The following is a 72,089-nucleotide window of genomic DNA, read 5'->3' as shown; positions in this document are numbered from 1 at the left end:
TTATTTTTAACCCCTAATCTGCCGCTCCGTAAACCGCCGCTACTTACATTATCCCTATGTACCCCTAATCTGCTGTCCCTAACACCGCCGACCCCTATATTATATTTATTAACCCCTAATCTGCCCCCCACAACGTTGCCTCCACCTAACTACACTTATTAACCCCTAATCTGCCGAGCGGACCGCACCGCTATTATAATAAAGTTATTAACCTCTAATCCGCCTCACTAACCCTATAATAAATAGTATTAACCCCTAATCTGCCCTCCCTAACATCGCCGACACCTAACTTCAAACATTAACCCCTAATCTGCCGACTGGAGCTCACCGCTATTCTAATAAATGTATTAACTCCTAAAGCTAAGTCTAACCCTAACACTAACACCCCCCTAAGTTAAATATAATTTACATCTAACAAAATTAATTAACTCTTATTAAATAAATTATTCCTATTTAAATCTAAATACTTACCTGTAAAATAAACCCTAATATAGCTACAACATAAATTATAATTATACTATAGCTATTTTAGGATTAATATTTATTTTACAGGCAACTTTGTATTTATTTTAACCAGTAATTACACCTATTCTAAGCCCCCTAATAAAATAACAAAGCCCCCCAAAATAAAAAAAATGCCCTACCCTATTCTAAATTTAAAAAGTTCAAAGCTCTTTTACCTTACCAGCCCTGAACAGGGCCCTTTGCGGGGCATACCCCAAGAAATTCAGCTCTTTTGCCTGTAAAAAAAACACATACAATACCCTCCCCCCCAACATTACAACCCACCACCCACATACCCCTAATCTAACCCAAACCCCCCTTAAATAAACCTAACACTAAGCCCCTGAAGATCTTCCTACCTTATCTTCACCATACCAGGTTCACCGATCGGTCCTCGGAAGTGTTGATCCAAGCCCAAGCGGGGGGCTAAAGAGTGACGTCCATTCTCGGGCTGAAGTCTGGATCCAAGCGGCGGCTGAAGAAATCCATCATCGGGCTGAAGTCGGAAGTCCATCATCGGGATGAAGTCTTCTATCAAGCCGCATCTTCAATCTTCTTTCTTCTGGAGCGGAGCGGAACCATCTTCTTCCAAGCCGACGCGGAACATCCTCTTCAACCGACGACAAGACGACGAATGACGTTTCCTTTAAATGACGTCATCCAAGATGGCGTCCCTCGAATTCCGATTGGCTGATTGGCTGATTCCATCAGCCAATCAGAATATTCCTACCTTAATTCCGATTGGCTGATAGAATCCTATCAGCCAATCGGAATTCGAGGGACGCCATCTTGGATGACGTCATTTAAAGGAACCGTCATTCGTCGTCTAGTCGTCGGTTGAAGAGGATGTTCCGCGTCGGCTTGGAAGAAGATGGTTCCGCTCCGCTCCAGAAGAAAGAAGATTGAAGATGCGGCTTGATAGAAGACTTCATCCCGATGATGGACTTCCGACTTCAGCCCGATGATGGATTTCTTCAGCCGCCGCTTGGATCCAGACTTCAGCCCGAGGATGGACGTCACTCTTCAGCCCCCCGCTTGGGCTTGGATCAACACTTCCAAGGACCGATCGGTGAACCTGGTATGGTGAAGATAAGGTAGGAAGATCTTCAGGGGCTTAGTGTTAGGTTTATTTAAGGGGGGTTTGGGTTAGATTAGGGGTATGTGGGTGGTGGGTTGTAATGTTGGGGGGGGGTATTGTATGTGTTTTTTTTACAGGCAAAAGAGCTGAATTTCTTGGGGCATGCCCCGCAAAGGGCCCTGTTCAGGGCTGGTAAGGTAAAAGAGCTTTGAACTTTTTTAATTTAGAATAGGGTAGGGCATTTTTTTATTTTGGGGGGCTTTGTTATTTTATTAGGGGGCTTAGAGTAGGTGTAATTAGTTTAAAATTGTTGTAACATTTTTCTAATGTTTGTAAATATTTTTTTTATTTTTTGTAACTTAGTTCTTTTTTATTTTTTGTACTTTAGTTAGTTTATTTCATTGTATTTATTTGTAGATATTGTATTTAAATAATTTCTTGATAGTGTAGTGTTAGGTTTAATTGTAGATAATTGTTGGTATTTTATTTAATTAATTTATTGATAGTGTAGTGTTAGGTTTAATTGTAACTTAGGTTAGGATTTATTTTACAGGTAATTTTGTAATTATTTTAACTATTTTAGCTATTGTACCTGGTTAAAATAAATACAAAGTTGCCTGTAAAATAAATATTAATCCTAAAATAGCTATAATATAATTATAATTTATGTTGTAGCTATATTAGGGTTTATTTTACAGGTAAGTATTTAGCTTTAAATAGGAATAATTTATTTAATAAGAGTTAATTTATTTTGTTAGAATAAAATTATATTTAACTTAGGGGGGTGTTAGGGTTAGGGTTAAAATTAGCTTTAGGGGTTTAAAAATTTATTAGAGTAGTGGTGAGCTCCAATTGGCAGATTAGGGGTTAATACTCAAAGTTAGGTGTCGGCGATGTTAGGGAGGGCAGATTAGGGGTTAATACTATTTATTATAGGGTTATTGAGGCGGGAGTGAGGCGGATTAGGGGTTAATAACTTTATTATAGTAGCGGTGAGATCCGCTCGGCAGATTAGGGGTTAATAAGTGTAGGCAGGTGGAGGCGACGTTGAGGGGGGCAGGCTAGGGGTTAATAAATATAATATAGGGGTCAGCGATGTTAGGGGCAGCAGATTAGGGGTACATAAGGATAACGTAAGTAGCGGCGCTTTGCGGTCGGCAGATTAGGGGTTAATTATTGCAGGTAGCTGGTGGCGACGTTGTGGGGGGCAGGTTAGGGGTTAATAAATATAATATAGGGGTCGGCGGTGTTAGGGGCAGCAGATTAGGGGTACATAAGTATAACGTAGGTGGCGGTCGGCAGATTAGGGGTTAAAAAAATTTAATTGAGTGGCGGCAATGTGGGGGGGGGGCCTCGGTTTAGGGGTACATAGGTAGTTTATGGGTGTTAGTGTACTTTAGAGCACAGTAGTTAAGAGCTTTATGAACCGGCGTTAGCCCAGAAAGCTCTTAACTACTGACTTTTCTCTGCGGCTGGAGTTTTGTCGTTAGATTTCTAACGCTCACTTCAGCCACGACTCTAAATACCGGAGTTAGAAAGATCCCATTGAAAAGATAGGATACGCAATTGACGTAAGGGGATCTGCGGTATGGAAAAGTTGCGGCTGAAAAGTGAGAGTTAGACCCTTTCCTGACTGACTCCAAATACCGGCGGTAGGCTAAAACCAGCGTTAGGAGCCTCTAATGCTGGTTTTCACGGCTACCGCCAAACTCTAAATCTAGGCCTAAATAAATGCTAAATTGAATGATGAGAATCTTAAATAGCTGTATTTAAATTTTCATTAGCTGTTAAAATATTGTGAAAATAAGTGTAAAGTTTTAGGGCTAGATTACAAGTGGAGCGCTATATATCTCTTTTTTTGAAAGAGACATTAGCGCTCCACTTTGTAATACCAGTGCATGATAATGTGCGCAGGCATTAGATGTTAGCCACAATGCTAATGTGAGCTGGTGTTCACATTGCTAGGAAGCATTGCGCTCACAAAAGTGCGCTATTATAGGCTCCTATGGGAGCCTCGCTCTGATGCCATCAGAGGAGGCATCAGAACTTCTGCGCCAGTGAAGGGGTAAGTTGTGCAGCTATGGCAGCAATCAAATATATAAGTACAGTAATATGCTGATATACATATATATTTACTGGGAACACACAGTTCCCATTGACCGCAATGTAAAGGCGCTGCTCATTGCCATTTTGTTTTCTAATACCCCACTAACTTTAACCCCAAAATACTGTTAGTGCTTGCTGCCATCTTTATATTTTATTAAACTACACTAGACTATTATTTTGGGGGCATTTGGAGCACCTTTATAAAATTAACCAGAGGTCCCACCTCTGGTTAAATTTCTAAGCGCTAATTGCTACCGCGAGCTTGCGGTAGCAATAACCAGCCACTTGTAATGGCTGGTTAATTATTGCACTCCCGCAAATGGGCAAATTTGCCCATTTGCGGGATTGCAATAACTTTGTGCTCTGCTTGTAATCTAGCCCTTAGTGTCTACAAAACAATGGGAGCTGCCATGTTGTAACTTAGGTTACCTTCTCTGTTGTGACCAATTAGGGACAGTTATAAATAAGTCACTAGAGTGTGCAGCCAATGGCTGGGTGGAATAGAACAGTGTTCCGCACTTCCATTTCTAACAGGAACTGAAAAGCTCACAATTTCAGAATGAAATTATAGGAAATAAAGTATATTGAAGATTTTTATATATATATACAATTTACCATTTTAAATTACCATCCCAAAGTGTTTAATGTGCCTTTTAATAATTCCACTAGTGTGAGCGCAATGTTATAACACAAACAGAACATGTTATTAGCTATTCACAGCCAGACCATGAGATAAACGTTGGACTGCAAAGTCTTAGAAATCAGCGTATGAGCCTACCTAGGTTTAGCCTTTAGCAAAAAATACCAAGAGAAAAAAAAGCAAATTTGATGATGAAAGTAAATTGGATGGATGTTTAAAATTGCATGCCCTATCTGAATCATGAAACTTTAATTTTGACTAGACTGTCCCTTTAAAATGAATAAAAAAATGTCAGTCTTAATTAAAATCCATATTAACAATTAAATTTGTCTGCTCTATTTGCAGCATATTATATTTTTGGCAAAACATCACTGTTTATTGTAGGGGCTGGATCTTCCTATGATTAGAGTGGATTTTAAATAGACTGGATTTTGTATGCACTTTTGGGGACGCTGTAGACACAAATATTTTTTTTTACATTTTATAGCTGCAACATGCAATTTGAAGAGACTTTTCAGTTTACGTCTGATCTAATTTACTTTATTCACTCTGAATCCATCGTTGAAAAGCATAGGTTCAGGGCAGCAATGCAATACTCGAAGCTAGCTGGTGATTGGTGGCTGTGGACATATGACTTGTCATTGGCTTACCAGATGTGTTCATCAGAGTCCCACTTGTTTTCTGCTGAGGAGCTGACTTTAGCTGTATGTTTAGCCCCCTGTGCAAGGCTTAAACACAATTATATTCAAGTAATTGTGCAAAAACAAACATGTTGCTGCATTTTCTTTCAGCACCTTTATGTCCCATGTAAGCTAGGTCTTTTTGTGACTGGTGACTTATTTTTTATATTATTATTTTTTGTAATGATTACAGTGTTTATACTGAGGGAAGTTTTATGTCTCAAAGTATCTAGGGCTTGAGCTCATAGTAAAAATCTGTGGACACCTAAGGAAATGTCCTTGGGTATCAGGCCTATATCATTTACACATTCCCCTCTGCATCACATAATCATTTCACCCCTCATTTGTTTTACTTGACTATCCTGTTAATCATCCGTTGCACTTTTATCCCTACAGTTTCTTTGGCCAGATGACCAATGTGGTTCATAGGAAAAACATCCATCTCCTCACACTGGCTCTTGCTTCACATATATAATTTATGTGTATTTCAGTAACACTGCATTTTGGTTCCTCACACCTGCCCTTCCTCCCATGTGTGCATTGATGTGACTGTAAAACGGCCTGAAGCTCATATGAGGGGTTGAGAAGAAGAGACTAAAAGGAAGGAGTATACGCAATTTACATACACATCAGGGGCCCGATCCGATATGCAGCGTCGCCCGCAAAAGCCGGCGACGCCGAAATTTGCGCTGGTTTGGTATCACATATACGGCGTAACCTAGAAGTTACGCTCGTATATTTCTGCCTTCGCCCGTAGTTTTTTGGGCCATAGACAGGTATACCAAACCAGCGCAGTTTGGTATCCAATATACTTACTCCATTTTCACCTCGCCACAAAATGCAGCCGTAGTAAGCCTTACGCTGTCTATTGGAGCCCTGTAACTCCCTAAACTACCTGCTAAATAAAACCTAACACCTAATGCATGCTCAATGTCTATCTACCTGTCAACCGCGATCCCCCGCCGCAATCCCTAATAAAGTTTTTAACCCCTAAACCGCCGCTCCCGTACCCCGCCGCCACCTACATTAAAAGTATAACCCCCTAATGTGATCCCCTACACCGTCGCCAGCTACATTACATACCCCCTAATGTGAGCTCCTTACACAGCCGCCATCTACCTTACCTACCCCCTAATGTGAGCCCCTTACACCGCCGCAATCTACCTTACCTACCCCCTAATGTGAGCCCCTTACACCGCCACCATCTACCTTACCTACCCCCTAAAGTGAGCCCCTACCCCGCCGCCATCTACCTTACCTACCCCCTAAAGTGAGCCCCTACCCCGCCGCCATCTACCTTAACTACCCCCTAAAGTGAGCTCCTACCCCGCCGCCATCTATTTTAAAAATATTAACCCCTAATTTAATCCCCCTACACCGCCGCCGCCGCATATATTAAACACATTAACCCCTAATCTAATCCCCCTACACTGCCGCCAGCTATATTAACTATATTAACCCTAATTATATTAGGGTTAATATAGTTAATATCGTTATTATATTATATATATATTAAGTATAATAACCCTATCTAACTCTAACATCTCTAACTAAATTCTTATTAAAATAGATCGAATTAATATTAATATTATTAATTAAAATATTCCTATTTAAATCTAAATACTTACCTATAAAATAAACCCTAAGATAGCTACAATGTAATTAATAATTACATTGTAGCTATTTTAGGGTTTATATTTATTTTACAGGTAACTTGGCATTTATTTTAACTAGGTACAATAGCTATTAAATAGTTAATAACTATTTAATAGCTGCCTAGTTAAAATAATTACCAATTTACCTGTAAAATAAATCCTAACCTAAGTTACAAATACACCTACAATATCAATAAATTAAATAAACTACAAATATCTAAACTAAAATACAATAAAATAAACTAAACTAAATTACAAATAATAAAAAAATATTACAAGATTTTTAAGCTAATTACACCTATTCTAAGCCCCCTAATAAAATAATAAAGCCCCCCAAAATAAAAAATTTTCCCTACCCTAGTCTAAATTAAAAAAGTTCACAGCTCTTTTACCTTACCAGCCCTTAAAAGGGCCTTTTGCGGGGCATGCCTCAAAGAATTCAGCTCTTTGCATTTAAATAAACATACAATACCCACCCCCAACATTACAACCCACCACCCACATACCCCTATTCTAAACCCACCCAAACCCCCTTAAAAAAAAACTAACACTAACCCCCTGAAGATCTCCCTACCTTGTCTTCACCCAGCCGGGCAGAACTCTTCATCCGATCCGGGCGATGTCCAATCAAGCGGCAGAGAAGTCTTCTTCCATCTGGGCGATGTCTTCAAATCAAGCGGCATAGAAGTCTTCTTCCATCCGGGCGATGTCTTCAATCAGCCAATCAGATTCAAGTTCAATCCGATTGGCTGATTGGTTCAGCCAATTGGATTGAACTTGAATCTGATTAGCTGATTCAATCAGCCAATCAGATTTTTCTACCTTAATTCCGATTGGCTGATAGAATCCTATCAGCCAATTGGAATTCGACGGGCGCCATCTTGGATGATGTCATTTAAAGGTACCTCATTCCTCGTTCAGTCTTCGTGCCGGATGGATGCTCCGCGGCGGAGGAGCGAAGAAAGAAGATTGAAGATGCCGCTTTGCTTGAAGATATCGCCGGATGGAAGAAGACTTCACTGCTGCTTGACTGAAGACATTGACCGGATGGAAGAAGACTTCTCTGCCGCTTGATTGGACATCGACCGGATTGGATGAAGAGTTCTGCCCGGCTGGGTGAAGACAAGGTAGGGAGATCTTCAGGGGGGTAGTGTTAGGTTTTTTTAAGGGGGGTTTGGGTGGGTTTAGAATAGGGGTATGTGGGTGGTGAGTTGTAATGTTGGGGGGGTATTGTATGTTTATTTAAATGCAAAAGAGCTGAATTCTTTGGGGCATGCCCCGCAAAAGGCCCTTTTAAGGGCTGGTAAGGTAAAAGAGCTGTGAACTTTTTTAATTTAGAATAGGTTAGGGAATTTTTTTTATTTTGGGGGGCTTTATTATTTTATTAGGGGGCTTAGAATAGGTGTAATTAGCTTAAAAATCTTGTAATATTTTTTTATTTTTTGTAATTTAGTGTTTGTTTTTTTTGTAATTTAGTTTAGTTTATTTAATTGTATTTTAGTTTAGATAGTTGTAGTTTATTTAATTTATTGATAGTGTAGGTGTATTTGTAACTTAGGTTAGGATTTATTTTACAGGTAAATTGGTAATTATTTTAACTAGGTAGCTATTAAATAGTTATTAACTATTTAATAGCTATTGTACCTAGCTAAAATAAATATCAAGTTACCTGTAAAATAAATATAAACCCTAAAATAGCTACAATGTAATTAATAATTACATTGTAGCTATTTTAGGGTTTATTTTATAGGTAAGTATTTAGATTTAAATAGGAATATTTTAATTAATAATATTAATATTAATTAGATCTATTTTAATAAGAATTTAGTTAGGGATGTTAGAGTTAGATAGGGTTATTATACTTAATATATATATAATATAATAACGATATTAACTATATTAACCCTAATATAATTAGGGTTAATATAGTTAATATATATAATATAATAACTATATTAACTATATTAACCGTAATATAATTAGGGTTAATATAGTTACTATAGCTGGCAGCGGTGTAGGGGGATTAAATTAGGGGTTAATATTTTTAAAATAGATGGCAGCGGTGTAAGGGGCTGACTTTAGGGGGTAGGTAAGGTAGATGGCGGCGGGGTAGGGGCTCACTTTAGGGGGTAGGTAAGGTAGATGGCGGCGGGGTAGGAGCTCACTTTAGGGGGTAGGTAAGGTAGATGGCGGCGGGGTAGGAACTCACTTTAAGGGGTAGGTAAGGTAGATGGCGGCGGGGTAGGGGCTCACATTAGGAGGTTATAGATTTAATATATCTGGCGGCGGGGTCCGGGAGCAGCGGTTTAGGGGTTAATAACTTTATTAGGTGGCTGCGGGGTCCGGGAGTCACGGTTTAGGGGTTAATACATTTTTTATTGTTAGGATAGTGAGGGGGGATAGCGGATAGAGGGTTAGACGTGTCGGGCTATGTTTGGGAGGTGTGTTAGACAGTACGGGTGATTTTATAACTTAGTCAGGTTTTGTAGGTGCCGGCAGTTTCTAAAGTGCCGTAAGTCACTGGCGACTCCAGAAATTTGTACTTACGCAGATTTCTGGACATCGCTGGTTTGTCAGACTTATGGCACTTTAGCCTCTGATGGCGCCGTATATAGGTTAGCTCGAGTTGCAAGCTGAAACTACGGGGCGGCGGGGGTTCCCTCGCTTGCGCCGCAAACTACAATCTTTATCGGATCGCGCCCCAGTTATTTATGTGAAGCATGCACTATTGTGATTGGCTAGAGCAGAGCTTTCCAAACTTTTCATGTTGGTGACATACACAGACACATGCATAAATTATATAATAATGAAATGTATTTACAAGTAACAGTAAGTATGTGTAAGAATTAAAAAACACCAATAGCTACTTACTATTTTAATGGGCTGTATGAGGTTGATGTGATGAACACAGTTTCTGAATATTTGGTGGAATATTAGATAAAGACACTCGCATTTCATCATCAAGCATTTTAAGCTTCCACTTCCTATCCATATATCAAGGGCAGGAGCAGCAATGCACTACTGGGAGCTAGCTGCAAAAATATCCCACTGACTTCTGCTCAGCATTTAAGCTGCTGCCCTAGTCCGACTGACTGCTGCCCGCGCTGCAAGCACACTGCTGTCCCACTCACTGACTACACATGCAGTCACAAACCGATTGAGGAGACTACACGTGCAGTCAGGAGCCAATGTGCCGTCCATGGGAATAGTTTCAGTTCCCGGTGAGCTGCGCCAATAGGTTAAGATGATCTGTGACCCACTAGGTATCAATCATGTATCAAACACGTGATATTGCATAGCAGGCAGGCGGAAAGTCGGAAACCAAAAATAAAAAGATTTTTTTTTTTTTAAATTAAAACACATTTGTGTTGAAGCAGGGACACACCTACTCACTGCCACCGACACACTAGTCACGGCACAGTTTGGAAAGCACTGGGCTAGAGAGTCGGCTGCTGTACCTAGCACAGGAGCGCCATTCAACTACATGTAGTTGAATGGCGCGATTGGGTCGCTGTGATTAGACAGTGAGCCTGTGACGCGCTAGTTGAAAAAAACTGCAGTGCAGAAAAGGACGGCTTCGCACTCAAGGTAAGTGTAGTTTTAGGGGCCAAATTAGGTAGTTAGAAAAAACAAAACAAACAAAAGGCCATTCTTATGTTACATAATTCTGCACATAGTTTTCTGTAACATGTTAACTAATGTTTACTGTCCCTTTAAATTTGCTTTGTTCTCTTAGTATCTTTTTTGAAAAGCGGGTAGGTAACCTCAGGAAGGTGCACATGTCTGGAACACTATATGGCAGCAGGTTTGCAGGTTATACAATTACAAGAGCACTTGATGACAACAGTATTTTCTGCAATGTAGTTCTCCAGACACGTTCACACTACCTACCTAGGTATGCTCTTAAATAATGAATGCAATGAGAACATGGGAGATTTCATAAATAGAAGTAAATTGGAAACTCATTTAAATTTATTGGAAACATTAAAAAAGGGGGTTTCATGTTTTAAAGAGGCATCTATATGTGTACCCAACTTTGTAAATTTAAAGGGACATGAAACACAATTTTTTTCTTTCATGATTTAGAAAGAGCATGCACTTGTATACAACTTTCTAACTTACTTCTCTTATCTATTTTGCGTCATTCTCTTGATATCCTTTGCTGAAAAGCATATCTAGATAGGCTCAGTAGCTGCTGATTGGTGGCTGCACCTAGATGCCTCATGTGATTGGCTTACCAATGTGCATTGCTATTTCTTCAGCAAAGGATATCTAAAGAATGAAGCAAATTAGATAATAGAAGTAAATTGGAATGTTGTTTAAAATGGTATTCTCTATCTGAATCATGACAGAAAACTTTTGGGTTTAGTGTCCCTTTAAGTAGTATATACTGGCAAATTCAATAAAAGTAACATCCTAAATAATTAGTGACACTCATTCCTTCTACAAAACTAAGGGCTAGATTACAAGTGGAGCGCAAAATATTGTGTTAGCTAAAGCAATATTTTTGCTCCACTTTGTAATACCAGCGCACGCTAATAGCCGTGCTGGAAATCCGGCTTAGTGCCAACTGGCACCGTATTTCCCGCACGGCTATTGGCTAGGAATTACGCTAGGATTTACAATCACTTTAAAGCCCCAAAACTGCCTAGTGCAGTTGCTTTTTATTTAAAAAAAGAAATGCAATTTTTTTAAAAATTAAAAACTACAATGCCCTCTGTTTTGAGGGCATTTTGGGCACTTTTAGAAAACTAACCAGAGATCTGATCTCTGGTTGATTTTCAGAGTGTTAATTGCTACCAAAACCTTGAGGTAGCAATAACCAGCCACTTGTAATAGCTGGTTAATTATTGCGGTCTACTTGTAAATCTAGCTCTAAGGGTTTTGCACTTACATCATCTGAGTGTAAGACTTAAAGGATTACTTTCTGTTATAATTTTTAAGCTAAACAACTAACATATTAAAGTTAATAAACATTAATTAAAACCTACTGACCTATATTTTCTCTAAAACAAAGTTTCATAACGTTCTAAAAGTTATATCTTTTATTCGCCGATGATGTCACGTTATCCTGCCCACAATTTTCAGCACTGCATGTTCTAAATACTTAAACCAATAACTTTGTGTTTAAAGCGCCATTTTGAAACCTAGGTATTGTAAACAGATTGGTACAGAGCAAAGGATACCCACGGAGTGGGTTTGGAAAACAATTAAATTTGCAGACAAGATTTCTGATATACGGTAGAGATATGTTAATGAAATGCTATTGATAAAAAGCGTATTTGGGGTAGTTAGTAACAGGCATAGAAAATATTTACTTACAGTGGCCCTTTAACCCATACCTCTATTAATATGCTAGAGGATTATATAATATACACTATGGTAACTATTCAACACATGACAATATGTCTGCATACAGTTTGCAAGTCAATTTATTAGCAGTTTATAACATTTTTCCATTACCATTTTGTATTTCCAGTAGTAAGAAATGTCCAACATAATAAATTGCAATACAACAAAATTTGCACATTTGAATTAAATCAATGTTATTGCACAAAAAGGGCTTTTATATTTTGCATACCTAAATGCATAGATGTGCAAAAAAATACAATTGTCATAAGAGTGACTTGTTTATTACATAATCCCTTAAAAATGACCACTAAAATTAACATGGGGCATAAATTTACAAAAACAAAAAATGTAATGTGTTATGCTTTTATTAAAGGCACATGAAAGCCCAAATTCTTCTTTAATGATTCAGATAGAGCATACTTTGCATGTATTTTTTACACAACTTTTTAATGTTCTTATATTGGCAATTTTGCGTCATTCTATTGGTTTCCTTTGTTGATGAAGCAGCAATGTTTTTTTGGGAGCTAGCTGAACACATCTGTAAGCCAATGACAAGAGGCATATATGTTCGGCCACCAATCAGCATCTAGCTCCCACCTCCTGAGCCTACCTAGGTATAATTTTCAACAAAGAATACCAAAAGAACTAAGCAAATTAGATCATTTATGTAAATTGGAAATTTGTTTTAAAATGTACAATATGTTGTATTTGAATCACAATAGGGGAAAAAAGTTTCATGTCCCTTTAAAGAAAAAACAAACAAACAAAAAAAAAACATATAACAGATTATAAAAAGTATTCCCTTATAGTGCATGTTACAAGATTGTATGGTGCATAAAAGTAAACTTTAGAAAATGATTTCACATATACAGTGAGGTTCTGTATAATGATATTGCAAAGTTCATATTTTGATAAAAGTTGCATGTTTAGGTTTTGATCTGGTATAATTTATTCATTTGGGAAAAAAATTGTTGTTGGGCTTTTTTTTCAGCAGTTTGTAAAGTGTTTCCGATAGTCATTATTTTATTCAACTCCTTTCATGAACTCCAGGAATTCTGTAAAACAAAACAAAAAATAGAAGATGTAATTATTAATAAAAAGGTAAAACATACTGCACTCTTTATGTGACTGAGAAAGATGTTTGTTTGTTTAGTATAATAAAGGAGACTGTAAAGAGTTAAAAATAAAATCTCACAATTTAATACACAGTAAAATACAGTTCATACACTATACATAAGTAACATGCATAGTGTATTAACGGGACAGTCAAGTCCACAAAAAATGTTCATGATTCAAACAGGGCATGTAATTTTAAACAACTTTTCAATTTACTTTTATCATCAATGTTGCTTTGTTCTCTTGGTATTCTTACTTGAAAGCTAAACCTAGGAGGTTAATTTACTAATTTTTTTTGACCTTGAAGGCCGCCTCTAATCTAAATGCATTTTGACAGTTTTTCACCACTAGAGGGCGTTAGTTTATGTGTGTCATATAGATAACATTGAGCTCACGCACGTGAAGTTACCTAGGAGTGAGCACTGATTGGCCAAAATGCAAGTCTGTCAAAAGAACTGAAATAAGGGGGTTAGATGCAAGGTAGTTAGAGAGGTAAAATGTGTTTGATTATAACTGTGTTGGTTATGCAAAACTGGGGAATTGGTTATTAAGGGTTTATCTATCTTTTAAAACAACAAACATTCTGGTGTTGTCTGTCCCTTTAATTATATGTTACAGTATATGAAAATATTTGCATTTTTTACTAAACCAATATCTGTAAAGTATGTTTGCCACTTGTGTTTAACAGGAAGCGGCTTATACATTGCACCTTTACTTCTTTAATACTGATTTATGTGGGATGTGTGTGTTATGTATAGATAGGGTTTGCATGGCTAGTAGATCACCTATCATTTAAAACTTCTTATAGCAGATTATTTTTCTAGACTAGTTCATGAGTGTGAGCTCTTTATAAATGATGGACTTGAAGGAATACTAAATAAAATTATAAATTCAGTTAACAGAAACAGATTCTATAATTTTCTATAAAGATTCAGTGAACAGATGGGATTGGGCATGATGAATAGATACAAAATGGTTCAGCAAGGCTGCTAACTGGCCAGTCAAAATGTTGTCATGTGACACACATCTTCCACTCCCTGCACTGGCTGCCAATAAAATAGTGCATACTATTCAAGGTAGGCATGCTATCCTACAAAGCTCTGCATGATCAAGGACCAAGCTATTTAAAAGACTTACTTGTGCCCTATGTCCTAATTTGCACTCTTTGATCAGCACATGCCCAGAAACTAAATGTGCCAAGAATTCACCACAAATGTGGTTTGCAAGCATGACGCCCCCTCTCTATATGGAACACTCTCCCAAGCACAATGAAAGAAGCCACCACCCTGGACATTTCTTAAACAAAGACTCAAGAGTTACCTGTTTACACAAGGCTTTCAGGAATAAAAACTGTAACTTCTAACCCTCTTATATAAACGCAACTTGTGTAAAGCGCTTTGAGTCCAACCCGGAGAAAAGATATATACATATATAGGTTTTTATTATTATTATTTGCTGGTTGTACAGCTACGAACTGACGCAATAAAGCCCCAAATATGCACTAGGGAATTTACACATAGCAGCCTAGAGGAGCAGGAAGATTAGGAAGGTGAGCAAAATGGTTCCCTTTACTAAATATGGCAGTAGCATTTCAAAGATATCCAACATCAGGGGATAAAGGGAGGGCCTTGTTGTTCTTTTGATATGGAGGAAAAACTGTACCCACCACCTGTGAAGTATTTAAAATACTAATGCTTGTAATAAATATTGTTAGAACATATTATTATTTAACCATGCTTTTCAACATGGAAGCTTCTGTGATAAATGTTACCTACCATCATAGTCAATTCTACCATCATTGTTTTTGTCACCATCTCTCATCAATTCTTCAATATCATCTTCCGTTATGGTTTCTCCAGTAGCATCTAGCATGACTTTTAATTCATCGAGGTCGATATAACCATCAGCATTTCTGGACAATAGTGGGGGGGGGGGGGGGAGTTAATTTAAAAGCTTTTACATGCATAGGCATATACATATAGTGTCTGCCCTGAACACACTGCAGTCTATTTAATATTTCATTATGATCTTACAACTTCAGTTTTTATAGTCATATTAAAGGAAAATTTATACTGCACAAGCTAATAATGTAAAGATTAAGCACATACACATGTATACCACAGCTCCCAACCGTCACATATTTTGTGGAATGGTCCTGGTTTTATAGCTCTGTCCTGCTGATTCTCCTGCCATACTTCTTTCCTTGTTCTGGTTTCATAAAGTGACACTGCCTGGACTGTCTGGCACCACCCAAGGTACATTTAACCCTGCTCATGGCTGATCATGACTCCACCCCTCTCCAGTCCTGACTTTTACCCATGTATGACTCCACCCCTCTCCAGGCCTGACTTTACCCATGTATGACTCCACCCCTCTCCAGTCCTGACTTTACCCGTGTATGACTCCACCCCTCTCCAGTCCTGACTTTACCCATCTATAACTCCACCCCTCTCCAGTCCTGACTTTACCCATGTATGACTCCACCCCTCTCCAGTCCTGACTTTACCCATGTATGACTCCACCCCTCTCCAGGCCTGACTTTACCCATGTATGACTCCACCTCCCTTCCAGTCAACAAACTCATTCAAATACAAATTAAACCTAGCCCATGTTTTTCCTCATAAAGGGGCTATTCAAGGGTTGTTATAGTGATATTACACCCCTTTAAACTTTCATTTCATTTAATTAAAAAAAATCCAATTTACTTCCATTATCAAATTGTGCACAGTCTTTTTAGATGAGCAGTAAGACCCAATTCTAAACTATTACACTTGCAGGGGGAATTCTATAAAAAAGCAAGTGGCGAGATGTCTCCCATACAAATAATGAAAGCTCTCTGCTAGTTAAAAGTTTGCAATGGAGAGTAAAATACAGAGGGGGAAACCGGTGTATTTTAAAACATGTTTATAATGCTTAAAGGGGCAGTCTAGTCCAAAATAATCTTTCATGATTCAGATAGAGAATGTAATTTTAAACAATTTTCCAATTTACTTTTATCACCAATTTTGTTTTGTTCTCTTGGTATTCCTAGTTGAAAGCTAAACCTAGGAGGTTCATATGCTAATTTCTAAGCCCTTGAGGCCGCCTCTTTTCTCAGGGCATTTTGAAAGTTTTTTTACCACTAGAGGGTGTTAGTTCATATGTTTCATATAGATAACACTATGCTCATGCACGTGGAGTTCAGGTGAGCCAGCTCTGATTGGCTAAAATGGATGTCTGCCAAAAGAACTGATATAAGGGTGCAGTCTGCAGAGGCTTTGATACAAGGTAATTACAGAGGTAAAAAGTGTCTCTGTTGGTTATGCAAAACTAGGGAATGGGTAATAAATTGATTTTCTATCTTTTTAAACAATAAAAATTCTGATGTAGACTGTGCCTTTAATACAAATCAAATTACACTTTTTTCAGTCCACTGTTCCTTAAATTGCTGTAATTTTCTTATGCATAGGTTTTCCTTTCAGAATAATTAGTGTTTTGAGTATTTTGGTAAAAACGTAACACTTTTGAAATGTGAGAGCTGTAGTGCGAAAATGTTTATAGAATTATGCTGGGATTTGTGAAAATTTCATATATGCATATGGAACGCCCATGTTCAGCCAATTTTACGTAAAAAACAATTACGCTTTGTATTTTGTACTTTTAAGTACAAATTTCTTGCTTCTTTTTTTGTGCACCCAGTGTACTTAAATTACGTTTTATGCAGTGCATATTTAATATGATTTATTCCTGTGTAATTTACCTACAAATCTTATGTTTTTGATCAAATACGATTTTTGGTGAGCAATTTAGTTAAATTAACAATACAATTTTTCCCTGTGTATTTTTGTGTGAATGGTTCAGTTATTAGTTTTGTAAGATTTTAAAATTACAAATTTTATTGTGCACTTTATTAATGTTTGCATATGAAAATGCAGTATACGTCTCTTAGCGAGACGCCCTGTTTTCAGGGTAAAAAGTGTCAGTATATAATTTCACCAGGGAAATAGAAGGGGTGGTGAGCATTCTTATAGAATCTCACCAGCCCAGAGATCTTTTTAGAAACGGGGCCTTAGCATGTGCAAGAGTTCACAGTGTATATGTACAGAAGTCTGATTCACTGATAGCTGTCACATGATACAGGGGGCAGGGAAGGACATTTTTTTTAATTTTTCAATAAATAAAAAACTACTTCACATTTGAAATTCAGAATAAGTGATATTGCATTGTCTTTTTATTCTGCAATTCTACTGCATGCAATGGTTCTTTTAAAGAAATATGGTCCACCAGCGTACTTCTAATATAACTTTTCTACTTTTTTCATATCTACTCTTCCATGCAAAATAATTTTCTATTAGATAATGATTAACTTTTATTTTTCTTCTTTTTTTGTTTTTAATACAGTATGACTTACTTGTCAAACATTCGAAAAAGATCTGACAATTCCTCTTCTGATTTTCCTTTGCTGTCATCTTTCATACACCGGACCATCATAACCAAGAACTCATCAAAGTCTACAGTGCCGCTTCCTTAAAGATAATAAACTGTATGTTATTTTTAATCTAAAACAACATTGTCATACTATAAATAATGCTTTTCAAAATGCATAAGGATCCAATTCTCTATTTTTTAAATAGGTTTCCAGCTACCCTTTAAAAGGGACACTGAACTGTAAAATTGATTTCCCCTTAATGTGTTCCCAATGATTTTTTTATAGTTGCTGCATAGTATACAATGTATGGAAATGTGCTTGTTTGTGTTTATTTTTGTATATGAAATAGCTATTTAGCTAACTGAAGCCTCTATTCATTGTTCTCAAGAACATGCCGGTACAAACGGGCTGAGCCTGCAAAAATAGCAGACAACCTAATCTTATTCATCTCTGTAAAATAAAGACTCATTATTTTAGTTATTTGTCTATATACAATAGCAATTGGGAACCTTGATTGCTGCTTGTTGTCTCTTGTTCACATAGCCTTTCTATAGAGAATGTTAAAGTATCCATAATTTCAGTTCAAGTGGTACAATGTCCCTTTAATTACTTACATGTTATTGGTAATGAGACATCTAAACATCCCTTACTGTATAGGGAAGGTTATCCATGTCACAATAAAAATTATAACTGGTCAGCATGGCAGCCGTAACGCTGTTGAGTTGTTTGTCCTGTGTGATTGCAGAGGGTGTCTTCTTGGAGGTAACTCCAGCTGACCCTGTTATATATTTTTTATTAAATATATTTGCTCTGCTTTTTTCCCATATCCTTGTATTAGATTAAATGCACCACAATATGATATATGATGCACTTCAATTAAATAAAAAGGAAACCCCACAATCTTATTTCATGATTTGGATAGAACGTACAATTTTAAACAACTTTTCAATTTACTTCTATTATCAAATTTGCTTCATTCTCTTGTTATCCTTTGGTAAAGGAACAACTTTGTACTACTGGCAGCAAGCTGAACACATCTAACCAGCCAATAATAAAAGAAAATTGGAAAGTTGTTTATAATTGCATGCCCTATCTGAATCATGAAAGTTTAATTTTGACTAGACTGTACTTTTATTAATGTTTCTTAAAGGGACAGTCTACACCAGAATTGTTATTGTTTTAAAAGATAGATAATCCCTTTTTTACCCATTCCCTAGTTTTGCATAACCAACACAGTTATATTTATATATTTTTTACCTCTGTGATTATCTTGTATCTAAGCCTCTGCAGACTGCCTCTTTATTTCAGTTCTTTGACAGACTTGCAGTTTAGCCAATCAGTGATGGCTCCCAGGTAACTTCACGTGCACGAGCACAGTGTTATCTATATGAAAAACATGAACTAACACCCTCTAGTGGTGAAAAACCTGCTAAAATGCATTCTTAAGAGGCGGCCTTCAAGGTCTAAGAAATTAGCATATGAACCTCCTAGGTTAAGCTTTCAACTAAGAATACCAAGAGAACAAAGAAAAATTGGTGATAAAAGTAAATTGGAAAATTGTTTAAAATGACATGCCCTATCTGAATCATGAAAGTTTTTTTTTTTTGGACTAGACTGTCCCTTTAAAGGAACATTCCAGCCGAAACTGGAATCCACATGGATGCATTTCAGTTTAGAATATAAATATTTTGGTGGTGATATAGTTGCCATACAAGCATTTAAAGGGACAGTCTAGTCAAATTAAAACTTTCATGATTCAGATAGGGCATGTTATTTTAAACAGCTTTCCAATTTACTTTTATCATCAACTTTGCATTGTTCTCTTGGTATTCTTTGTTGAAAGCTAAACCTAGGTAGGCTCTTGTGCTAATTTCTAAGCCCTTGATGGCTGCTTCTTATCTTAGTGCATTTTGACAGTTTTTCACAACTAGACAGGGCTAGTTCATGTGTGTCGTCATATAAATAACATCAGCACTGATTGGCTAAAATGCAAGTCTGTCAAACTGGGATAAGGAGGCAGTCTGATACAAGGTAATCATAGAAGTAAAAATTGTATTAATATAATAGTGTTGGTTATGCAAAACTGGGTAATAAAGGCATTATCTATCTTTTTACATAAACATTTTCAAGTAGACTTCCCCTTTAATGTGATGATGGTAGAAAAAAATGTCAAGGGGAACATTCATACTATGATTAAAATGTAAAAAATGGACATTTGCCTATCGCTGGTAACAGCTGATTTTACATCCAGGCCCAGGATTCTATTATTTAAAGTTTCAGCTTAAACAGGCAAAAGCAGCTATTTCTTATGACAAAATAAAGTCATTTGTAAAAAAAGATGTAAGATGGATCACTGGGAAAAAATACAGTATAATATCCCTTTAACTGCTACTGTATAATAAACAACCATTTTTCTGTGCGACCATTTTTCTAAACATTTTTATATAAATTTATACACAATCTGTTTTAACCCCTTTGTGCCATTAGTATCAAATATTTAACAGTACTTTACAGTCAATTTGAGGACAACTTGAACCTATATTTACAAACAGGACATATCTGCACTAAACTGATAATGGTGCTCAGCCATGGCTCTGATTGGTGTCCCATATTACCTTTTATATTGTCCTCTAGGGAAGAAGTTGGTTGTCCTGCTTTATTCCCAAAAAATACATTTAATTTTTTTTTTAAATAAAGACACAAAACAAACCTTTACTCAACATATTTTACGCACAAATAGTCAATTATAGTTTTGCTATGGGTCCAATACAGGCTTAAAGGGCCATGATACCCACATTTTTTCTTTCATGATTTAGAAAGAGAATGCATTTTTAAACATCTTTCTAATTAACTTCTATTATCTAATTTGTTTTATTCTCTTGATATTCTTTGCTGAAAAGCATATCTAGATATGCTCAGTGGCTGCTGATTGGTTGCTGCACATAGAAGCCTCATGTGATTGGCTCACCCATGTGCATTGCTTTTTCTTCAAATAAGGATAACTAAAAAATGAAGCAAAATAAATAATAGAAGTAAATTGTAATGTTGTTTAAATTTGTATGTTCTATCTGAATCATGAAAGAAAGATTTTGGGTTTAGTGGCCCTTTAAGGGTAACTTATAAAACCACTTGAGTGATAATGGTTGACCATCATTGCTCTGCATCTAAACTTTACATCCACCTATCACCCATGCCACTTCCACTCCTTATAACACTATACCCTGTGTAGACATGTATGTATATGTATATATATATATATATATATATATATATATATATATATATATATATATATAAATAATAATAATAAAAAAAAAATATATATATATATATATATATATATATTGGGGTCCTGGATTATAGTGATATCCACTGGGGAGCAGAATAGTAATATTAGGGACACTTTGGCCTAGATTTGGAGTTTGTCGGTAACGACCCGAAAAACTAACGCCGGCTTTTTTCTGGCCACACCATAAAAATAACTCTGGTATCGAGAGTCCACATAAAGGCTGCGTTAGGCTCCAAAAAAGGAGCGTAGAGCATTTTTAACGCAGCTTCAACTCTCGATACCAGAGTTGCTTACGGACGCGGCCAGCCTCAAAAACGTGCTCGTGCACGATTCCCCCATAGGAAACAATGGGGCTGTTTGAGCTGAAAAAAACCTAACACCTGCAAAAAAGCTGCGTTCAGCTCCTAACGCAGCCCCATTGTTTGCTATGCGGTAACCCTTCCTACGTCTGCACCTAACACTCTAACATGTACCCCGAGTCTAAACACCCCTAACCTTACACTTATTAACCCCTATTCTGCCGCCCCCGCTATCGCTGACCCCTGCATATTATTATTAACCCCTAATCTGCCGCTCCGTAAACCGCCGCTACTTACATTATCCCTATGTACCCCTAATCTGCTGCCCCTAACACCGCCGACCCCTATATTATATTTATTAACCCCTAATCTGCCCCCCACAACGTCGCCTCCACCTGCCTACACTTATTAACCCCTAATCTGCCGAGCGGACCTGAGCGCTACTATAATAAAGTTATTAACCCCTAATCCGCCTCACTAACCCTATCATAAATAGTATTAACCCCTAATCTGCCCTCCCTAACATCGCCGACACCTAACTTCAATTATTAACCCCTAATCTGCCGACCGAATCTCGCCGCTATTCTAATAAATGTATTAACCCCTAAAGCTAAGTCTAACCCTAACACTAACACCCCCCTAAGTTAAATATAATTTAAATCTAACAAAATTAATTAACTCGTATTAAATAAATTATTCCTATTTAAAGCTAAATACTTACCTGTAAAATAAATCCTAATATAGCTACAATATAAATTATAATTATATTATAGCTATTTTAGGATTAATATTTATTTTACAGGTAACTTTGTATTTATTTTAACCAGGTACAATAGCTATTAAATAGTTAAGAACTATTTAATAGCTAAAATAGTTAAAATAATTACAAATTTACCTGTAAAAGAAATCCTAACCTAAGTTACAAATAAACCTAACACTAGACTATCAATAAATTAATTAAATAAACTACCTACAATTACCTACAATTAACCTAACACTACACTATCAATAAATTAATTAAATACAATTGCTACAAATAAATACAATTAAATAAACTAGCTAAAGTACAAAAAATAAAAAAGAACTGTTACAAAAAATAAAAAAATATTTACAAACATAAGAAAAATATTTTAAACTAATTACAATTTTAAACTAATTACACCTACTCTAAGCCCCCTAATAAAATAACAAAGCCCCCCAAAATAAAAAAATGCCCTACCCTATTCTAAATTACTAAAGTTCAAAGCTCTTTTACCTTACCAGCCCTGAACAGGGCCCTTTGCGGGGCATGCCCCAAGAAATACAGCTCTTTTGCCTGTAAAAAAAAAACATACAATACCCAAGCCCCCCAACATTACAAACCACCACCCACATACCCCTAATCTAACCCAAACCCCCCTTAAATAAACCTAACACTAAGCCCCTGAAGATCATCCTACCTTGTCTTCACCATACCAGGTTCACCGATCGGTCCAGAAGAGCTCCTCCGATGTCCTGATCCAAGCCCAAGCGGGGGGCTGAAGAGGTCCATGATCCGGCTGAAGTCTTCATCCAAGCGGGGCAGAAGAGTTCTTCCATCCGATTGAAGTCTTCATCCAAGCGGCATCCATCTGGAGCGAAGCGGCAGCATCCTGAAGACCTCCACCGCGGAACATCCATCCTGGCCGACGACTGAACGACGAATGACGGTTCCTTTAAATGACGTCATCCAAGATGGCGTCCCTCGAATTCCGATTGGCTGATAGGATTCTATCAGCCAATCGGAATTAAGGTAGGAATATTCTGATTGGATGATGGAATCAGCCAATCAGAATCAAGTTCAATCCGATTGGCTGATCCAATCAGCCAATCAGATTGAGCTTGCATTCTATTGGCTGATCGGAACAGCCAATAGAATGCAAGCTCAATCTGATTGGCTGATTGGATTAGCCAATCGGATTGAACTTGATTCTGATTGGCTGATTCCATCAGCCAATCAGAATATTCCTACCTTAATTCCGATTGGCTGATAGAATCCTATCAGCCAATCGGAATTCGAGGGACGCCATCTTGGATGACGTCATTTAAAGGAACCATCATTCGTCGTTCAGTCGTCGGCCAGGATGGATGTTCCGCGGTGGAGGTCTTCAGGATGCTGCCGCTTCGCTCCGGATGGATGCCGCTTGGATGAAGACTTCAATCGGATGGAAGAACTCTTCTGCCCCGCTTGGATGAAGACTGACTTCAGCCAGATCATGGACCTCTTCAGCCCCCCGCTTGGGCTTGGATCAGGACATCGGAGGAGCTCTTCTGGACCGATCAGTGAACCTGGTATGGTGAAGACAAGGTAGGATGATCTTCAGGGGCTTAGTGTTAGGTTTATTTAAGGGGGGTTTGGGTTAGATTAGGGGTATGTGGGTGGTGGGTTGTAATGTTGGGGGGCTTGGGTATTGTATGTTTTTTTTTACAGGCAAAAGAGCTGTATTTCTTGGGGCATGCCCCGCAAAGGGCCCTGTTCAGGGCTGGTAAGGTAAAAGAGCTTTGAACTTTAGTAATTTAGAATAGGGTAGGGCATTTTTTTTATTTTGGGGGGCTTTGTTATTTTATTAGGGGGCTTAGAGTAGGTGTAATTAGTTTAAAATTGTTGTAATATTTTTCTTATGTTTGTAAATATTTTTTTATTTTTTGTAACTTAGTTCTTTTTTATTTTTTGTACTTTAGCTAGTTTATTTAATTGTATTTATTTGTAGCAATTGTATTTAATTAATTTATTGATAGTGTAGTGTTAGGTTAATTGTAGGTAATTGTAGGTAGTTTATTTAATTAATTTATTGATAGTCTAGTGTTAGGTTTATTTGTAACTTAGGTTAGGATTTCTTTTACAGGTAAATTTGTAATTATTTTAACTATTTTAGCTATTAAATAGTTCTTAACTATTTAATAGCTATTGTACCTGGTTAAAATAAATACAAAGTTACCTGTAAAATAAATATAAATCCTAAAATAGCTATAATATAATTATAATTTATATTGTAGCTATATTAGGATTTATTTTACAGGTAAGTATTTAGCTTTAAATAGGAATAATTTATTTAATAAGAGTTAATTAATTTCGTTAGATTTAAATTATATTTAATTTAGGGGGGTGTTAGTATTAGGGTTAGACTTAGCTTTAGGGGTTAATACATTTATTAGAATAGCGGCAAGATTCGGTCGGCAGATTAGGGGTTAATAATTTAAGTTAGGTGTCGGCGATGTTAGGGAGGGCAGATTAGGGGTTAATACTATTTATGATAGGGTTAGTGAGGCGGATTAGGGGTTAATAACTTTATTATAGTAGCGCTCAGGTCCGCTCGGCAGATTAGGGGTTAATAAGTGTAGGCAGGTGGAGGCGACGTTGAGGGGGGCAGATTAGGGGTTAATAAATATAATATAGGGGTCGGCGGTGTTAGGGGCAGCAGATTAGGGGTACATAAGTATAACGTAGGTGGCGGTCGGCAGATTAGGGGTTAAAAAAATTTTTTAGAGTGTCGGCGATGTGGGGGGACCTCGGTTTAGGGGTACATAGGTAGTTTATGGGTGTTAGTGTATTTTAGAGCACAGTAGTTAAGAGCTTTATAAACCGGCGTTAGCCAGAAAGCTCTTAACTACTGACTTTTTTCCTGCGGCTGGAGTTTTGTCGTTAGATGTCTAACGCTCACTTCAGAAACGACTCTAAATACCGGAGTTAGAAAAATCCCATTGAAAAGATAGGATACGCAATTTACGTAAGGGGATCTGCGGTATGGAAAAGTTGCGGCTGGAAAGTGAGCGTTAGACCCTATTTTGAGTGACTCCAAATACCGGCGGTAGCCTAAAACCAGCATTAGGAGCCTCTAACGCTGGTTTTCACGGCTAACGCCAAACTCTAAATCTAGGCCTTAGTTTGGAGATAGTAGGTATTGACAAAGAGTGAACTATTATTTTGCCTAGTGGTTAGCTTGATGCTGACATTGAATACACAAAAGTATATTTGCAGTTACTAACCATCTTCATCCACCTCATCTATCATCTCCTGGAGCTCCTCTGGGGTGGGATTCTGCCCAAGCATTCTCATGACTTTCCCCAACTCCTTTGTACTGATGCAGCCATCCTCAGCATCTTGCACGAAAATATCAAAAGCAGCTCTGAATTCTGAGAGAATAAACAAAAGTTAATGTGTACACTTTCCGTTTTGTAATATATATATATATATATATATATATATATATCCTGCTGAATTTTATATTTTCTACAGTTTGACTATGTTTGAATAAATATAAAAACATTGGATACCCTTTTGAAAAAAACTAAAATATTTTTTTAACCCTTTCATAGTGTCTTAAAATAGCATGCTCTATCTGAATCATGTGAGTTTAATTTTTACTTTCTTATCACTTTAATAAAATATTATATTACATAGTATTTTTTTCATATCAAAACACCCCAGGTTAACTTCCCAAGACAGGACATTCTCAAAATATGTATTTATATTTAAAATGCTTACTCAATATTTAGCATACTGAACAAACATAAAATGGCTGTTTTAGTGGCACTGGCGGCATTACTAGAAGCTGTAGCCCTAAGTCTAAGGCGATAAAGAAAGGAACGTAATCTGAAGAAACTGTCCCAGTAATTTTCAACAATCACCAGTGATGGAACGTCCACAAAAGTTTATTTTCTATAGAAATATAGCAGAAGCTTTTGTAAAAAGGCCATCCATAGACAGACGTGTAAGTTGTTCATCTTGCCAGATGTGTGTGGATTGGCTGTAGCGAATCATGTCCGCTCAACCTCGCTAAATGCTGACAGCATACGCTGTCGGCATTTAACATTGCACAAGCATTTCTGGTGAAATACTTGTGCAATGATGCTCCCTGCTCACTGGCAGCCAATCGTCCGCTAGCAGGGGCCGTCAATCATCCCGATCAAATTGGATCAGGATGATTTCAGTCTTTAGACCGCTGCTTCTTAACTTCTGTTTCAGGCGGACCTGAAATGATGGGGCTTTGAAGCAGCATCCGGTGCTTAATAAATGGACCCCTATGTGTGTCTTACATCTAAGGAGGGACTAGAATCACTAATCAGTGTTTACAAAGGGTTAAATCATTTCATGAGTGTGCTACCTAAAGCTAAGGGGAATATCACTTATCTCTGTGTGTTATTGCTACAAGGGGTTTAAATAATTATACTATATGATCTACTGGCAGCTAAAAAGGGTGAAATGTGTGTTTTTCCAGGCAGATAGGGGGTCACTTAATTGTTCTACATGTTCTAGATATGTCAAAGCTAAGGCAGTGATAGCAATCTGTGTTTGTTACTTGCAAAACTGGGCAGGGTAAATAATTGATATGCATGTATAACTTGCAGCTGAAGGGTGAACATCACTGCATGTTACTGGCGCATTGTGGTAAATCATTGTTAGACATGTGTAATAGCTGAGATCTGTGTGTTAACGACACAAGTCATTGCCCAATTGCTGCCACAAAAGATTGGGGTCTGTGTATGTGTGTTACTTACCTAGAAGTGTTATAGTACTCACTACTCGATTATGAGAAATACATATTGTGTGGCTATGGAGGAGTCAAGACGGGTTTTGGACATGAGTTATTGAGTGTTCTCAAGGGCAAAAGCCCTTATTCTTTCCATCCTAGCAAACCACCTCCTGTTTTCTATGTTTGTTTAATTACAAAGAATAGAAACACATTTGCCAGTTTTCTTTCAAACCAAGGCTTTATCAGTGAAGTATATATAGATAACATCACAAAATATGTGCACAAAAAAAAGCTTTTTTTTAGCCAGCATAAGCAATTTGGGATCTTTTTTCACCTTACCTATAATTATGTGCCATTTCCCTGATACAAATGCAGTGTTGCCAGTATGCAATTTATCAGTCTGAATTTTTAAGGTCTGAGGTTCTATTTTAACATGCATCTACCCTAAACATGGAAAAATACTCTTACTAGAGCCTATCCTGTTAACAAAATAATTACATGGTTTTACATGCAGTGAGAATTGTATGCAGTGATCATTTAGAACCATTTACTTATTTAATTACCCAATTATAAGTAAATAAAAAGTAAACAAAAATTCTCCCGTACATTATTATTATCAGGGATTCGTAGAGTGCTAACAGATTCCGCAGCACTATATACATAGGTGGTATACAAGGTAACATTTATAGGGGGTCAAATGGGTAGAGGTCCCTGACGAGAGTTGCACTGTTGTAATCGGCTCTTATGCGGGTGATCTACAGCTGGGCTCATAGGCTTACATGCAAAGGGGTACATAGGAAGAATTGCCAGTCTACATAGATAACAAAGCTTGAGAAATTCTTATTTGTAAATATTGACATATTAAACTGATGGTAAACTCTCACCTTTTTAAAATCAGATCCAGACTGTTAGTGATGTTTTTTTCAGATGTAATGAAGTTGCACTATATCAGCAATCTCCCCATATGGCACTTTTGTTGTAGCTAAAGCTCTGAAAAAATTGACTTTTTAAGTGGGTGGTGGAGCACGGGGAATTTGAATTTTATATCTATATTAAAAAGTAAGTTATAGCGCAATTTAATTATAACTGATAAATTAAACACCATCTAAAATATCCCTAACAGTCTGGATCTGATTTTAAAAAGAGGAGAGTTTACCATCACTTTAAGTATTTATACTTCATATATATATATATTGGGTGCCGAAACGTTTGGGGATGTTCATATTTTAAATTTTGTATCTAATAAAGGACATTTTATTTCAATGAAAATCCGGTGAGTGCAGTGCTCTGTTCTGGATGAATGGATTTTAAACCTGCTATTTTCTACACAGCACCCCGGTACTACAGAGACTGGATTGGTGAGTGTATCCCTTTTGGATATTTGGATATTGCTATATATATATATATATATATATATATATATATATATATATATATATAACAAAAAAAATATCAGATATACTGTATGTGGAAATATGTATTATGAATAAATAGAACATATTCTGCTATGTGAAGAACATTGAAAAGTGAAATATTCATATTTTCATGTCGGGTTAGAGCACATTAGAATATGTGATCGTGTTTGCCCCACAGTAGGGTGTTTTTTTCACTTTTTTTTCTCCATTGACTTCTATGGGGGAATATGTGAACATGAATGTGATATTCTAACTTCGGCTTTTTGCGCTCGTCACATTAGCGCGCAAGCAAAAACAGTTTACTTTCAACTCATAATATGAGCAAAATCTGACAAGCGCAAAAAGCTTACTTGTAGCGCAATTAACGCTAGAGTGGGAGCATTAAATAGCGCTCCATTAGTAATCTGGCCTATTGGGCCTGATTACTAATGGCGTGCTATTCATAGTGCAGGTCGTGATACATGATACTGCTGGATTGAACTTATATTAGCGCACAACTTTATATTACAAGTCCATGGCAAAGTACGCTTACCAGAGAATGGCTAGCATGGCCAAACTCACTCGAGTGCAACTCATACTTTTAATGGATATCGCAAACGAGCTAACTTGCACAGCTATTACAAGTTGAAGTTGTAGTTTGGCATGAGCAAAAGCTGAAACTGTGCTAAAGTAAACTGTAAGGGTTAAAAATATATAATTTAAATATTAATAAAAAAGGTCTTAACATGGTTAAAAAAGATATGGTATATGGCAAGGTGTTTGACTGGAAAGGGCTCCAATGTGTGTGTGTGTGTATATATATATATATATATATATATATGTATATAAATATATATATATATATATATATATGTGTGTGTGTGTGTGTAAATATGTTTGCGCACATATACATTCATATATACAGATAAATACACATGTACACTTATATAGATATATAAAAACATGCAATATAATTTTTAGTCATTTTTAATACACTAATGCAGCTGCACTGGATGTTTACTTTGAGTGCAGTTAGCGCACATGCAGCAAAAAAATAAAATAAAAAAGTGCGCAAGTATTGCAAAAGTGGCATGCTCTAACAAATTAAAGTTGTTTTTTTTTTTCATTAGAATGGCACTTCTGTTGTAGCTAGAGGGACACTAACCCCATTTTTTTTAATTTCATTATTCAGATAGAGTATGACATTTTAAGCAACTTTCAAATTTACTCCTATTATCAATTTTTCTTCGTTCTCTTGCTATCTTTATTTGAAAAAGAAGGCATCTAAGCTAAGGAGCCAGCCAATTTTTGTTTCAGACCCTGGACAGCACTTGTTTACTGGTGGCTGACATTTAGCCACCAATCAGCAAGAACAACCCAGGTTGTGAACCAAAAATGGGCCAGCTTCTAAACTTACATTCTTGCTTTTCAAATAAAGATAGCAAGAGAATGAAGAAACATTGATAACAGGAATAAATTAGAAAGTTGCTTAAAATTGCATGCTCTATCTGAATCTTGAAATAAAAAATGTGGGTTCAGTTTCCCTTTAATAAACTCAAACCTCTATGACACCCTGTCATTCTTTGTCTGCACTATTGCACTGTAAACTGATATCAATGCCTTAGAATGTCCCTTTAATAGAAACAAACCCCTATGACACCCTGTTGTTCTTTGTCTGCTATTGCACTGTATAACTGATATTAATGCATTTGAATGTTCCTTTAATAGAAACAACCCCCTATAAAAACCTGCCATTCTGTGTCTGTGCTATTGCACTTTATAACTGATACCAATGCATTAGAATGTCCCTTTAATAGAAACAAACCATATAACAACCTGTTGTTCTTCGTGTCTGCTATTGCACTGTATAACTGATATCAATGCATTAGAATATCCCTTTAATAGAAACAAACCCCTATTACAACTTGTTGTTCTGTGTCTGTGCCATTGCACTGTATAACTGATATGAATGCATTTGAATGTCCCTTTAATAGAAACAAACCTATAAGACACCCTGTTCTGTGCCTGCTATTGCACTGTATAACTGATGCTAAAGAGACAGTATACACCAATTTTCATATAACTGCATGTAATAGACACTACTATAAAGAATAAGATGCATAGATACTGATATAAAACTCCAGTATAAAACTGTTTAAAAACTTACTTAGAAGTTACCAGTTTAGCACTGTTGAAAAAGTTACTGGAACACCCACTGTTAGTGGTTCTACAGCAAAAAAAGAAGACACCCCCCCCCTCCTCCTTCCTCTGGATATGAAAAGACTCTTTACACAAACAGGAGCAAGCTGGAGTAGGTATACATCAGTATACTTCTAAAATTTGTGGGCTTGGTTAGGAGTCTGAAAACCAGTGCAATGTTATTTAAAAATAAGCAAAACTATACATTTTTTTTAAAAAAAACTGTATAGGCTATATAAATGGATCATCTACAAAACATTTATGCAAAGAAAAATCTAGTGTATGATTTCCCTTTAATGCATTTGAATGTCCCTTTAATAGAAACAACCCTCTATGACACCCTGTTGTTCTTTGTGCTATTGCACTGTGTAACTGATATTAATGCATTAGAATGTCCCTTTAATAGAAACAAACCTCTATGACACCCTGTTGTTCTTTGTGCTATTGCACTGTGTAACTGATATTAATGCATTTGAATGTCCCTTTAATAGAAACAAACCTCTATGACACCCTGTTGTTCTTTGTGCTATTGCACTGTGTAACTGATATTAATGCATTTGAATGTCCCTTTAATAGAAACTAACCTCTATGACACCCTGTTGTTCTTTGTGCTATTGCACTGTGTAACTGATATTAATGCATTTGAATGTCTCTTTAATAGAAACAAACCTCTATGACACCCTGTTGTTCTTTGTGCTATTGCACTGTGTAACTGATATTAATGCATTTGAATGTCTCTTTAATAGAAACTAACCTCTATGACACCCTGTTGTTCTTTGTGCTATTGCACTGTGTAACTGATATTAATGCATTTGAATGTCTCTTTAATAGAAACAAACCTCTATGACACCCTGTTGTTCTTTGTGCTATTGCACTGTGTAACTGATATTAATGCATTTGAATGTTCCTTTAATAGAAACAACCCCCTATAAAAACCTGCCATTCTGTGTCTGTGCTATTGCACTTTATAACTGATACCAATGCATTAGAATGTCCCTTTAATAGAAACAAACCATATAACAACCTGTTGTTCTTCGTGTCTGCTATTGCACTGTATAACTGATATCAATGCATTAGAATATCCCTTTAATAGAAACAAACCCCTATTACAACTTGTTGTTCTGTGTCTGTGCCATTGCACTGTATAACTGATATGAATGCATTTGAATGTCCCTTTAATAGAAACAAACCTATAAGACACCCTGTTCTGTGCCTGCTATTGCACTGTATAACTGATGCTAAAGAGACAGTATACACCAATTTTCATATAACTGCATGTAATAGACACTACTATAAAGAATAAGATGCATAGATACTGATATAAAACTCCAGTATAAAACTGTTTAAAAACTTACTTAGAAGTTACCAGTTTAGCACTGTTGAAAAAGTTACTGGAACACCCACTGTTAGTGGTTCTACAGCAAAAAAAGAAGACACCCCCCCCCCCTCCTCCTTCCTCTGGATATGAAAAGACTCTTTACACAAACAGGAGCAAGCTGGAGTAGGTATACATCAGTATACTTCTAAAATTTGTGGGCTTGGTTAGGAGTCTGAAAACCAGTGCAATGTTATTTAAAAATAAGCAAAACTATACATTTTTTAAAAAAAAAACTGTATAGGCTATATAAATGGATCATCTACAAAACATTTATGCAAAGAAAAATCTAGTGTATGATTTCCCTTTAATGCATTTGAATGTCCCTTTAATAGAAACAACCCTCTATGACACCCTGTTGTTCTTTGTGCTATTGCACTGTGTAACTGATATTAATGCATTAGAATGTCCCTTTAATAGAAACAAACCTCTATGACACCCTGTTGTTCTTTGTGCTATTGCACTGTGTAACTGATATTAATGCATTTGAATGTCCCTTTAATAGAAACAAACCTCTATGACACCCTGTTGTTCTTTGTGCTATTGCACTGTGTAACTGATATTAATGCATTTGAATGTCCCTTTAATAGAAACTAACCTCTATGACACCCTGTTGTTCTTTGTGCTATTGCACTGTGTAACTGATATTAATGCATTTGAATGTCTCTTTAATAGAAACAAACCTCTATGACACCCTGTTGTTCTTTGTGCTATTGCACTGTGTAACTGATATTAATGCATTTGAATGTCTCTTTAATAGAAACTAACCTCTATGACACCCTGTTGTTCTTTGTGCTATTGCACTGTGTAACTGATATTAATGCATTTGAATGTCTCTTTAATAGAAACAAACCTCTATGACACCCTGTTGTTCTTTGTGCTATTGCACTGTGTAACTGATATTAATGCATTTGAATGTCTCTTTAATAGAAACAAACCTCTATGACACCCTGTTGTTCTTTGTGCTATTGCACTGTGTAACTGATATTAATGCATTTGAATGTCTCTTTAATAGAAACAAACCTCTATGACACCCTGTTGTTCTTTGTGCTATTGCACTGTGTAACTGATATTAATGCATTTGAATGTCTCTTTAATAGAAACTAACCTCTATGACACCCTGTTGTTCTTTGTGCTATTGCACTGTGTAACTGATATTAATGCATTTGAATGTCTCTTTAATAGAAACAAACCTCTATGACACCCTGTTGTTCTTTGTGCTATTGCACTGTGTAACTGATATTAATGCATTTGAATGTCTCTTTAATAGAAACAAACCTCTATGACACCCTGTTGTTCTTTGTGCTATTGCACTGTGTAACTGATATCAATGCATTAGAATATCCCTTTAATAGAAACAAACCCCTATTACAACTTGTTGTTCTGTGTCTGTGCCATTGCACTGTATAACTGATATGAATGCATTTGAATGTCCCTTTAATAGAAACAAACCTATAAGACACCCTGTTCTGTGCCTGCTATTGCACTGTATAACTGATGCTAAAGAGACAGTATACACCAATTTTCATATAACTGCATGTAATAGACACTACTATAAAGAATAAGATGCATAGATACTGATATAAAACTCCAGTATAAAACTGTTTAAAAACTTACTTAGAAGTTACCAGTTTAGCACTGTTGAAAAAGTTACTGGAACACCCACTGTTAGTGGTTCTACAGCAAAAAAAGAAGACACCCCCCCCTCCTCCTTCCTCTGGATATGAAAAGACTCTTTACACAAACAGGAGCAAGCTGGAGTAGGTATACATCAGTATACTTCTAAAATTTGTGGGCTTGGTTAGGAGTCTGAAAACCAGTGCAATGTTATTTAAAAATAAGCAAAACTATACATTTTTTTTAAAAAAAACTGTATAGGCTATATAAATGGATCATCTACAAAACATTTATGCAAAGAAAAATCTAGTGTATGATTTCCCTTTAATGCATTTGAATGTCCCTTTAATAGAAACAACCCTCTATGACACCCTGTTGTTCTTTGTGCTATTGCACTGTGTAACTGATATTAATGCATTAGAATGTCCCTTTAATAGAAACAAACCTCTATGACACCCTGTTGTTCTTTGTGCTATTGCACTGTGTAACTGATATTAATGCATTTGAATGTCCCTTTAATAGAAACAAACCTCTATGACACCCTGTTGTTCTTTGTGCTATTGCACTGTGTAACTGATATTAATGCATTTGAATGTCCCTTTAATAGAAACTAACCTCTATGACACCCTGTTGTTCTTTGTGCTATTGCACTGTGTAACTGATATTAATGCATTTGAATGTCTCTTTAATAGAAACAAACCTCTATGACACCCTGTTGTTCTTTGTGCTATTGCACTGTGTAACTGATATTAATGCATTTGAATGTCTCTTTAATAGAAACAAACCTCTATGACACCCTGTTGTTCTTTGTGCTATTGCACTGTGTAACTGATATTAATGCATTTGAATGTCTCTTTAATAGAAACAAACCTCTATGACACCCTGTTGTTCTTTGTGCTATTGCACTGTGTAACTGATATTAATGCATTTGAATGTTCCTTTAATAGAAACAACCCCCTATAAAAACCTGCCATTCTGTGTCTGTGCTATTGCACTTTATAACTGATACCAATGCATTAGAATGTCCCTTTAATAGAAACAAACCATATAACAACCTGTTGTTCTTCGTGTCTGCTATTGCACTGTATAACTGATATCAATGCATTAGAATATCCCTTTAATAGAAACAAACCCCTATTACAACTTGTTGTTCTGTGTCTGTGCCATTGCACTGTATAACTGATATGAATGCATTTGAATGTCCCTTTAATAGAAACAAACCTATAAGACACCCTGTTCTGTGCCTGCTATTGCACTGTATAACTGATGCTAAAGAGACAGTATACACCAATTTTCATATAACTGCATGTAATAGACACTACTATAAAGAATAAGATGCATAGATACTGATATAAAACTCCAGTATAAAACTGTTTAAAAACTTACTTAGAAGTTACCAGTTTAGCACTGTTGAAAAAGTTACTGGAACACCCACTGTTAGTGGTTCTACAGCAAAAAAAGAAGACACCCCCCCCCCTCCTCCTTCCTCTGGATATGAAAAGACTCTTTACACAAACAGGAGCAAGCTGGAGTAGGTATACATCAGTATACTTCTAAAATTTGTGGGCTTGGTTAGGAGTCTGAAAACCAGTGCAATGTTATTTAAAAATAAGCAAAACTATACATTTTTTTAAAAAAAAACTGTATAGGCTATATAAATGGATCATCTACAAAACATTTATGCAAAGAAAAATCTAGTGTATGATTTCCCTTTAATGCATTTGAATGTCCCTTTAATAGAAACAACCCTCTATGACACCCTGTTGTTCTTTGTGCTATTGCACTGTGTAACTGATATTAATGCATTAGAATGTCCCTTTAATAGAAACAAACCTCTATGACACCCTGTTGTTCTTTGTGCTATTGCACTGTGTAACTGATATTAATGCATTTGAATGTCCCTTTAATAGAAACAAACCTCTATGACACCCTGTTGTTCTTTGTGCTATTGCACTGTGTAACTGATATTAATGCATTTGAATGTCCCTTTAATAGAAACTAACCTCTATGACACCCTGTTGTTCTTTGTGCTATTGCACTGTGTAACTGATATTAATGCATTTGAATGTCTCTTTAATAGAAACAAACCTCTATGACACCCTGTTGTTCTTTGTGCTATTGCACTGTGTAACTGATATTAATGCATTTGAATGTCTCTTTAATAGAAACTAACCTCTATGACACCCTGTTGTTCTTTGTGCTATTGCACTGTGTAACTGATATTAATGCATTTGAATGTCTCTTTAATAGAAACAAACCTCTATGACACCCTGTTGTTCTTTGTGCTATTGCACTGTGTAACTGATATTAATGCATTTGAATGTCCCTTTAATAGAAACAAACCTCTATGACACCCTGTTGTTCTTTGTGCTATTGCACTGTGTAACTGATATTAATGCATTTGAATGTCTCTTTAATAGAAACAAACCTCTATGACACCCTGTTGTTCTTTGTGCTATTGCACTGTGTAACTGATATTAATGCATTTGAATGTCTCTTTAATAGAAACTAACCTCTATGACACCCTGTTGTTCTTTGTGCTATTGCACTGTGTAACTGATATTAATGCATTTGAATGTCTCTTTAATAGAAACTAACCTCTATGACACCCTGTTGTTCTTTGTGCTATTGCACTGTGTAACTGATATTAATGCATTTGAATGTCTCTTTAATAGAAACAAACCTCTATGACACCCTGTTGTTCTTTGTGCTATTGCACTGTGTAACTGATATTAATGCATTTGAATGTCTCTTTAATAGAAACAAACCTCTATGACACCCTGTTGTTCTTTGTGCTATTGCACTGTGTAACTGATATTAATGCATTTGAATGTCTCTTTAATAGAAACAAACCTCTATGACACCCTGTTGTTCTTTGTGCTATTGCACTGTGTAACTGATATTAATGCATTTGAATGTCTCTTTAATAGAAACAAACCTCTATGACACCCTGTTGTTCTTTGTGCTATTGCACTGTGTAACTGATATTAATGCATTTGAATGTCTCTTTAATAGAAACAAACCTCTATGACACCCTGTTGTTCTTTGTGCTATTGCACTGTGTAACTGATATTAATGCATTATCATTTACAGCAACACTTACCATTTTTCTGTTCTTCTGTAAGTTGCTCAACCTGAAAAAGATAAAGCAGATATGATATGCACCTGCTATTTACTAAGCAGCCTCACCACATGTATTACATCAGGTTGCACAGATATATCAATAGAGCAAAAGCTGTGTTTTTTTAAAGGTATCCTGTCTAATTGTCAATATAGAAAGGATTGACTTTAAGGGGCATTAAACGCTTTAACATTGTAATTTAAAATACTTAAAGGGTTAAGGGACAGTAAAGTGAAAAACATTAAAGATTCAGATAGAGGCATTTTAGACAACTGTTTAATTTACTTCTATTGTCTAATTTTCTTTTGGTATCCTTTGTTGAAAAGCAGCAATGGACTTCCTGGAACTAGTGGGCGATTGGTGGATGCACATACATTCTTCTTGTCATTGGGTCACCAGGTGAATTCAGCTAGCTCCCAGTACTGCATTGCTGCTACTTCAACAAAGGATACCAAGAGAAAGAAGCAAGTTTGCTCATAGAAGTAAAATTGTATACTCTATCCAAATCATGAAAGAAAAATATTGGATTTTATGTTCCTTTAAGTATGTGTAGTAAAAAAAAAGTTACTCTTTTACTCTAACTAAACTAAAAATGGTGGTTTTAATTCCCCTGAGTTTTTGTAAAGCCACCATGTTTTATCTTAGTTGTACTAGAAAAAAGCCTGTTCTTATTGCCCTGATGAGGCCAGTTAGCCCTATATAAATGAGCAGGTATTCCACATCTGCAATAATAGGAGCCTTAGTGTGGCATCTCCCAGGGCCTGCATTAAAGGAGAAGGCCCTTAAAGGGACACTGAACCCCCATTTTTTTCTTCCATGATTCAGATAGAACACAACATTTTAAGCAACTTTCTAATTTACTACTATTATCAATTTTTCTTCGTTCTCTTGCTATCTTTATTTTAAAAGCAGGAATGTAAATCTTAGCAGCCAGCCCATTTTAGGTTCAGCACCATGGATAGCGCTTGCTTATTGGAGGCTTACATTTACCCACCAATAAGCAAGCATAACCCGGGTTCTCAACAAAAAATGGGCCGGCTCCTATGCATCATATTCCTGCTTTTTAAATAAAGATAGCAAGAGAACGAAGAAAAAATGATAATAGGAGTAAATTGGAAAGTTTCTTAAAATTGCATGCTCTCTATCTGAATCATCAAAAAAAAATGGGTTTAGTGTCCTTTTAAGTGCCTCGCTAAATCTCCTATTAGCGTAGACTGGGCTCTTAAGGGGTCATTAAACACTAAATAAATGCTAGATAGAATGATGAATTCAAAGAAAAGATTAGTTTGAGAATAACATGTAAATGTATGTTTAAAGTTCCATTAGTTGTTTAAATATTGACAAAATAAGTGTAAAAGTTTTAGTGTCTATAAAAAAAATGGGAGCTGCCATGTTGTAACTTAGGTTAACTTCTCTTCTGTGGCCAATTAGAGACGGTTATAAATAGGTCACTAGAGTGTGCAGCCAATGGCTGTTTGGAATAGAACTGTGTTCTGCACTTCTATCTCTAACAGGAACTGAAAAGCTCACAATTTCAAAATGGAATTACAGGCAAAGAGGACAAAATAAATAATACAAGTATATTGCATAGTTTTTTTTATATATACGATTTATCATTTTATGTTACCATCTCAAAGTGTTTAATGTTCCTTTAAGAAGAGGAGCGGGATAGCACGGCTCTCCAGCTCACTAAAGGTAAGTATAAGCTACAGGTGAACTGTAGGTATTTATAGTTTTTAAACATTTACGTTTGTTTTAATGAAAACAAATGTAAATGTTTAAAGGGATACTAAACACAATTTTTTTCTTTCATGATTCAGATAGAGCATGCAATTTTAAGCAACTTTCTAATTTACTCCTATTATTATTTTTCCCTTGTTCTCTTGCTATCTTTATTTGAAAAAGCAGACATTTAAGGTTACATTTAACCACCAACAGTGGATTAAAACTTAACACTTTATTACATTTGACAAACACAACAATAATCTAAACAAATCTAATAAAAAACAACATAGTGTTGGAAATCAAATCAAGCATAAATGGCAGGTATATTGCCATTAGGTATTAATATCATACATATTTATTGGACATGGTCACCCAGGCATCACATATGTTAATCGGGATATTTGAATCACATTATATCCAGATAATAAGATTTACTTGTAAATAATCACCATTTATGCTCTAATCCAATTACAAACTAATTTTAATGTTGTGCCTCATTATAATGATCACTCATATAAAGTGGTGTCAGTAATACATCCATATTAATACTTAAAGGGGCAGTAAACTTACAGACACATAGTGCAGAATTATATAACATTAGCTTACCAGCAGATTTATACATTAAAGTATTGCAGATACATTTTATGTAAAAGCTCTCTTTTCCAGAACGCCGCTCCTTGCTCTACTGATTGGGTCTGGTTTTTCCACAGCGCATCGCGGCAACACTGTCTAGTCACTGTGTGCCCGGTCACGCCATTAAAATGAATGTATACACACAGAGAGAAGTGCACTCACAGGAACGAACAACCAGCTCAATACCATTGTTAGCCTGTTCTATGGCGATTTACCACCTGGGTGCAACTTCTTTTAGCCGAGTAATGCTTTTCACAGAGTAGAACTCGCTCCTGCTACTAGACCAGAGCGGGAGCGTGCTACATTCATTTTAATGGTGCGACAGGGCACACTGTGACTAGACAGTGTTGCTGCGATGTGCTGTGTAAAAACCAGACCCGCTCAGTAGAGCAAGGAGTGGCGTTCTGGAAAAGGGAGCTTTTACATCAAATGTATCTACAATACTTTATTGTATAAAGCTGCCGGTAAGATAATGTTATATAATTCTGCACTATGTGCAGAATTATAAAACATTAGTTTGTAAGTTTACTGCCCCTTTAAATGTATATGTGGATCTAGTAATATCAGATCCTGATATATGGAGTTAGATAGTAAACAACTGTAATGTAGACGCTGCATCCCTATGAAGTCTACAGATTGGAGGTAAATAGTGCATACCATATTCACTATTATAGCGTGGTACCTCATAGCATAATCATTATTAGATAGGGCATCTATACATTTCCATATGATACCCAGTGATATCCATAATACTAGTAGACATGATCTTTATTTTGGGTGGTAAGAGACTCAACTTATAATAAATGGTCATATACATATTTTGTGGGTCTCTCTGTGGTTCACCATGTCCTATATGCTCATTATTGTATTGAATAAATCTCTTTATTTACCTTTTTATTACCAAAAAGGGTATTTAGACAGCAGCACTTAATCTAGTGTCTAATCATTATCAAACCCATCTACTGGTAATAGGAGGTATATACTCCATTCACCAGTATATAATATTACTATCATTAATGTTATGTGCATTTGTCACTAATGCTTATTTCCTATCAGTATCCACCATGTCCTATATACGCACATTGTATTGAGTAAATCTCTTTATTTACCTTTATGATACCAAAAAGTATATTTAGACAGCAGAACTTAATCTAGTATGCAATCATTATCAAACCCATCTACTAGTGATAGGATATACATACTCCATCAGTATATAAGATTATTATCATTAATGATGTATGCATTTTTCACTAATGCTTGTTATCTGTCAGACAGTCAACCCAAAAAATGTTTTTACTTATACAGATAAAGCTTAATAGGATAAATAGTTCAAACTGTAGCCCAATTTCGCTAAATATATAGTTTTCAAGTAAAATTACTTGCTACATGTCCCTCGGCCGTTTTGAAATGGCCGCCAGCCCCCTCCTCTCCCCATCTTCCTCTTCTACCAGTGATTGCAGTAACTTTTTGACCCTCTGAGTTCCCATTTTTGGCGCATGCGCAATGTGCCGATTTTAGTGCAGGGGGCCTTTTGAAGTAGGAACTAAAAATAACCACTCAGTATCCTAGCGGTTCCTATATGCGGCGGACCAGTGGTGTTATTCAGACAGTGTGTGTGCGCATTTCTTCTGGTGATATTGAGACTTGCTGCCTAAAATGAACTAAGCTCACAAGACTTTCCAAATTTGTTTTTTGTTACTCTGATACTGACTCAGTAAAAGAAAAAAAAAAGTGGGAAGATCAGTAACATTTTATAACTGGGAAGATGAAAGAGTATATCAATATCTATTTGCAACTGAAAAAGCTTTTCTCTGTAACAAAAATTATATCACCCCCTCCTCCTGCTTAGCATAGAACAATTTATATTGATTTATCAATACAATAAAAATTAATTATTTCTCTAGCAATATGTCATTATTTCCCTCTATCAACTTGGAACAGGATCCAGAAATAATGACTGAGAAATAATTATTTTTATTGTACTGAGTAGTGAACACCAAGGCAAATAGGAACTGGCTCTTCCCAGAAATATACGGGAGTCACCGTGATATTACTATCACTGGGCTCCTATAGGAGGCGCATAAATATAGAGTGGATACTAATACATAAAATGTAGACAAAATGAAATATATAATAAAAAATATAAAACATAAAAAGTATACAAATCAATAGTGTATGTAACCCAATCTGGAAAGTCCAGCGAGTCTCTTCAAATGTCCATCAAAACTTGAACAGGCTGCTCTCTGTCTTCACCCAACTGGATGATGTATTCTATGATGCAAAACAAAAACAAAAACAGAGGCGCCACATGTGTGGATCAATAAAACCAGAAATCCAGTAAAGGAGTAGAATAAGGGTACTCACAAACGGAGCGGCACTCTCTTGTGCCAGTAGAGGCGGGCTGGTTTTCAACAGCAAACCAGCTGGCTGTATGTCTCCCAGATTGTTATACCATTTGGTATTTTTATTGTGTATAATAAAATACTGATTTTATACTTTTACATAAGTCTGGTGTTGGTGTTACTATCCTCATAGCAGTAACCTAAGGGCACTGTAGCTCTTCCTCCTCCTTCCACTGCAGTTTTTGGCCGGTGTTTGACATCCAGGAGACAAGCATACTCTATCTATCTGGGAGACATACAGCCAGCTGGTTTGCTGTTGAAAACCAGCCCGCCTCTACTGGCACAAGAGAGTGCCGCTCCGTTTGTGAGTACCCTTATTCTACTCCTTTACTGGATTTCTGGTTTTATTGATCCACACATGTGGCGCCTCTGTTTTTGTTTCTCTTCCCAGAAATACCTGCAGGAATAGAGACATTAGTAAATACCAGAAATAACACTGTCCCGCTGCGCAATAATGCGCCATGATCCATGACAGTCTAACATGTAAACATTGACATTACCCAGCATATACTGTCTGTATCAATAAGCTGTATCATACTGCTGATAAAAAGCACACTGAGTTACAGCCACTGCGTCAGCCCATCTTGCACTATAAGAAGTCTGTTGGTATTTATGTTTCTGGTGTTATTCACAGTGTGTGCGCATTTCTACTGGTGACATTGAGACTCGCTGCCTAAAATGAACTCAGCTCACAAGCCTCTCCAAATGCTCTGCGTATTCACTCTGCTCTGATTCTGGTTTCAGCACTGTTTACAAACTGCTTCTCCAATGAATACTGTCAGTATCAGAGTAACAAAAAAACAAATTTGGAGAGGCTTGTGAGCTTAGTTCATTTTAGGCAGCAAGTCTTAATGTCACCAGTAGAAATGTGCACACACTGCCTGAATAACACCACTGGTCCACCGCATATAGGAACCACTAGGATACTGAGCGGTTATTTTTAGTTCCTACTTCAATAGGCCCCCTGCACTAAAATCGGCACATTGCGCATTCGCCAAAAACGGCAACGCGGAGGATCGTAAAAGTTACTGCGATCACTGGCAGAAGAGGAAGGGAGGAAGATGGGGAGAGAGGGGGCTGGCGGCCATTTCAAAATGGCCGAGGGACATGTAGTAAATAATTTTACTTGAAAACTATATATTTAGCAAAATTGGGCTACAGTTTGAACTACTTATCCTAGTAAACTTTATCTGTATAAATAAAAACATTTTTTGAGTTGACTGTCCCTTTAACAGTTGCATTCTGATTTTATTGTGTACAGTGTAGAATCAGCATACTAGATCACAAGAAGCACTTGAATGACAGTGTTTCATTCAGTCCCATAGGTGACATTGATTGTAATTCATGTATGCACCTACATTCTTTCTGTAATACCAGTTTAGTGATGTTACCTTTTCTGCCATAATGTTTGACTTGTTCAATTGCAAAGAAGTTGATATATTTACGGTCATGATGTATGGTATTCATATGTTGCGCAAATGGTACTGATCTGCCCCACTTAATGTCACCCAGATGTTCTAATACTCTGGTATCATTTAACCACCAATCAGCAAGCGTTACCCAGGTGCTGAACCAAAAATGGGCAGGCTCTTTACCTTAAATTTTGGCTTTTTCAAATACAGATAGCAAGAGACCAAAGAACAATTGTTAATAGGAGTAAATTAGAAAGTTGCTTAAAATTGCATGCTCTATCTGAATAATCAAAGACAAAATTTGGGTTTAGTATCCCTTTAACGAATATTCTGTTTAAAATTAAATGAATATTGAATAGTGCAGCCAACGAATATTCAGGGAAACAAATTTCCCCAAATATTTGTTAATAAAAAATTTGTATGAAACAAATTTTTGGCGGCTGCACAAGTTTAGTATAAAGTAGATTATTTTGGAGTTGTTATCTCATAAAGCCGATTAGGGACAGATATGTAAAAGAGTTAGCCTTGAGATATCAGGGTGCTTTTCAAGTTCTGAGAATAAGAAATTGAGACCTAAATTACATGAAAAGCGGGCAAAATAAATAATGGAAATATACTGCAGAGTTGTTTCATTATTAATAACTAAACATTTTATATAAAAAGCTCAAGTATTTACTGTACTTTTAAACAACTAATATAATTAAAAAAATGTCATTGACATACTAGGCTTATGTTTATTAGGCACTGTTTACAGCTTTTTCACAGAGTGACATGTAATTATCAGCAGTGCTTGCTGAGAGTCCATGAAGTCACTGTGATTATATAGTCGCCTGAATATGTTTATCCTTCTGTTTTGCAGATACACGTTGCAGACATATGTCCGACTCCCACAGGGTTGCCATGTGTCCAGCATTTAAAGGGACATAAAATAGTATGAACTAACATAAGTTTCTAAATATATAATGCAGCCAAAGCTTGCCTGCAAAACGGTTTCTGTTTTAAACCCCATTAACCACTTAAATTCAGGCATAGTTTTGTTTGCAGCTAGTTCCCCCCTGGGCATTTCCAAATATAAAATATACTATACAGGCCATAGCTTCAGCAAAATGCACTTGTACGGTAGGGGCAGAGTCACATGACACCTGACTGAAGCAGTGCACAGTATAATGCTGAAGCTTTCACAAAGCATGTGAGATCATCCACATGGAAACGAGCAAGCCTCTTGGCAACAAACAAAAGCAGCACCTTCCCTGTGAAAGTTATAAGATTTTAAACATGGAATAATATTTTAAACATATTAATCTGCTATATAATACTCTTGAGCAGAGCATGCATAAGGCATTAATATTAACTTTATATGAATTTACTTTTTTTTATATGAATTTACTTTTCTGATCAGAGTGTCATCTTATATATATGCATATATCTATTGCTGCTTTTGTATTGCAATTTGTCATACATGTTTCCATAAACTTTTTACAAAAAAACAGACTATCCTTTTTTCAGTAGGTACTAGATAGCACTTTTGTTACATGACACCACAAGTTATGGAGTAGGACACTGATAAGGTGGCTGGAGCAGGCTACACTTGGCAACACTAAAATGTAAGTAATGTTTTCATATTTTTGGAAATTTTGTTAAAATACTTACAAGCTTTTTTTTTACACTTATTTTCACACACTGTTTTACCTAAGTTGACCCTTTCTATAATATGCACATAACTCAAAATGTTTTATGGCGCTTAAACAGGACAGTCCTGTATTTTAGCAGATTGTTCAGTAATATATACACAAAAATACTGGACACTTATTAACCCCTTAATGTCGTTAGGAAGTTCCATGTTGTCCTAACAGCGTTGGGCTTTAACGCCATTAGGACGGCATGGAAAATCCTCCTTATATGGCGTCCTGCAGCCTTCTCTGACGAAAGCAGAAATCAGACTGGGGGAGTGCCTAGCAGTGTAGGCAGCTCCCCATGATCCTATTCTGGTCTTGAAATCACCTGATCGCATTGGCGATCGCGTGATTTCCTTTTACAAGCAAATGTTTACATGCTTCATTCCGATGTTAAACATTTGCTCACAGCACTAAGGGGTTATTGTCCATTTTTTTTTAAAGTCCCTGTGTGTTTGTTTAATGTAAAATAGTCTCTTATGCTTCTTTGTATAACAAATATAGCCAGGAAAGAAGTGGCAATGTGCAGGTTGGATAAAAATCAATTATTTATTTTTATTTTTTTAAATATTTTTTAAAAAGCATATTTTTGTAATTTAACTTGTATTTTTTTTTTTTTATTTAAATCAAATTTGTTTGATTTGAAGTTATGGTAAATCCGAGCACTTAAAAACTGCTGAGATTTACCATCACTAAAAATAAACAGGACTTTCAGTGATCAGTTTGTAAAAAAGGGTGCTTAACTCATACTTTCTGTGCTGAGGTCTCCTCAATAAACCCATGGCACAGCACTCTTTTCTCAATGAGGGGACGTTTCCACCTCTAAACCAATAGCCTTGCTAGCATACAGAACAGTGTCATATGACTAGCACGGCTATTGGTTTAGAGGTAGAAATTTTCCCTCATTGAGAAAAGGGTGCTGTGTTGTGGGTGGCCGGAGCCGCTGACTTTAGTGAGGAGGTAGCAGCACAGAAAGGGTAAGTTTAGTACCCTATTTTACACTGAAAGTCCTGTTTATATTTAGTGATAGTAAATCCTATAGTTTTTTAAACAGTCAAATTTACCATCACTTTAAATAGGATTTTATTACAAGAACAGAGACTCCTATTTTGCATAACCTTTCACTTTTCACTTACTACTCAGGCAGCATTTAAAAGTAAAACATTTGAATATTAAAGTGAATGTAAATTTTGATGCTAAAGTGCCCGGTTTTTAAAAATTTGATTAAAAACAGGGGCACTTTAATTCATCAAAATTTACATTTCACTCGTTGTGAAAAAATACTTACCTTTCAATCTTCACAGCAGCTCCAGCTTCCCCTGGTCGTCACAAGCCATTTCTGACGTCAGAAATGATGGATCGGTCAACCTCCAATCCCGGCTTCCCCCCTGGGGGAATCAGTGTCTGATTCAACGCCATGATTAGAGGAAGCCGGATTCCTCCTTTTAGACCCAGGAAGAGGCTTTGCGACGGATGGAGGAAGCTGGAGCGGCTGTCAAGTTTAAAAGGTAAGTATTTTTTCACAACACGAGTGAAATGTAAATTTTGATGAATTAAAATGCCCCTGTTTTTAATCAAATTTTTAAAAACCGGGCACTTTATCATCAAAATTTACATTCACTTTAACAGAAAAAATATGGTAATAATAAATACATAACAGAGACCAATGAGAATAGTCCTTTGGTAGTCAGAGACAGTATAGACCAATCAGATGCATCATAGTAACCATAAAGTGTCCAGAAAGTAGCAAAACCTCCTCTTTTCTCTTTGCTGCTCAGGAGTTAAGTTCAAATTATTAATTGCATAAAAAAAATAGTTTTTTGCCTGTTATAAAGTATTTGTTGTCATTGTTGTATTGTTTTTCGTTTCTAATTAGTTTATTTTAGATGTATTATCTGTTTTGTTTTTATTCTCTTATTATTCTTCTTTTATTATTTTGTTTTTTTATTTATTTTGTCCGGTTTTTGTTTTGTGAGCTTTGTGCTTCTTTCATTTTATCCTCTTACCTTGGTCTAGTTTCTCCTTGTTTGTAATTGTGCCGTTATTGTTTCCTGCACTTATCTGTTGGAGCGTCTGAGCTCCGTTTCAATGCGCCCGACATTTTTTTTTTTCATATCCGACTGACCACGCCTCCATTTTGACACAATCACTACGGAGTTGTTTTTTCCTGCCCTCCCACTCGATACTACGTCACTGTGGCTGACAGACGAGTATCGTTGCTGACTTACATTGTAACACTTTGGATATTTAAGCTTAATTAAGTTACTTATACAAACCCAAACGATCTTCACCACCCTAGGTCTTCGCAATTGAGACCTTCCAAGAGAGTATCTAAATTTATAGATTTTTATATCAGGAAACCTTTGTCAAAAAAGACAAAAAATACACTTAAAGCTGAGTGTCCCAGACCTGAGTTACCTCACAATATCCATCTAACACCTGAAATAGACAATAATTTATTAAAATTTATTGGAAATAGAAATGCCAATCTTAGAAAAGGTCCTGACAGATTTTTTAAGTCTTGTCAAGATAAACTTTTAGACGCTTAAGGACCTGTTTTTGAATTGTCTGAAGATACTATTTTAGAAAATTATTTGCTTGACCCTTTTACTATAAGGGAGTGGTTACAAAGAACCATTTATTTACTTGGAGATGCAAACACTTCTATAGCTTCTCAGCGCAGAAGATTAATTTTACGTTGTATTGACCCTTAGATTGCTGATTTTGCCTCCACGGAAATGGGTTCTGAGGACGATGGTCTTTGATTTGGAGATCCTGGTCTTAAATAATTGAGTCAATATGTTAATACGTTTAATTCTCTGAACAAGATTAAAAATACTACTCGTAAGATTTTTTATCAAAATCAGCCACAAAGAGTTTTTCGAAGGCTGGAAAAGGCAGAGACCGCTTTTCAAGACGCTATTGAACAATCCCAAGGTCTCATTTCAACAACTTTGCCTTACCCACAACTATTTCTTTCCATCATGAGCCAGACAGAAATTTTCTAGAAGTTTTAGATCCAGGCCTAACAGAAGACCCTTCCAAGGTAAGTTTAATCACCTCTCCTTCCATTCCTTTTTTCCAGCAAAAAATAGGGGGCAGATTAGCTTTTTTCCTTCCAGAATGGCAAAAAAATTCTGCAGATCCATGGGTTTTACAAACTGTATCAGGCCTTCATTTAGATTTCATAAAAACCTCATTTCAAATTTCATTGCCCAATCCAATAAAATTTTGTCAAAAAGACCAATTACTACTAGACAAAGAAATTTCAGAATTAATTTAAAAAAAATGCGGTAGAACCTGACCACAATTCAGAAGGTTCTTTCACAAGCAACATGTTTCTAGTCCAAAAGAAAGAGGGTACTTATCACCCTGTTATAAATTTAAGAGAACTAAATTATTTTCTAATTTACAATCACTTCAAGATGGAGGGAATTCATCTTCTCAGAGATTGTCTTTACAACAATGACTGGCTTGTAAGACTAGATTTGAAAGATGCTTATCTCACGATTCCAATTCATTTAAATTTCAGGAATTACCTCAGATTTTTCTGGAACGACACTTTATGGCAGTCTCTGTTCTTGTAATAAAATCTTCAAGTTCTTCAAGCAAGTTTTACTCGTATTTGAATTGGAAAAATGTGCCTATCTTCAATCAATTCTTTGGTTCATCTTATATCCTGACGTTTCTTTGGATTGTTCTTTTTGGACTGTTCCTGTTTTTCGTTTTTGGAAATGTGCTTTATTTTCTTTGTTTTAATGAGGAAAGAGGATATTTTGCTACTTTCTGGATACTTTATGGTTACTATGATGCATCTGATTGGTCTATCCTGTCTCTAACTACCAAAGGACTTTTCTCATTGGTGTCTGTTATGTATTCATTATTATCATATTTTTTCTGTTAATATTCAAATGTTTTACTTTTAAATGCTGCCTGAGTAGTAAAGTGAAAGGTTATGCAAAATACTTGTCTCTGTCTTTAATAAAATCTAGTTAATTCCGTCATGAAAATAGGATAATCGGAATTTTTTAAGATAAAATGCTTTTTCAAAGAAAAATATATCTAAAAATAATTTCTATCTTTATAGTACATTATAATCCAAAGGTTATTCATCCTGAAATAAGGATTCATTTTTAATTATGTAGCATGAGGCTGTGTATTCATGGCTGTAATGTTTATTTTTTGGTAAATTAATTCCATTAATCTATTAATGTTATCCAAGAGATACCTGTTAGATTATTTCTGTCAATTTTTTCTATCTAGAAGATATCACATATTCTTGGTTTTGTAGTTCTCAAAACTGTGAATTGGTGTCAACAGAAATAACATGCCCCTTGTTCACAGGAAAAAAATAATAAAATAAACATACAGATTTGAGAAACAGACCTTAAAGGGACATTTTTCTTTCACTTTTCAAATAGAGCATACAGTTTCAGTTTTACTTCATTTATCAAATTTGATTCACTTTCTTAGTATCGTTTGTTGAAGGAGAGTGATGCTTTACTGGGAGCTAGGTGAACACATTGGATGAGCCAATGTCAAGCAGCTAGCTCATAGTAGTGCATTGCTCCTGAGCCTACCTACCTATGCTTTTCAACAATGGATACCAAGACAACAAAGCAAATTAGATAAGAGGAATCAATTGGAAAGTTGTTTAACATTGCATGTTCTATCTGAATCATTAAAGTTTAATTTTGACTTTACTGTCTCTTTAATGCCATTGCTCCCCTGTAAATCAATGTACACAGAATCAACTCTTACTTAGTTTCAAGAAGCTCACTGAATAGAAGATTGTTTGGAAGGGAATACATCTGCACAAGGACCTAAGTGTGAGGAGGGATAAGCAAACATTAAAACTGAAATATAATGTTATTGTTTAAGTTTAATAAAGCTATTTAAATTGTTATTATTAAGGTAATCATTATGTTTCTCCTTCTAATAAAGTGCAGCTGAAAAGTAAATCAAATATGAACCAATTAAACTGGAGATAGTTCACCTCCCAATAATTCCATTCATTTCAGTGATCTGTCTATGTATTTCTAATGGTATATAACTAAACTAGTATTTTTGTGATATAACTAGAAAAATAATCTGAAAAGTTAATATAAACCATGATATAAATTGATTTAAATCAAGTCTTACTACTAGTGATTTAAATTGTGATTGAAATCAGGATTTCAATCAATTTGATTTAAATCAAATCCACCCTGCTTGCAGACAAATATATTTATGTGCAATGTAGGAGCTGACAAACAGATAAAATGACTTTATAGCTACAAAAAAAAAATATACACGATAAAGGAGAACAATTATGTGACTTCACCAACCAGCCTTGTCACCTAAGGGCTGTCTAGTATTTCTGTAGAGGACAACTGACAAACCCTGGTCCTGAAGTGATTCTGAAGATGTCACTTCTCTCTCCAGAATGGCCTGAACATAAGGCATGGGGTGTGCTAGGAGTCTGACAGTGTGCTTGTGTGTTAAACAGCTGGGAAAGTGACAAAGCCACTATGGCTAAAAGGAATATGTCAGTACCCTGCATACAGAATACCAGAAAAGAACACTATGCAAATATGTAAAAAGTAACTAAAGAATAGGGACAGTCTACTCAAGATTTTTTTTGCTTAAAAGATAGATAATCCCATGATACCCATTCCCCAGTTTTGTATAACCAACACAGCTACATTAATATACTTTTTACATCTGTGATTTTCTTGTATCTAAGCCTCTGCAGACTGCCCCCTTATTTCAGTTCTTTTGACAGACTTGCATTTTACCCAATCAGTGCTGACTAATAAATAACTCCACGGGAGTGAGCACAGTTATCTATATGGCACACATGAACTAGCGCTGTCTAGTTGTGAAAAACTTTTTAAAATCCACTCAGATAAGAGGCAGCCTTCAAGGGCATAGAAATTATACCTAGGTTTAGCTTTCAACAAAGAATACCAAGTGAACAAAGCAAATTGATGATAAAAATAAATGGAAAAGTTGTTTAAAATGTCATGCCCTATCTGAATCATGAAATTTTAATTTTGACTAGACTGTCCCTTTAAAGCACTGTTGTAGTTTAATGATGCTACTTTCAATGCTGATATTTTTTGTTGACTTTAGAATGTAAAAAATTGGTCCCCTTAAAGGGACAGTAAACACTTTGAGATTTTAATAAAAAGGTTAAGTTGTATGTAGAAAAACAACTTTAGAAAATAATTTCATTATTTATTTTACACTCTTTTCATGTAATTTAGCTCTAAATATTAAACTTGCACTTATTCCCTCCTTTTTTAAAACTAAAGTCTGATTTCCATGAGAGCATACTGAGGTATGCTCATGGTGGAATAGGGAAAGATACGAAGAAGGGTTAGCCTTGATAAGCCTGCCGTGTGCGGTTTCAGTTCTGAGAATTAGAACAACCACAATTTTGAGTTCTGTGTCCCTATAATTTATGTGTTGTAGCTATATTGTCACCATACATCTCTGGGTCTGTCATTATTTATTTGAAGTCTGGTATAATTGTGTGGATGAGTGGGTTTTCATACACCCTTCTATGGAAAGGAAAACATAAAACATATTACCCTTAAAGAAATGTAATACTAAAATGTTGAATCACTTGAAAGTGATGCAGTACATCTGTAAAAACCTGACTACAAAATTTCACATGAAAATTTCTGTCTAGAAAACACAATTTATGCTTACCTGATAAATGTATTTCTCTTGTGGTGTATCCAGTCCACGGATCATCTATTACTTGTGGGATATTCTCCTTCCCAACAAGAAGCTGCAAGAGGATCACCCACAGCAGAGCTGTCTATATAGCTCCTCCCCTAACTGCCCACCCCCAGTCATTCGACCGAAGACAAGCAAGAGAAAGGAGAAACTATAGGGTGCAGTGGTGACTGTAGTTTAAAAATAAAAAACACCTGCCTTAAAATGACAGGGCGGGCCGTGGACTGGATACACCACAAGACAAATAAATTTATCAGGTAAGCATAAATTGTGTTTTCTCTTGTAAGGTGTATCCAGTCCACGGATCATCCATTACTTGTGGGATACCAATACCAAAGCTATAGGACACAGATGAAGGGAGGGACAAGGCAGGCGCTTAAACGGAAGGCACCACTGCCTGTAAGACCTTTCTCCCAAAAATAGCCTCCGAAGAAGCAAAAGTATCAAATTTATAGAATTTAGAAAAAGTATGAAACGAAGAACAAGTCGCCGGCTTACAAATCTGTTCAACAGAAGCCTCATTCTTAAAAGCCCATGTGGAAGCTACCGCTCTAGTAGAATGAGCTGTAATTCTTTCAGGAGGCTGCTGGCCAGCAGTCTCATAAGCTAAGCGTATTATACTCCTTAGCCAAAAAGAAAGAGAAGTTGCCGAAGCCTTTTGGCCTCTCCTCTGTCCAGAATAGACAACAAACAATGCAGATGTTTGACGAAAATCTTCAGTAGCTTGTAAATAAAACTTTAAAGCATGAACCACGTCAAGATTGTGTAAAAGACGTTCCTTCTTAGAAGAAGGATTAGGACACAGTGACGGTACAACAATCTCCTGATTGATATTTTTATTAGATACCACCTTAGGTAGAAACCCAGGTTTGGTACGTAACACTACCTTATCTGCATGGAAAATGAGATAAGGGGAATCACATTGTAAAGCAGATAACTCCGAAACTCTGCGAACCGAGGAGATAGCTACTAAAAACAGAACTTTCCAAGATAAGAGCTTAATATCTATGGAATGCAAAGGTTCAAACGAAACCCCTTGAAGATCCTTAAGAACTAAATTTAAACTCCATGGTGGAGCAACAGGTTTAAACACAGGCTTGATTCTAACCAGAGCCTGACAAAATGCCTGAACATCTGGAACCTCAGCCAGACGTTTGTGCAACAGAATAGACAGAGCAGAAATCTGTCCCTTTAAGGAACTAGCTGACAAACCCTTCTCCAATCCTTCTTGGAGAAAGGATAATATCTTAGGAATCCTGACCTTACTCCATGAGTAACCCTTGGATTCACACCAATGAAGATATTTACACCATATCTTATGATAGATTTTCCTGGTGACAGGCTTTAGTGCCTGTATTAAGGTATCAATGACCGACTCGGAGAAACCACGCTTTGATAAAATCAAGCGTTCAATCTCCAAGCAGTCAGGCGCAGAGAAATTAGATTTGGATGGTTGAAAGGACCCTGAAGTAGAAGGTCCTGTCTCAGCGGCAGAGTCCATGGTGGAAAGGATGACATGTTCACCAGATCTGCATACCAAGTCCTGCGTGGCCACGCAGGTGCTATCAAAATCACTGATGCTCTCTCCTGCTTGATCTTGGCAATCAGACGAGGGAGCAGAGGAAACGGTGGAAACACATAAGCTAGGTTGAAGGACCAAGGCGCTGCTAGAGCATCTATCAGTGCTGCCTTGGGATCCCTGGACCTGGATCCGTAACAAGGAAGCTTGGCGTTCTGACGAGACGCCATGAAATCCAGTTCTGGTTTGCCCTAAAGTTGAATCAACTGTGCAAATACCTCCGGATGGAGCTCCCACTCCCCCGGATGAAAAGTCTGTCGACTTAGAAAATCTGCCTCCCAGTTCTCTACTCCTGGGATATGGATAGCTGATAGATGGCAAGAGTGAAACTCTGCCCATAGAATTATCTTTGAAACCTCCAACATTGCTAGGGAACTCCTTGTTCCCCCTTGATGGTTGATGTAAGCTACAGTCGTGATGTTGTCCGACTGAAATCTGATGAACCTGACCGCAGCAAGCTGAGGCCAAGTCTGAATATCGCTCTTAGTTCCAGAATGTTTATCGGAAGGAGGGCCTCCTCCGGAGTCCATGATCCCTGAGCCTTCAGGGAGTTCCAGACTGCACCCCAACCCAGAAGGCTGGCATCTGTTGTTACTATTGTCCAATCTGGCCTGTGGAAGGTCATACCCTTGGACAGATGGACCCGAGATAGCCACCAGAGAAGAGCATCCCTGGTCTCTTGATTCAGATTTAGTAGAGGGGACAAATCTGTGTAATCCCCATTCCACTGACTGAGCATGCAGAGTTGCAGCGGTCTGAGATGTAGACGGGCAAACGGTACTATGTCCATTGCCGCTACCATTAAGCCGATTACTTCCATACACTGAGCCACCGAAGGGCGAGAAGTAGAATAAAGAACACGGCAGGAATTTAGAAGTTTTGACAACCTGGCCTCTGTCAGGTAAATCTTCATTTTTACAGAATCTATCAGAGTTCCCAGGAAGGAAACTCTTGTAAGAGGGCATAAAGAACTCTTTTCTTCGTTCACTTTCCGCCCATGAGACTTCAGGAATGCCAGAACAATGTCCTAATGGGACTTGGCAATTAATGTCCTAATGGGACTTGGCAATTTGAAAATTTGACGCCTGTATCAGAATGTCGTCTAGGTAAGGGGCTACTGCTATACCCCGCGGCCTTAGGACCGCCAAGAGTGACCCCAGAACCTTTGTAAAAATTCTTGGTGCCGTGGCTAACCCAAAGGGAAGAGCCACAAACTGGTAATGCCTGTCTAGGAAGGCGAACCTGAGAAACCGATGATGATCTCTGTGTATCGGAATGTGAAGATAAGCATCCTTTAAATCCACGGTAGTTATATACTGACCCTCCTGGATCATAGGAAGGATGGTTCAAATAGTCTCCATCTTGAAGGATGGAACTCTGAGAAATTTGTTTAGGATCTTGAGATCTAAGATTGGTCTGAAGGTTCCCTCTTTCTTGGGAACCACAAACAGATTTGAATAGAACTAAACAACTAGGGATACTAATTGTACAAAGAGATACGTTTAGGATTATTAGAAAAGAATGCCACAAAGAAAATTATTTCTTTAACTCCAAATGTTCATATGAGTATGAAAATTACTCTATTTGATTAAAATGTTCCATTACATTCATACTTTAATAATTTATTGTTACAACTAGGAACAAACATTCACACAGAAGTAGCCTGAAAGGGTTAAAAACACTTAAACCCAGTTAAATTCGATTGATATAGTAAGCAATGCTCTATGTATTCAACCTGATGCCCACAGAATTATAATGAAAGATAAACTAAGCCCTTACAATCCGAGGGCTATTTTACTTTTAACTAGTTATATTTTCTAAGGTGTCCAGCAGGAGAAGCTAGTTCTCTCCTGTCTGTCGCTCTTTTAACTGCTTACCTAGTGAATAATATAATCCGTATATACCTGTATACTTGTTGAATCCTGGTGCCTACCATTTACCTTAGAAAATATAACTAGTTAAAAGTAAAATAGCCCTCGGATTGTAAGGGCTTAGTTTATCTTTCATTATAATTCTGTGGGCATCAGGTTGAATACATAGAGCATTGCTTACTATATCAATCGAATTTAACTGGGTTTAAGTGTTTTTAACCCTTTCAGGCTACTTCTGTGTGAATGTTTGTTCCTAGTTGTAACAATAAAGTATTAAAGTATGAATGTAATGGAACATTTTAATCAAATAGAGTAATTTTCATACTCATATGAACATTTGGAGTTAAAGAAATAATTTTCTTTGTGGCATTCTTTTCTAATAATCCTAAACGTATCTCTTTGTACAATTAGTATCCCTAGTTGTTTAGTTCTACCCTCTAAGAATCCACATTAGATGTGCACCACAACTATTATAAGTGACTACTAAGTATTGGTATATTATATACCTTTTTTGATTTACATAATAGGTACCACATCTAATTATTGACTAACTCCTACTATCCCCTACCACATTTTTCAAAGATTTGAATAGAAGCCTTGCCCCTGTTCCTCCTTTGGAACTGGGTGGATCACTCCCATAACTAGGAGGTCTTGAACACAATGTAAGAATGCCTCTCTCTTTATCTGGTTTGCAGATAATTGTGAGAGATGAAATCTTCCTTTTGGGGAAGAAGCTTTGAATTCCAGAAGGTATCCCTGAGACACAATTTCCAACGCCCAGGGATCCTGGACATCTCTTGCCTGGGCGAAGAGAGAAAGTCTGCCCCCTACTAGATCCGTTACCGGATCGGGGGCTGATCCTTCATGCTGTCTTAGAGGCAGCAGCAGGCTTCTTGGCCTGCTTTCCTTTGTTCCAAGCCTGGTTAAGTCTCCAGACCGGCTTGGACTGGTCAAAATTTCCCTCTTGATTTGTATTAGAGGAAGTTGAAGCTGCACCACTCTTGAAATTTCGAAAGGCAAGAAAATTAGGCTGTTTGGTCCTTAATTTGCTGGACTTATCCTGAGGAAGGGCGTGACCTTTTCCTCCAGTAATATCAGAAATGATCTCCTTCAGCCCAGGCCCGAATAGGGTCTGCCCCTTGAAGGGAATGTTGAGAAGCTTAGACTTTGAAGTAACGTCAGCTGACCAGGATTTAAGCCATAGCGCCCTACGCGCCTGAATAGCAAAACCTGAGTTCTTAGCCGATAGTTTGGTTAAATAAACAACGGCATTAGAAATAAATGAATTGGCTAGCTTAAGGGCTTTAAGCTTGTCAAGGATATTATCCAATGGGGTTTCTACCTGTAGAGCCTCTTCGAGAGACTCAAACCAGAAGGCCGCAGCAGCAGTGACGGGGGCAATGCATGCAAAGGGCTGGAGAATAAACCCTTGTTGAATAAAAAATTTTTTAAGGTAACTCTCTAATTTTTTGTCCATTGGATCTAGAAAAGCACAACTGTCCTCGACAGGGATAGTGGTACGCTTAGCTAGAGTAGAAACTGCTCCCTCCACCTTAGGGACCGTCTGCCATAAGTCCTGTGTAGCAGTGTCTATAGGAAACATCTTTTTAAAAACAGGAGGGGGAGAGAACGGTACATCTGGTCTATCCCATTCCTTAGTAATAATTTCAGAAAACATTTTAGGGATTGGAAAAACCATCAGTGTAAGTAGGTACTGCATAGTATTTATCCAATCTACATAATTTCTCTGGGACTACAATAGTGTCACAGTCATCGAGAGTTGCTAAAACCTCCCTGAGCAATACGCGGAGGTGTTCAAGCTTAAATTTAAATGTAGACATATCAGAATCAGAGTGAAGTATCTTCCCTGAATCAGAAAAATCACCCACAGATTGAAGCTCCCCTGCTTCAGCTTCAGTATAATGTGAAGGTGTGTCAGACCTAGCTACTAAAGCGTCAGAGAGCTCTGTATTTATTCTATTCCCAGAGCTGTCTCGCTTTCCTTGCAATCCTGGCAGTTTAGATAATACCTCTGTAAGGGTATGATTCATAACTGCCGCCATGTGTTGCAAGGTATACGCAATGTGCGCGCTAGAAGTACTAGGCGTCCCCTGAGCGGGATTTATAGAATCTGACACGTGGGGAGAGTTAGCCGGCATAACTTCCCCCTTGTCAATTTCTTCTGGTGATAAATTTTTTAAAGCCAGAATATGGTCTTTATAATCTATAGTAAAATCAGTGCATTTGGTACAGGGGGTTGCACAATGGCTTCTAAACATAATGAACAATGAGTTTCCTCTATGTCAGACATGTTTAAACAGACTAGTAATGAGACCAGCAAGCTTGGAAAACACTATAATAACTGTGAACAAGTAAAAAATAAAAACGGTAGTGTGCCTTTAAGAGAAAAAACAAACACAGAAACTGCTAAAACAGTGAAAAAAAGCAGTAAATCTTACGAAATGTTTACAGTGTGTATAATAGGCTAAAAGAGCATTGCACCCACTTGCAAATGGATGATTAACCCCTTAGTTTAAAAAACGGATTAAAAAAAACGATATAAACGTTTTTTAAACAGTCACAACAAACTGCCACAGCTCTGCTGTGGCCCTACCTGCCCATACAACGACTTTGGAAGGCACAAAACCCCTTTAGAGAGGTCCTAAATGTTCAGGGGACTCCTTCAGGGAAGCTGGATGTCTCAAGCTGCAAAAACGAAAATAGGCCCCTCCCAACCTGTACTCACAGTGAGAGGGCCTTAAAAAACTATCCCTAGGCAAAATCTAGACAGCCATGTGGAAAAAACTGGGCCCCAGAATAAAGTTTTATCACCAATATGTAAAAAAAACGTTTATACACTTCAAGCAAACGTTATATCTATTCAGTAATGTGAGTAAATAATAAAAATATTACCCTTTACAGCAAGCATGATATCAGTCATTATTAAATCACTGTAATCAGGCTTACCTTAAATAAATCCGGTATTGTCAGCATTTTCTAGCATATTCATTTCTCTAGAAAAATTTAAAACTGCACATACCTCAGAGCAGGAGACCCTGCACGCTATTCCCCCAGCTGAAGTTACCCATCTCTTTAGTTATGTGTGAGAACAGCAATGGATCTAAGTTACAACCTGCTAAGATCATCAAAGACCACAGGCAGACTCTTCTTAGATTCTGCCTGAGGCTAAAATAGTACAACTCCGGTACCATTTGAAAATAACAAACTTTTGATTGAAGATAAACTACATTAATGCACCACATCTCTCTATGCTACTTCCATTGTTGAGAGCTGCAAGAGAATGACTGGGGGTGGGCAGTTAGGGGAGGAGCTATATAGACAGCTCTGCTGTGGCGTATTTAGGTTTTGTGCTGCCCTAGGCACTCAGAATCCTGCTGCCCCACCCCCTCCCCCCTGGATTTAGGTTATTTTTGTCATATAATTTTTTGGTCAGGGAGTAATGTGACTTTTTTTTTTTTTGCTGCATTTTAAAATTACATTTTCACCAGCCAGGGCTATTAAAAAGCTTGCATACACATCAATCTGACCTGGCACTGCTGAATTTATCATAATGACTGACTGTGGCAGTGACAGGCACACCAGTGCAACCTCTGTTCAAGCATGTAATAAATTAAAAACAAAGCCATTATTAAAGTTTCATAATAATGAAAGCAATAATAAAGTAATTATATTATAAAGTATTATTAGTAAAGTAATAATAAAGTAATATTACTATTAATATTATTAATATAATATTAATATAATATTAATATTATTAATAGTAATAATATTATAAAGTAATAATATTATAAAGTAATAATATTATAAAGTATTATTATTAGTAAAGTAATAATAAAGTAATAATATTATTAATAATAATAGTTTTTTTTTTTAGGGAGGTAAAGTCTGTAAACTAGTCTCTAGCCTAAACCTATCAGTGTCAGAAACTAATCGCATCAAAAGTGACTCTGACTCTGTGGCTGGAAGCCTTAGTTGGATGGATCCCTATCTGAGTTTTTTGCTCAGTCCACCACTGTCCTCAGCTCACTGTCAGTGCTCACAGTATTCACTGTCTCCGGCACCGCTCCACATCAGGACTCATGACTCAGTGTCAGCCACCTCCGTTGCCACGCTGGCCTGGGAGATCACGTGCGCGACTCCCGGCTTTAACTCTAGACTTCCAGGAAGTTCAATTTAGGCATGATGTGCGGCCGCCGGCGTTGTTGGTTAAAAATGGTCATGTGACCTTGGCGGTAAGCCGCCTGATCAAAAATAAATTATTTTTTTAAGCAGTTATAAAGTGCGGTGTGGAAAAATGCCGCCCCCCCCAAAAGCTGCCGCAATAGGCACCAGCCTTGTTGGCCCTATGCAGTAATACGCCCCTGATATATATATATATATATATATACTGTATATATATATATATATTTATATTGAGGCTAACCTTTTAAGTATGTGCTTTTGGACTCTGTGTAAGACTACGCTGTATTTTACATGACAGTTGAGTTATTGCAGACAGTTTTAGTATGGCCAGCCAGTCGACCTTACCTGCAAATAGATATCAAATAATAATGATAATTAGGCCTCAATTTTTAAGCTAATAAAGTGGTAATGTTATATTGGATTTGTGATACCCTGTGGCCAAAGTGTTGTCAGTTGTTTGTTTATACACTGTATACAGAGAAATTGCATATATTTTTAAATGGACATCGAACTCAAGATGTGATTTCCCATAAAGTATTTATGTGCGCATAGAACAAAAGTGAAAGGAAGTTTTATTATAATCTTTGCCCACCACTTTTCTTGTGAAATTTGTGTTTTCCCATTGTACTCAAAGAGCATACTTCCACATCAAAAACATTGGCCCCACAAGACTCTACACAGTAATTTCTTGATGAATGCAGGCGTTTTTATCTGACTTTAACTGGCCACAGCAAACCAGATAAGATAAACATACAGAAGATATCTAAAAGGGAAATGTATCCTATCTGCAAACAAATGCAAACCAACTGTTTTAAATGTTTTTAAAGGGACAGTCTACCATAGACTTGTTATTGTTTTAAAAGATAGATAATCCCTTTATTACCCATTCCCCAGTTTTGCATAACCAACACAGTTATATTAATATACTTTTTACATCTGTGATTACCTTGCATCTAGGAACCTTCTTCCAGCCCCCTGATCACATGACTGTGACTGTTTATTATCTATTGTCTTGCATTTAGTATTGTTTTGTGCTTCGGAACAGCAATGTGATGGGCGAATGTTGATAAGAATGAAAATCTTTTAAGATTTGGTAATCAAATGTTATTTGCAGTTTTGAAATGCTACTTTCATTTTCGAATGTTCATAATTAGATTGAATATCCACATTCAAAATTTCTAATGTAACATTTGATTTAACAAATACTATTCAGAAGTTCAATAGTTAATGTGGTAGAGAATTTAGTAAATTGAGACAAGTATATCAATTCTAATCTTTCTATTTTGAATCTTACATAAAAAGTGAGTATTAGAATTACTATTACAAATATATTGATTTGAATTTTTCTATTTCGAATATTGCACAATTAAATAAAAAAACAAACATTAGAAATACTATTACATTAAAAATATTTTAGAATGTTGGGCAAACATTCAAAATGAACGTGTTAAAATTTGTTCTATTAAATTCCATGCACAATCTTATCCATGATAGTTTATTTGACTTTCACTGCCCTTTAATAAAGTGACACGTTTAACTGCTTTTAAAATTGTTATTTATATGCAGGTCTTACTTAAAGGTACATGAAACCCAAATTTTTTCTGTCATGGTTCAGATAGAGAATACAATTTTAAACAACTTACTAATTTACTTCTATTATCTAATCTGTTTTATTATCTTGGTATCATTTCTTGAAGAAGCAGCAATGCACTACTAGTTTCTAACTGAACACATGGGTGAGCCAATCACAATCGATATATATATGCAGCCACCAATCAGCAGATAGAACCTAGTTTCTCTGCTGCTCATGAACTTGCCTAGATAAACCTTTCAGCAAATGATAACAAGAGAAGGAAGCAAATTAAATAATAGAAGTAAATTGGAAAGTTGTTTAAAATTGTATTCTCTATCTGAATCATGAAAGAAAAATGTAGGTTTCATGTCCCTTTAAAAGGGACAAGAAACCCCAACATTTTCTTTCATGAAATGGATAGAATATACCATTTTAAACAACTTTCCAATTTACTTCTATTATCAAATTTGCTTCATCGTCTTGTTATCCTTTGCTGAAGGAACAGCATTACAATTTTGGCAGAAAGCTGAACACATCTAGTTAGCCAATCACAAGAGCAGGCACCAATCAGCAGCTAGCTCCTACTAGTGTAAGATATGTATTTTTTTCAACAAGGGATACCAAGAGAATGAAGCACATTTGAAAAAGAAGTGAATTTAAAGGGACAGTCTACACTAAAATTCTTATTGTTTAAAAAGATAATGCCTTTATTACCCATTCCCCAGCTTTGCACAACCAACATTGTTATATTAATATACTTTATAACCTTTAAATCTCTAAATTCCTGCCTGTTTCTACGCCACTAAAGACAGCTTCTTATCACATGCTTTTTTTATTTGCTTTACACAACAGGAGACTGCTAGTTGATGTGGGCCATATAGATAGCATTGTGTTCACGCCTGAGGAGTTATTTAAGATTTAGCACAACACAATACTAAATGCAAATCAATAGATAATACATAAAAAGACATGGGATTAGGGGGCTGTCAGAGGCTTAGATACAAGGTAATCACAGAGGTAAAAAGTATATTAATATAAATGTGTCGTTATGCAAAACTGGGGAATGAGTATTAAAGGGATTATCTATCTTTTAAAACAATACACATTCTATTGTAGACTGTCCCTTTAAAAATGCCTTAAAAAAGTCTATGTGCTCTATCTGAATCATGCAAGTTTAGTTTTGACTTTTTAATTGCCGATATACGCTAGTATGCATATATGAACGATTGTGCATTGTATGAACTATTTACTATAGCCATAACATTTTTAATCACATAAATATAGTAACCAGTTGCCTACTGTATATTTATTTTCAGCACAACAATACTCTGCTATATATGGATGTGGTATAGAAATCTTTCTGCGATGACAATGGATTAAGTAAGGACAATAGGATACCACAATAGCTATGTGATCAGTCTTCAGCATATAAAAGAAATGTGAATCCCTGTCTGCTCATTTGGAGATTAAAATAAGCAGCTGCGCTTCAGCTATTTTATTGTTTTGGCCTTCTGACTAAATGCCTAAAGACTAACTAGGCTCTGTGCAAGTTTCAGACATATGCTTGTTGCTACTTTAGTGTATTTGAAGTAACATAATCCTGGTCTCATGTCGGCTATTTTTAGCCTGAAGTTAGGGGAGATAAAGAGGACGTGTTTGATTGTTCCCAGTAACTCAGAGTCGTAGGCATTTAACCTTAGGCCGTTTATCTACTGAACGCACTTATGTTTGGCACTATTATGGGTATTGTGATAGGAGCAGTAAGTTCTTACCAAAATTAGCTGTGCTTTTGCATTACCTTATGTAGACATGAAAATGCAGGTGCTACAGTCACTAAAATGTGTAATGTAGGGTTTTCAAGGCTCATTTGAATCGTAAGTCTTCAACAGCATTGGGCTTATTGCATATAATAATTTGTTTACCTTAAAGGAATAATCTAGTCAAAATTAAGCTTTTATGAATCAGATAAAGTATGCAATTTTAAGCAACTTTCTAATTTACTCCTAATATCAATTTTTCTTTTGCTGATTGATGTCTAAATGTAGCCACCAATCAGCAAGCGCTACCCAGGTACTGAACCAAAAATGGCCCGGCTCCTAAGCTTACATTCTTGCTTTTTCAAATAATGATACGGAGAGAACTAAGAAAATGAGATAATAATTTTGATTAAACTATCCCTTTAAAGGGACATTGAAGTGTAACAATAAAGTTTTTTGAAAACAGATATGCTTTTTCTACTGTGTGTTTAACCACTGAAAACATACATGCTCTTATGCCACTCTAGAGCATGACCCAGCTAGGGATTGGTGGGTACTTTGTATGCCACACCTGATTTGCTCACCATCCATGTCCCTCTAAGGATCAGCAATGCCTTTGTGCCTGGGTGCGCAACTTTAAAGAGACATTGAAGTCAGAATTAAACTTTTTGTGGTTCAAATAGAGCATACGATTGAACTTGTTAATGACCAGCGACATACCCTGCACATCACTGTTCTTTCTATGGGGGGGTGTTTTTTAATAGTATGTTTTTGTGTAATATTCGCTATTTTAACAAGCCTGCAGGAGGGAGGGTGGGTCTAATAGCGCGGTCTTGCCACTCACGACCTGCGCTATTACAACCAGACAAACCCTTAAAGACCAGCGACGTATGGGGTAAGTTGCAGTTGTTAAGGGGTTAATTGACTTTCCAGTTTACTTCTATTATATACTCTGTCCTCTTGGTGTTCTTTGTTGAAAAGCATACCTAGGTAGGCTCAGCAGCAGCACTACACTACTGGGGGCGAACTGGTGATTGGTGGTTATACACGTTTGCCTCTTGTCATTGGCTCACCAGATACGTTCATCTAGGTCCCAGTAGTGCATTATTTCTATGTCATGTTCATTTCTATTGAATTATGTATAAAAATAAAATGCTGTGATGAATTAAAAAATATATGGTATTGTTCTTTTCTGTCCCATATATATATACATACTGTGTATATATATATATATATATATATATACATATATATATATATATATATATATATATATACATATATATATATATATATATATATATATATATATATATATATATCAAAATAAGATACAATCTGTAAATTCCATTGAATTGGTCAGTATTGCTTCAGACTTGATAAAGGAAGGAACTCTTCCGAAAGCTTGTCATCTTATAAATGTATAGTTAGTCCAATAAAAAAGTATAATATTTTGATATCTAAATCTCTGGACTAACATGGCTACTCCAATCAACGTATATATATATATATATAGTGATTGTAAACTTATAAATAAATTACTGCCCACTATATAAAAGTAATCTTTAAAACAGGGGCACTTTAATTCATTAACATTTTGAAAGAAGCATAATTTGTAAAATATTTACCACTGAGTTATGATAAACATAACGCTGTTCCTCCGCCCACATCTCATACTGTATTTAGCAGATTGATGACGAATCTGGCATCCTCCAATCGTTGAGTGCCCCATCTGGCGTCCAGCTCATGGGGCACGCAACGATTGGCAAGGATGTTATATAAAATACAAGAACATAAAATGGCAGCACTATTTCCTATAAAGCAGTGCTTCAGACGTGCGTGCACTACCTACCTTGTTATGCTCTTCAACAAAGAATACCATGACAATGAAGTAAATTTGAAAATAGAACTAAGTTGCAAACTTTTTAAAAAAATTGTTTACTGAATCATAAAAGAAACATTTTGGGTTTCAAGTCCCTTTAAATTTTAGTTACTTGTAAAGAAGAGTTCCTTCCTTTATCAAGTCTGAAGCAATACTGACCAATTCAATGGAATTTACAGATTGTATCTTATTTTGTTCTTATTGTAAATGTTTACATTTTACATAAAAACAAAACTCTACATTTGTTAAAGGGACATGAAACCCAAAAATGTCCTTTCATGATTTAGGTAGAACATACAATTTTAAACAACTTTCCAGTTTACTTCTATGAACAAATTTGTTTCATTCTCTTGTTATCATTTGTTGAAGGAGCAGCAATGCACTACTGGTTTCTAATTAAACACATGGGTGAGCCAATAACAATCGTATATATATGCAGTCACCAATCAGCAGCTAGAACCAAAGTTCTTTGCTGCTCCTGAGTTTACATAGATAAACCTTTCAGCAAAGGATAAAAAGAGAAGGAAGCAAATGAAATAATAGAAGTAAATTGGAAAGATGTTTAAAATTGTATGCTCTGTCTAAATCACGAATGTCTAATTATGACTTTACTGTCCCTTTAAACAAAAAGCAACGGGCAATAAAATATAACTATGTGTGACAATATTGTAATTCCAGTTTAGGATTATCTGTGGTCATCGTTAATTCAACAAATGTGATTTATTTTGTCCTTTAGATTCCCAGCTGAATACTGAGCCTAGGCACGAGTGTGACATCTCATAAACCCAACAGCTGAGTATGGCCAGTGCTTCTGTCTTTGCATATCCATTGTTAAAGCTAATACTGTTATATATAGCAGGATTGACCTCAACCCGTTTGTATCTCTTGTATGACAGCAGATTAAATGGGACATTATTCACAATATTATTATTAACATTTAATGATGCATAGCAAATAACTGTTTCATTTGTCTTCTTTTCCTGTCATTTATTTCTAAAAAAAATGTGTTTTTCTGCTATCTACTGAGAAACTGTGCTGCATCCTGCAGATTCTAGAACCCTGATTATGTTTTTTTCACTGTGTATAAACATACAAAATTACTATTGTAGTATGTAATATAAAGTGATTTTGATTAGCAAAACCTGAAATCCAGAATAGCAATAAATGTTAGAGACTATTAACTCCTTTGACAGACTTTGCCTGCCTACGACTGCAGGTTCTCACAAGAGAACCTGCAGTCCGTAATTAAAAAGCAGCGATCAGCAGACCGCTGCTTCCCTAACCTTTTGCCACCTTTTAGGGCCGAATTTCAATCCCCCGTCTCGTCTGACTGGGGAGATTGACAGCTCCTGTCCAGACGTGATTGGCTGTGCGCAGACAGGGGGCGGAACTGCATGCAAGCGTAAAATAGCGCTCGTGTGCAATGCTGAATTCCGGTAGCGGAATTCAGCCCGCTAGAGGCGAGCTGTGGCGGACAGGGGCGCATATGTGCGCCCCTGTCTGTCACAGCTTGATAAATCAAGCCCTAAATGGTATTGTAGACATTGGAGAGGATAGTGTTCTGATAAAACTCACTTATCTTTATCTCCCTTGCTCCAAGGTTATATCAGCTCAGTCTATGACATGATGCAGTTGGTGCAGCAGAAGTTTTTTTATCATAAAAAAAACTGAGAACTGTCTTTTCTAACTACCATGTCACTTAAAAGTGTGTGTCACTTATATATTTTTTTTAGATATAACGCAAATCCGTCATTTTTTTTTCTTTCTGCATATATATTTCAGCAAATAAACTTTGCAAAAGATCTGCATACAAAATACAAATTTAAAAGCATTAAACTATAATTTTGTTAGCATAATTTGCTCATCTTTTGGGCAGTTAGGAACAGTATACTTTAACTGATTAAACAATCACTGGGTAGAACATTAATGTTCCATGGTCAATGTTTTAAAATCCCCAGGATAATAAACAGACAACAGATGTTTTTTTTTACTATACATGAGTAAACATTTTATAGGAAATAACATTTTGAGTTTAATTCAAAATTCAGTATCATATAGTGCAAAATTGCTAACATTTTGAGCTAAGCAAGATTTCATTAAACAAAAATGTTTCACTGCAAATTAAAATGTATATTTTGTTCAACACATTTAAAGGATTACTTTCTGTTATAAATTTTAAGCTAAACAACTAACATATTAAAGTTAATAAACATTAATTGAAACCTACAGACCTATATTTTCTCCAAAACGAAGTTTCATAACGTTCTAAAAGTTATATCTTTTATTCGCCGATTATGTCACGTTATCCTGCCCACTATTTTCAGCACTGAGTGTTCAAAATACTTAAACCAATAACTTTGTGTTTAAAGCGCCATTTTGAAACCTAGGTATTGTAAACGGATTGGTACAGAGCAAAGGATACCCACGGAGTGGGTTTGGAAAACAATTAAATTTGCAGACAAGATTTCTGATATACGGTAGAGATAGGTTAATGAAATGCTATTGATAAAAAGCGTATTTGGGGTAGTTAGTTAGTAACAGGCATAGACAATATTTACTTACAGTGGCCCTTTAAGTATTGCAACTAAAGTTAGCATAACCAAAAATAATCTCAGAAGTGGGTCATTTTGATTTGTAATGTGGAGCCCCTTATATCTCAGTATCTCCATCTCCTATTTTTATGAATTACATTAACTGCAGAATGGAGAGATGTGTCAGATATAGTAAATTATATAGTAGTCACATTTGCTTTTATGAAATGTAGCTGGTCAGACAAAAGAGATACAAATGGAATTAATTTAACAGGTAATTATAATTTAATTTTGGCCAATTCAATCCCACAGCCCTAAATTATATTTTGTGATGGTAATGTAACGTTATCTCATCTTCAAAGGCACAACCATACATTCCACACTAATGGTCTGTGAATGATGAGCTCTACAGTCCCAGAAGATTATTGCAAGGTGCTTTGCACTGCCCTTCTTTAAATGGATGTTAAATATAAAAAGAAAAAGATTATATAAAAACAGCAAATAATGTACTTGTTTTATTACAAAATTAGCACTTAAGAAATTCTCAGTGTAGCCACTGAACCCAGTGTTCATTTTTCAAAACCTAAGTTTTTATTCTGTCAGTTCTGGGCATAGCAGATCTGACTCCCTGTTATCTAATATATTCACTAGCCTAGAAGTTTTATGACATCAGGCTAAGATAAAACTTCCTGCAAAGGCCTAATGTAGTGCTGTGACAGGAAGCATAAATGTAGTGTAAAAAAAAAAAAGTTAAGATCCATGTAAATAGATAAATTACACTTATTACAATGGTTTCTATTAAGTATACACAACAGATTTGTGCTTTTTTTATTACAATTAAACAGACTGTTTCACATCCCTTTAAAGGGACAGTAAAGTCAAAATTAAAGGGACAGTATACATACTGTACATTTTTATTTAACTGCATGTAATAGACACACCTATAAAGAATAAGATGCAGATACTGATATAAAAATCCAATATAAAACCTTTTAAAAACTTACTTAGAAGCTCCCAATTTACCATTGTTGATAAGGTTAAACTGGGACACTCACTGAAAGGGGCTGAGTGCAGACCCTCCCCCCCTCACCTGCATAAGAAAATACCTACTATACAAACAAAAGAAATCTAAAGTCTGTATACATCAGTATACATCTAAAACGTTGGAGCTTGGTGTGGAGTCTGAATATCAGCACAATGTTTTTCTAAAAATAAGCCAAACTATGCATTTTTACAACAACACCCCCTAATGGGCTATATAAATGGACCATCTACAAAACAGTTATACAAAGAAAAATCTAGTGTATAATGTCTCTTTAAATGTTTATGATTTAGACAATTTTAAACAACTTTCCATATAACTTCTATTATCAAATTTGTTTTGTTCTTTTGGTATTCTTTGTTTAAGAGAAAACCTAGGTAGGCCGATTGGAGCTTAGGAGTGTGCACATGGCTATAACAGTCTATAGAAGCAGTTTTTGTACTGCTATAAACAATGTTGCAAACACTGCTGCCAGATGGCTAAAGACACGTGCACACTCCTGAGCTCACCTACAATGACTTTTTAACAAGAGGTCTAAACCAAATTGGTAATATAAATAAATTGTAACGTTGTTTAAAAAGCCATGATCTAAGAAATGCATTTAAGATTCATTTTGACCTTACAGTCCTGTTTTAGTTACATTGGTGACAGTGCATGCATGATGGGCGCTCATTAGTAGGTATGATTGAAGTATGTTGCACAGAAAATACTTGCTAATCAGCAGCTGTGGTATTGCAGAGTGGCACAAGCATGTGGTGCAAATTTTGGCCTTTAAACCACCCCCACACTACTTTGTAGTATGTGTCTTCAGCACTAGAAACACACAATATCAAGGTTTCACTTTGTTATATTAAAGGAATAGTCTAGTCAAAATAAAATTTGTTGGCGCTCTACAAATAACCGATAATAATAATGATTCGGATAGAGCACTCCTATTATCAATTTTTCTTTGTTCTCTTGGTATCTTTATTTGAATGTAAGGTTAGGAGCCGGCCCATTTTTGGTTCAAATCCTGGGTAGTGCTTGTTGATTGGTGGCTACATTTAGACACCAATCAGAAAGTGCTACCCAGGTTCTGAACCAAAAATGGGCCGGCTCCTATGCTTACATTCCCGCTTTTTCAAATAAAGATACTAAGAGAACAAATAAATATTGATAATAGGAGTAAATTAGAAAGTTGCCTAAAATTGCATGCTCTATCTGAATCATGAAAGTTTAATTTTGACTAGACTGTCCCTTTAACCTTGCTGTGTGCCTGCTCTCATCAGTACAGCTAGAGCACGTGTGTAGAGGCTCAGCCTCCATTTGTTAGCTTTTAGGTCATGTAGTAGCCTTCTTCTGAACAGTTTCTACTTTATTTCTATTCATCAGGAGGCAAGTTCTCCCTGTACACAATACACAAGATGAGGACTAACTACAGAGCTATAAACTGGTATAAAAACCCATTTGCTGCTGCTAATTAGGGGTTGGCACCTGTTCTTGCAAATAGTTCCAGGATGCTGAGGCATGTTGTGACAATGTTCTGCTTTATAACTAATATATAGGAGGGTCATGTAATCGCTCTGTTCCAGTCTGCCTTTTATTTTACCGTCTGCATAGCATTGTGCAAATAATAATACAGATTATAATAATATACTTTTAGATGTCCTTGACTGTATATTTCCTCTGACCACAGAGAGTTGTTTTTTTTTATTTATTTTTTTAGAAATAACACATTTTATAATGTTATGTTAAAATATTTTTTACTATGTGCAAGTTCTATAAAACAAAACAAACAAATAAATATATATATATATATACTGCATATCGGCCTTTACATTGTATGAAAATTGGAGACTGTAAAAATGATTTGCTATAGACATTAAAGGGACACTGAAACCAAATTTTTTATTTCGTGATTCATATAGAGCATGACATTTTAAGCAACTTTCTAAATTAATCCTATTATCAAATTTTCTTAATTCTCTTGGTATCTTTATTTGAAATGCAAGAATGTAAGTTTAGATGCCGGCCCATTCTTGGTGCACAACCTGGGTTGTTCTTGCTTATTGGTGGATAAATTCATCCACCAATAAAAAAACTGCTGTCCAGAGTACTGAACCAAAAAAAGCTTAGATGCCTTCTTTTTCAAATAGAGATAGCAAGAGAACAAAGAAAAATTGTTAATAGGAGTAAATTAGAAAGTTGCTTAAAATTGCATGCTCTATCTGAATCATGATAGAACATTTTTTTGGTTCAGTGTCCCTTTAACCAATACGTTTTAGATCATATAAATTATCTATATACAAGTTGCCTGTATGATTTAAATATGAACAAAGTGAACTAAATGTTAAATTGTAATCTTTAATAAAGGGGGGGGGGGGAAGGCTGGAATGTATTTAGCCTTTGGCAGCCATAAAGCTGCAACCCAATGTTCTCCCTATGACCTATTAAACGGACACACCACCTAACTGATTTTACTGACAACCCAATTAAATTGTAAGCCAATATAAGGCTTTTTTAATCAATGTCTGTTGCACAAGTTATCATTAAATTACATTTTGTTAAATCATGCAATTAATTTGTGCTTTGGATTGCTTAAAGTGATGGTAAATCCTAGCATTTGTGAAACGCTAGGATTTACCATTGGAACAAATAAAGGGGACTTTTAGTCATGAAGTATAAAATTTGTTACAAGCGTGCGCCGCACTGAACTCCTCAAACAGCCCACGGCAGAGCGCTATACGTCACCTCTCAGCCGTGGGCTGCCTGTGGGGCTCAGTGCAGCGAACTCTTCAAACAAATAAAGGAACTTTCAGCATGAAGTATTTTATACTTCATGACTGAAAGTCCCCTTTATTTGTTCCAATGGTAAATCCTAACGTTTCACAAACACTAGAATTTACCATCACTTCAAGTAAGGTATACATAACTTAATTGCTAAATATTACACTGTCCCCAACTGACTAATTAATTATGTGACCAGGCTGGCAAAATCTTTCATGGTGGACACTGCAACCCATTGCACCGCAAACTGCTACAGTCCTGTATGGGAACTAAGTGGTTAAGTCACATATTTTATAATAAAGGGATTTGATTAAACTATTATTTTTTACGTTTTTAATTATGATCTGCTGATTGATTGTACCACAATAAAATACTAATATTGTGGTTGATTACAATCCTGTTGAAAAGTTTATCAAATGATTTATCAAGAACCTTATTGATGGATTTTGTAGAAAAATAATTGTATTTTCTAAAGGATTATCATCATTCTAAACATGAAAAGAAACAGTGTTTTACATTACAAAAGGAAGTTAAACAATTATATGTATAACAGCTTAATATTTTACATTTTGCAATGTACATTATGATTAATTGCATCAATATTAACAATTTGCCCATCAACAATTCTTTAAGAGCTCTGAACTAACACAGACTTTTTTTTAATGTTACCAAGAAAAGTAGAAAAAAAAATATAAACAATCTTAAAATGAATTCTGTTAAAATATTACATACCGCTGCCTTGTAAATATCATCCATTGTGAGTGATGTTTGATTTAGGGCCCAAGAGAGGTGAAATTATGCTGCTTTCATTCTCCAGTGAAGGCTGAACTTATATATATCTAAGGGAGACTCTTATAAATGTCACTCAAAGGTGGCTCCTCCCAAATACCACATCACACTTCTGATATCAATTAACAGTTTCCATTCTATTCCTATGAGAGTAAAAATGGACTACTGTGTTCCTAATGCATATAAGTACATATATTTATATACACACCAGGAGATGTGCTTACAAACATTGTTTTACCTTTTCCAGTTTTACAAGGTTAGCTAATTAAAACTGTAAGTAGAAAGTACAATTAAATGTTTTTTTTTTTTGTGTTAGTCGTTATTATAATCTAAATCACTTTTTGTTTATTTACATTGAAATATGGAACTGGTGTGTACTAATATTTAAATAAAGCTGGTTTATTATAAAAAAAAAAAAAAAACTTTTTGAAAATAATTCTCTACTAAAAAGCTCCCCTAAATTATAAAAAAAAGTCAATCAATTAATTAGTGGAAATAAAAATAGTTTGAGAACAATGAAATACTGATAGAGCTATATCGTATTTTCTGTATTCTGTCCTTTCCATGCATAATGATATTTACTGTACAATATGATGCTTGTTTTATTTTTAAAAAACACTCTTATTTCTAATTTATAATATAAATATAATATATAAACAGTTTTACTGTTAATAGTTTTGATAGATATTGCAAGTATATACCTATATTTATGGAATGATACTATAGTATTATGTTTTATTCTTTCAGATACTCCTCAATTTAGTTTATTTTATTATATAAAATAGTTTATGTCCTGATTTAATGTGTACTATGTGTTTGAACAAATACTAGCAATGTGTTCCAGTTTGGAGATATCTGTCATCCCTTGTGAAGAATATATTACAATTATACAAGTGTAAATGTTATAATTGTGTTCCTAATATTATTATTACCTTCAACCAAGTTTGTGTCATGTCAGTGTATTTATTTTCTGTTTTTATAGTCAGTGTATATTTACCCTTTGATTGCCAACAAGGGCTGCAGCACATATTGCTATGCAACAAGTTACGTTCCCTGGTATTCAGGGGGGGTCTGTTTCTTCCTCTGTATGTCCTTGTGGTTATGCTCTCTGTATGCCCTTGACAATGCTCTTTGCGTGTGTCCCTGTCTGTCTGTAGTGTACAACAGACCAGACCACCTATGTACAATCACGCTGGTTTC

The 72,089-nt window shown here is 36.1% G+C and overlaps 1 protein-coding gene across 1 annotated transcript; it reads right to left on the bottom strand.

Moving 5' to 3' along the window:
• Positions 1 to 12,077: 12,077 nt before the first annotated feature.
• On the bottom strand, positions 12,078 to 70,954 carry TNNC1 (troponin C1, slow skeletal and cardiac type). Its single transcript, XM_053721021.1, has 6 exons — positions 70,833 to 70,954; positions 36,308 to 36,338; positions 25,133 to 25,279; positions 17,522 to 17,636; positions 14,907 to 15,043; positions 12,078 to 13,070 (listed from the first exon to the last, which is right to left on the bottom strand). Exons 1-6 carry the CDS (start codon positions 70,854 to 70,856, stop codon positions 13,039 to 13,041), a joined length of 486 nt encoding a protein of 161 aa, XP_053576996.1. The 5' UTR covers positions 70,857 to 70,954; the 3' UTR covers positions 12,078 to 13,038.
• Positions 70,955 to 72,089: the final 1,135 nt, after the last annotated feature.

The sequence above is a fragment of the Bombina bombina genome, chromosome 7 (genome assembly GCF_027579735.1).
Source record: "Bombina bombina isolate aBomBom1 chromosome 7, aBomBom1.pri, whole genome shotgun sequence".
Lineage (NCBI taxonomy): Eukaryota > Metazoa > Chordata > Amphibia > Anura > Bombinatoridae > Bombina > Bombina bombina.
This window is presented reverse-complemented; position numbering and strand designations above follow the sequence as displayed.

Coding starts and splice junctions, on each gene's coding strand:
- TNNC1 (XM_053721021.1), bottom strand. CDS start 70,856: ATGGATGATATTTACAAGGCAGCG. Junction 36,339..70,832: donor ATGATATTTACAAGGCAGCG/GTATGTAATATT, acceptor TATCTTTTTCAG/GTTGAGCAACTTACAGAAGA. Junction 13,071..14,906: donor TGGTAGAATTGACTATGATG/GTAGGTAACATT, acceptor TTTGTTTTACAG/AATTCCTGGAGTTCATGAAA.